This window comes from Hevea brasiliensis, chromosome 3 (assembly GCF_030052815.1).
Source record: "Hevea brasiliensis isolate MT/VB/25A 57/8 chromosome 3, ASM3005281v1, whole genome shotgun sequence".
Lineage (NCBI taxonomy): Eukaryota > Viridiplantae > Streptophyta > Magnoliopsida > Malpighiales > Euphorbiaceae > Hevea > Hevea brasiliensis.
This window is the reverse complement of record NC_079495.1, coordinates 99,789,372-99,861,460: the sequence shown is the minus strand read 5'-3', so window position 1 is coordinate 99,861,460 and position 72,089 is coordinate 99,789,372. Positions and strand designations below refer to the sequence as shown.

At 34.4% G+C, this 72,089-nt stretch overlaps 4 protein-coding genes across 4 annotated transcripts; 1 reads left to right on the top strand and 3 right to left on the bottom strand.

The window, feature by feature from the left end:
• Window positions 1-11,862: 11,862 nt before the first annotated feature.
• On the bottom strand, window positions 11,863-23,638 carry LOC110662750 (dnaJ protein ERDJ3A). Its single transcript, XM_058144161.1, is given in 10 exon segments — window positions 11,863-12,654; window positions 13,627-13,714; window positions 13,716-13,975; window positions 14,357-14,463; window positions 14,466-14,697; window positions 14,780-14,843; window positions 14,845-15,307; window positions 15,629-15,702; window positions 21,729-21,784; window positions 23,420-23,638. Coding segments are annotated over 10 exon segments (1,719 nt in total). The 5' UTR covers window positions 23,507-23,638; the 3' UTR covers window positions 11,863-12,366.
• A 2,649-nt stretch (window positions 23,639-26,287) lies between these two features.
• LOC110662749 (uncharacterized) lies at window positions 26,288-40,032 on the top strand. The gene is made up of 24 exons (XM_021821849.2): window positions 26,288-26,730; window positions 26,894-27,003; window positions 27,188-27,260; window positions 27,455-27,516; window positions 29,574-29,715; window positions 30,155-30,373; window positions 30,530-30,596; window positions 31,171-31,570; window positions 32,496-32,643; window positions 32,762-32,922; window positions 33,586-33,685; window positions 34,535-34,609; window positions 34,932-35,066; window positions 35,636-35,725; window positions 36,007-36,189; window positions 36,339-36,443; window positions 36,761-36,919; window positions 37,877-37,921; window positions 38,037-38,258; window positions 38,585-38,691; window positions 38,773-38,829; window positions 38,929-39,001; window positions 39,114-39,375; window positions 39,581-40,032. The coding sequence occupies exons 1-23, from the start codon at window positions 26,590-26,592 to the stop codon at window positions 39,273-39,275; spliced, it is 3,036 nt and encodes a 1,011-aa protein (XP_021677541.1). The 5' UTR covers window positions 26,288-26,589; the 3' UTR covers window positions 39,276-39,375; window positions 39,581-40,032.
• Window positions 40,033-42,360: 2,328 nt separating this feature from the next.
• On the bottom strand, window positions 42,361-45,462 carry LOC110662747 (ran-binding protein 1 homolog b). Its single transcript, XM_021821848.2, has 4 exons — window positions 45,148-45,462; window positions 44,851-45,002; window positions 44,472-44,597; window positions 42,361-42,927 (listed from the first exon to the last, which is right to left on the bottom strand). The coding sequence occupies exons 1-4, from the start codon at window positions 45,321-45,323 to the stop codon at window positions 42,686-42,688; spliced, it is 696 nt and encodes a 231-aa protein (XP_021677540.2). The 5' UTR covers window positions 45,324-45,462; the 3' UTR covers window positions 42,361-42,685.
• Window positions 45,463-46,474: 1,012 nt separating this feature from the next.
• On the bottom strand, window positions 46,475-52,137 carry LOC110662746 (ERBB-3 BINDING PROTEIN 1). Its single transcript, XM_021821847.2, has 9 exons — window positions 51,731-52,137; window positions 51,397-51,481; window positions 51,145-51,294; window positions 50,894-51,047; window positions 47,538-47,753; window positions 47,305-47,441; window positions 47,122-47,213; window positions 46,837-47,016; window positions 46,475-46,701 (listed from the first exon to the last, which is right to left on the bottom strand). The coding sequence occupies exons 1-9, from the start codon at window positions 51,819-51,821 to the stop codon at window positions 46,619-46,621; spliced, it is 1,188 nt and encodes a 395-aa protein (XP_021677539.1). The 5' UTR covers window positions 51,822-52,137; the 3' UTR covers window positions 46,475-46,618.
• Window positions 52,138-72,089: the final 19,952 nt, after the last annotated feature.

Here is a 72,089-nt window from a genome sequence, read left to right as displayed (position 1 = left end):
TCCGTTCCTACTTTGGAAGTGTAGGATTCACCAAGTTAGTGGGAGGACCAATTTGATTAAAAGGCCATAATCATTTTGGTTAATTACTTGATACATTTACTAATTAATCTAGTTATTTTCTGCAGTTAATTTTCTGATAATAATGAGCACACAACAACCATCACCATCCAATATCCTTGCGAGCATACTTGATCATAATAGGTTGATGGGACCTAATCTTTCTGATTGGCTAAGATATTTAAAACTTTTCCTGAGCCTAGAACGTATTGGATATGTTCTAGAATTAAAGGTTCTGGTCCCTTACCTCCAGAGGCCACTCAAGAGGAACATGACACTTTGGACAAGTGGAAGGAGCATGATATGAGAGCCAAATGTTATATGCTTGCTTCTATGAGTAATGAGTTACAGAAGCAGCATGAGAACATGCAAAATGCAAGTGAGATCCTCCTTCACCTGCAAGAGTTGTATGGTGAGCATGGCAGGAATGCTAGGTATGAGATATCTAGGCAGCTATTTCAAATGAGTATGTCTGAGGGACAGAATATTGGGGATCATGTCCATAAGATGATTTGGCTTATAGAGCAGCTGGAACATCTTAACTTTAACATGGATTTCCAACTGCAGACGGATTTGATCCTTCAGTCCCTACCTGAGTCATTTGGGAATTTTGTGATAAATTTCCATATGACTAAGCAGGAATACACCTTGGATGGTTTACTTAACATGCTTGTTATTGCCCAAAAGAATATGCCGGACAATAAAAGAAGAGAGGTAACTTTGATTGCATCTTCTTCTGCTGGAAAGTCCAACAAGAAGAAGGACAATAAGAAAAAGAAACCTCAAGTTCCAGGACCTTCCAAGAAGATAGCCAAACAGAAGTGAAGACCAAAGCTGATGGAGGCAAAGGAAAGTGTTTCCACTGCCAGAAGGATGGGCACTGCAAAAGGAACTGCCCAGAGTATCTTACTTCTCTAAAGGACAAGAAGGATACACCTTCAGAAGGTATGTCTATATCTTATTATTTAGATGCTAATGATGCCCATAGTTCATCTACAGCTTGGGTTTTAGATACTGGTGCCAGTTCTCACATTTCTTATGATATGTAGGAACTAACAAACAGTAGCAGCTTGCATGCTCGAGATGTTAGACTCTGGATTGGCGATGGCTCAACTATTGAAGCTTTAGCCATAGGATCTAAATCTTTTTACATGTGTGGACATGTTTTGTGTTTAAATAATATTATGTATGTACCTGATGCTTTTAAGAACATCATTTCTATATCCAGTTTGATTAGAAACGGTTATGAATTCCAGTTCATAAATAATGTTTGCAATATTTATTTTGAAAATAAAGATGTTGGCTCGGGTTATATGCATGATGGTCTTTATTATTTGGATAATAATGATAAACACAAATTGAATGCAAGCAATTTAAATGAATGTAATGCCATTATGAAAATCAAATCTAGTTCAAAACATCTTTGGCACTAAAGATTAGGTCATGTTGCAGAAAATAAGATTGCAAAACTGGAGAAAATGGGGATTTTATCCTCATTGGGTTCTGAACCTACTCCAACTTGTGAATCCTACCTTCAAGGCAAAATGACTAACTCATCCTTTGTTGGACAAAGATTAAGAGCTGAAAATATTTTGGAGCTAATACATAGTGATGTATGTGGTCCATTTAAGAAAATGGCTAGAGGCAGTTTTCATTACTTTATTACCTTTACTGATGATAAATCAAGGTTTGGGTATTTGTATTTGATGAAATACAAATATGAATCCTTTGAAAAGTTCAAAGAATTTAAATCTGAAGTAGAAAATCAAATAGGAAAAAGTATTAAAACTCTTCGATCAGATCATGGAGGTGAATACTTAAGTACTGAATTTGATTAATACTTGAAAGAGCATGGCATTGTTTCCCAACTGACTCCTACAGGAACGCCACAGCTGAATGGTGTATCTGAAAGGAGAAATCGTACCCTATTAGATATGGTACGCGGTGTGATGAGCTATACTGATACGCCAATCTCCTTTTAGGGATTTGCATTAGAATCAGCTTTGCATATTCTGAATAAGATTCCATCAAAATCAGTTTCTTTGGCATGGAAGAAAATCGAGTCTTAAGCATGTTAAGATTTGGGATTGTCCAGCTTACATTAAAAAGATGAACACTGATAAATTGAAAACCAGATCAGAAAAAGGTCGATTTGTTGGATATCCAAAAGAAAGTTTTGGATATTATTTTTATTTGCCTACATCACAAAAGGTTGTGGTAAGCAAAGATGCCATATTTCTTGAACAACAGTTTATTCAAGAAGGGGGCAAAGGAAGGCAAATAGAGTTAGAATTGGAGAATTCTGACCAACTAACAGATCAAATGGATATAGATCCATCTAGTCAACCTACACTTATTGATGAAACATCTACAGTAATTCCTCGCAGATCAACCAGGATATCTCACCCACCAGTGAGATATGATTTTCTTCATGAAGATGAACAAGAGTTGTTTACTCATGAAGAAGTAGATCATGTAGATGATCCTCTTACCTATGAAGAAGCTATATCAGATATAGACTCTTCAAAATGGATTGAAGCTATGAAATTCGAAATTAATTCCATGCATAAGAATCAAGTTTGGGACCTTGTTGACCCACCTGAAGGTATTGTACCTATAGAGAATAAATGGGTTTTCAAGAAGAAAATTGATTTTGATGGAAAAGTAGAGACCTATAAAGCAAGGCTAGTTGCGAAAGAGTTTCGCCAAAGGCAAGGAATCGACTATGAGGAGACTTTCTTGCCTATTGCCATGCTTAAATCAATTAGGATTCTATTAGCAATAGCTGCATACTATGATTATGAGATTTAGCAGATGGATGTCAAAACAGCTTTTCTCAATGGATACATTGATGAAAACATTTTCATGGAACAACCTAGGGTTTTGAATCCCAAGATAGTTCCAAGGTGTGCAAGCTAAAGCGATTCATTTATGGGTTAAAATAAGCTTCGAGGAGTTGGAACATCCGTTTTGATGAAGCCATTAAGTCATTTGGTTTTATCAAAAATGTGGATGAACTATGTGTATATAAGAAGGTTAGTGATAATGCTATCACTTTCCTTGTCTTATATGTGGATGACATTCTGTTGATAGGTAATGACATAGTTATGTTGATAACTGTCAAGGTATGGTTATCAAATACATTCTCCATGAAAGACTTAAGGGAGGCAACCTATATTCTTGGAATTCGCATCTATAGAGATAGAGCAAAAAGAATAATTAGTTTATCCCAAAGTCTATACTTAGAAAAGGTGTTAAAGAGGTTTAACATGCTTGATTCCAAGAGAGGATTGTTATCAGTGAGACATGGTATCCACCTTTCTAAAGAAATGTCTCCAAAGACACCTGAAGAAAGAGATAAAATGGTCAGGATTCCATGTGCTTCGGCTATTGGAAGTTTGATGTATGTAATGATGTGTACTAGGCCAGATATAGCATATGCTGTTAGTTTGACTAGCAGGTTTCAATCCAATCTAGGTTTAAACACTGGATAGCTGTCAAGAATATCCTTAAGTACTTGAGAAGAACTAAGGATTTATTCTTGATTTATGGAGGTGGTAACTTGCAATTAGATGGTTATACTGATTCTAATTTCCAATCAGATATCGATGATAGAAAGTCTACCTCTGGGTTTGTGTTTATTTGTAATGGAGGTGCAGTCAGTTGGAAGAGTTCCAAACAGAGTACAACTGCTGATTCCACTACAGAGGCTGAGTATATTGCTGCATCAGATACTATAAAAGAGGCTGCTTGGATAAAGAAGTTCATGAAAGAACTTGCAGTAGTTCATTCCATTGAGTCAGTAGTTCTACTCTACTGTGATAACAATGGGGCGGTCATACAGGCTAAGGAACCCCAGTCTCACTAGAAATCTAAACACATAGAAAGGCGCTACCACATCATCAGATAGATAGTTGGGCGAGGTGATGTAGCCATATAGAAAATAGCATCAGATGAAAATCCAGCTTATCCATTTACGAAGCCTATGTCACAAGCTCAATTAGACCGACATCTTGAGAAGATGGGTATAAGATATTGTAATAAATGGTTCTAGTGCTAGTGGGAGATTGTTAGTAGCATGCCTTAGAGCATATCATTTTGTATATATCTTGTACATATTTTATTAATAAAAGGCAATTTCACTTTTTCGTTTACATAATATATTCATGTGTAATAGAAAAGGTCCATTGATATTTTGATAGAAATTCTATTATTAAGTTGTTAAGAATATGAGTGACAGTATTTCTAGCAAAAAGTATCATAAATTGGTTCACACTCGAGGATACTTCACACAGGACATGACTTATCTAGAAAGATTATAATCATGTTTGTTCCCAAGGTATTTATATGAGATATAAATAAGATAGAGTGGTGAGTCTCATGCCACATAACAAACATGATAAGCACTTACACATGATAAGTAGGCCGAACCAGTGACACATATGACAAGCACATGGAGTTTACTCTTGTCAATGCATTGTCATATATCATATCAGTGCATATAATCGTTAGACCTGAGATAACACAATTATCTTGTATATAGGTGGTTTGAGTTTGATACTGCTTTCATACTTGTACTGTGTATGGGTATATGAGCATGTGTTGGCTTCTACTAGTTATATATGGAGATAGGTGTTGATCAAGATGGAATCTGTTACTCTAAGCAAATAGGGATAAAATCCTATGTTCATTTAATTGTTCTTGATGTTTCAAGTTCCTTGCCAGGATAGACAGATTTAGTCAGCAAAGAGTTTCTGACAAGAAAATCTAATTAATCAAGAACTAGAATTAAAAGAGAACATAATGTTCATAGCAAATGGGATTTGACATTAACCATGACTCCAGCTCGAATTAGGATTTTATAACAAAGAGATTCTAGTGCATGGTAACATATGATTAAATGTTCATTTAAGGTATTTCTTATTACTGATTGGGTGGCCATGGTACGTTATGCTAGGTGTCAACCATGGTCTATGAGATGCCTAAAATGATTTAGAGAAATCATTCATGGTAAGAAAGAGTTCTGATGATATTAAGAGTTGATATCATATCTCATTATCAATTAGTGATGAGCCTAGTGAGTCACACACATACACAAGTTAATCACTAAGTAAAATGTGATTTAATTGATTAATTAAAGAGTTTAATTGACTAATTAAATAGGTTTGGTTTGCAATAAGATTGCAAAGTACCTAGCATAGCTTGAAATCAAATCTAGGTTATTGGATGTATAGTATAAGTTAAATTTATATTTAAAGTGTTTAAATATGAATTTAATTGTGAGAAATTAATTAATAGAGATTAATTAATTAATTTATATTTGATATAAATTGATTAGAAGAGGAGAAATAATGATTTTGGGTTGAGAACTCAAAATTACAACATAAGGGTAATTTGGTCATTTCACATGGTGACATGTGGCACCATGAGATGGTGACATGTGGCACCATGAGATGGTGACACATGGCATCATATAAGTTTTCCATTTGTCTTCCTATCATGCAAGGTAATCAAAGTCAAGATTAAGTCTAGCTTTGACACTTGGCTTAATGTGATTAAGTCAATTAAAAATAAAATGCAATGTGGTGCTGACATGTGTCAAAGGGTTTAGGTGATTTTTTGACCTAAGTATATAAAGAGAAGTTATAAGAAAAATCAGCCACCTCTCCTTTCTCTTATATATGGGATGGCACAAAGGTCTCTCCCTCTACTCTTCTTGCTTTCTCATCAATTCAAAGAGAATCACTCCATTCTCTTTGAATTAAAATTGCTAGAAATTGTTTCTAGTGTCCTATACACACATATAACCTCTCTAAAAGTAAAACCCCAAATTATAATTGGTTAGCAATGCTTGAGAAGCAAAATTGGGGGCTGCCCATTAGCGATCTTGGTGTGGACAAGCTAGAGGGATAACACTTGGGGTCCTAGGAGCTTCCCAAAGGTGTCAATTGCATCCATAGTGCATCAAAGAGGTTAGTGCTCTAATTTCTCTTTTAAACTAGGGTTTAATTGAATTAATTTGTTAATTCACAATTTTGAATGGTAAATGAAGGTTCTAATACATATTAAAAATGTTTTAATATGCTATTAAGCATTGAAATTAATTAGGCACATAAGAGATGTGGCATGATGCATGAAACCCTAGAAGAAAAATTTTGAAATTCAATGCTCCAATGAATTAATCAACATGCTTCCGCTCCTTCAATAAAACACACACTCTCTCTCCTTCCTTATCATTTACAAATCAACCTCTAAATGAGAAAGACCAAAGCAGTGACAATAACTATCGAAAAAAAAAGGTACAAAGAATGTAAAAGTCCTCTTATGATAATATGAACAATACAGCAGCACAAGCAAGATTATGGATGTAATTTGGTGAGAGATGAAAAATACAGGGTAGAACCTGGAGGAATAATTTGCATAGACTAACTATTAGAGGAAAACAACTCCATAAAAAAGGTTAATAGCACAAGATAAGTAGAACACGAAAAAAAATAAAAATCATTTGCAAAGCTAAAAAAAAAAAAAAAATCTACTAACAGATCTCTTAACAAATGTATAATATATATTAAGAAAATAGAAGAGAGATTTAGTACTTCTTTAATTTCTAAACGTACAAAACCACAGCAATGAAAATAAAAGGAAAACTATGCCATATGATTCAGGCACAGAAAGAAAGCATTAAACTATCAATCCAACAACAACATGATTGAATCAAGCATAAACGATAAGTAAATCTCAAAAAGAGTCACCAAACACTAAAACTTAGGCAACGTAGATCAAATGTTAAAACAATCAAAATCAAGTTACATAAAACATCAAACCCCAATATAGATCTAATAGACCACTAAAAACACCAAAACCAAGCAAAAAATGAGCACAGATCTAAGGAAATGATACCAGCATATTACATTTGACAAGGTCAAGAGGAGTGACGGCCATGTGCATAAGTCCATAGCTAAGAATACCTCTAGTGACGCAATAGTGTAGAAAGCAAGAGAGTACATCGCAATCTTCCCAGGCTCGTCGGAAGCAGGGATCGAGAAGCATTCGGTCTTCCTCATGAGTGATGATGACGGTGAAAGCAAAGGTTGGGTGGGATTAGAGTGGAGGAGTTTGGGAAGGGAGAGGGTTTTAGGAGAGGAAGAGGAGTAAAGGACGCTAGGGATTAGGGATTGGTGAGAAGAATTGGAAAGAGCCATTGAGGAATTTTCAAGGGAGCGAGAGAAATGAAGGAAGAGAAATTGGCATTCTTTGGCAGTCCTTTGCTGGCAATTAGGGAAAGAGTGTGTGTTTTATCTAGCTGAAAGAGAGAGAAAATTTGTTTTTTTGATAAAAATCCAGTTTGGCATATACATGTCAACATTTTGCCTGAGAGACTATCGAAAAACGGCGTGAAAGACTTTATGTAGAGCTAAATTAAAGTTGAAAGATTTTTGTGATACAAATTAAAGTTTAAGGACATTACTGAAACAATCATCAATGTTCAAGGACAGTGGGTGGAATTTAGTCCTTTTTTTAACAAACAATAATAAATTATGTTTTCTTTTCTAACACAAAAAGAAAAAAATAAAAAAAAAATTTTACACTTATTTTCTCTGTACACATTGAAGAAAACATATATATAGTTATTTGAATTTTAATAATATATACATAATATTCAAATGTTAATTTTGAAAAATTATTTTAATTTTACTTTATTAAAACTTTAAAGGTACAATCACGGATATTTTTCCCTTAGCCAATCATTCCCTTAGTCAATATTTGTCGTTTGGAGGTTTTTTTTACTCTTTTTTTTCTCAACTTTGTACCATTTGACGAAAATCATGCGTATTATATAACCGTGTAAGGTATAACATAATAAATTTTTCATCCTTTAATCAAGCTAATTTAGTTGAAAAAAAAATATATGGCAGTTAATGTTAGGAATAATTGTAATTAAATCAAAAGATTCATCTCACTTTTAATTTTAATTTCTAGCTTTAATTAAATTTAATTATGTGATTTTTTAAGCAAAAATGACTTTAAATTAAATTAAATTACTTATTTATTATTTAATTTAAAATTAATTTAAATTTAATTTATGAAACAAAATTGAATTAGACGGTGACAAGTGAATTTATATACTTATTTGGTTTGAGTGAATATGGTGAATCAATGCAAAATCAATTGAATATATATTTTAGTCAATTAAATCAATTGAGTATGTGACATATCACATTGATCGTAAATATTTGAGTCAATTAAAAAAATTATCATTTAATTAATTTAATTGAATATATATTCGAGTCAATTGAATCAATTTAAGTATTTAACATGTCATATTGATCATATATTTTAGTTAATTGAGCCTTTAATTAAGTCAATTAAATCAATTAATTATGTTTATAAATATTGGAATCAATTGTGAAAATTATAATTTAGTTGATTTAATTAAATGTATATATTTAAGTCAACTGAATCAATTTGAGTATGTAAAATATCACGTTGCTCATATATTTTAATCAATTGAGTTTTTAATTGAGTCAGTTGAATCAAATTGATTATATCAATATCACTCTAATCATATATATTTGAGTCAATTATGAAATTATAATTTAATTAAATATATATTTGAGTCAATTAAATCAATTTGAGTATATAACATGTCACATTGATCATATGTTTTGGTTAAGAGGGTCTTTAATTGAATCAATTGATTTTATGTAATGTCACAATGATTATATATATTTGAGTAAATTATGAAAATTATTATTTAATTGATTCAATTAAACATATATTTAAATCAAATGAATCAATTTGAGTATATCATGTGTCACATTAATTATATAGTTTAGTCAATTGAGCCTTTAATTGAATCAATTAATTATATGTAATGTCACGTTGATATGTGGCAAGTCATATTAATCATATATATTTTGGGTCAGCTATGATAATTATCATTTAAATAATTTAATTGAATACATATTTTAGTTAATTGAATAAATTAAGTATGTGAAATATTACATTGATCATATATTTTAATGAATTGAACATTCAATTGAATCAATTAAGTAAAAATATATAATTTAAAAATATGAGATGATTTTTTTTAATTGAGTCAATTGAATTTATTTAGAATTATAATATTAATTAATTATTTATTAATATATGTACATTAATTGAGTGAATTTAATCAATTTAAATTCATATTGATCATTTATTTAAATATAACAAAGTAATATATATTGTATTGTTTTTTAATATTAATTGACAAATTTAAATAGAAATATATTATTTATTTTTATTTATAAATCTTTTTTAATTTACATAAATATGTTTTTGTTTCTAAATGTATAAACTTACCTAAAAAAAATTATGGGTGCATCTAATTAAGCTCGAACTCATACAAGGATAAGTTTAACAACAATTATATTAAATATTTGTATCGAAATGTATGCAAAACTAATTAAAGTATTTATATATAGTACACGAATTTATATGCAAAAATTTAATATAATGATTTATAAACTCATCCTCATATGAGTTCGAGCTTTCTATAATAGTTTCCAAAAACTATTGTATGATCAAAGAAAAGAGCAGAGAAAGTAAATAAAACTTGTAATTTGTATTGAAACTTGTAGCTAAAAATAGATAGATACAGAAAACACAATTTGAAATTAGAATTTCAAACCTATACATTCTTTAATGAAAATAATCTAAAGGACATTATGATAAACTAAATTTTTATACATTAAATAACCTTATTATCTTATTGATCCATGTGAATCAAGTTTGATACCTCGACCATTTTAAGAAAATCAACCGCACAAAGAAACAAATCAATAGACCTTAAAAGTAAATATGATTTTTATATCTTTTTACGCAACTCGATTTTGTTTCAAACATCTGAAGAAATATATTGCTTTTAAAATTGATGTGATTAACTTTTCTTTTTGTGGGCAAGCAATAAGTAACAGATTATTTTGCAAAAGTATCGTATCACAAGTCTACAGTGAATAGTGTTTTTTTTTCCCCTTCAATTTCAGAGGGAAAGAAAACTCGTCCGCATGGATTAAATTCCCATAAATTATTGGATCAAATCATTAAACACAGCATAGTTGGTTTCCATAAAACTTGAATTATTCTTTGAATCTAAACTTCTTATTTCCATAAATTGACCGATCAATAACCTTAAGATGCATGTTTTTCGTTGCTGATAGCTCAAGATTTAGTAAGCACGTGTGGCATTGAAACATGATCGAAGGGTTTGGGGATAAAGAAGGTGGTTGGTAAACCGTGGCGTAGCTCACTAGCTTTATTCCTGATCTTCAGGTAATCTTCTCTAAGGGGAACTTGCATCGTGACAGAATATAGGCCAAGTTAAATCTGAAAAAATTTCTATTGGAAGATATCCCTTATTTATAGAGTTAGAGAGTTAATATAAGTCAGACACGTGTAAAGTTTTCTACAAGTGAGTTGTCTCACTTAAGAGCATTTGTCTTAAAGTCAAATCAAGTGTCTTTGTTGTACTGACAATCCTAATGCGTTTAGGTCGATGGGAATTAATTTGTCAACAGGTTGGAGTATCGGCTATCTGACCTATTTGCTTAAGGTAAGTATGTCTGATGACTTATTAATGTGGGCAACCTTACTTCTACTCCTAACTAAGCAGAATTCCAATAGGGTAGGAGTCTCTGATTCCTGGTGTATCTTTTATGTTTATATCAGCTTTTAAGATTTTGGTGAACAAGCACATTGGTATGACATAGATAATCCTGGAGATTAGTCATATTCGTAATTCAACCACTTCTATGATTTTCGACTTCAATGTACTCAGCGAATGAAGTGTTCAGGCTCTCCGGCCTCATTCGAATAAAGATCCGAATGCTTTTTAATGTTTGTCCTCAGGCTGAGTACTTTTAAACTTCTTGCATAAAGAGTACACATGTCATCCGATTAGACATTCGCTTATTATTATTTTAGGTATATCAATCAATAATCTCTTTGGTACGATTTTCAGAATTAAGATTTAGCTCAGCGCAAGTTAGTTATAACTTTAACTCGATATTCAGTTTGAGTAACAAGCCCAAGCCCTTTGTGACCTAAGATTAGGCGATGGGGTCGGGACTAGTAGTGCTCAATAGGGCTCTCTTTACATGCATACGGGTACTTTTGGGTATGATATTAACAGACATATGCGTTCTTTATTTCAGGTGTTTTATATGCGTCATTCATTCCAAGGCTCACTTTGATCATAATGTATCAGTTGCTCATTCCTTTGTAGATCTTTTTGGAAGATTTATTTTGTTGATTTTGTCTTTTTCAAAGGTTCTTTAGTAATATTCTTCCCTTTTTCCGAAGATTCTTCCATAAAGAGGGGTAGAGTTGCACTTGCATTTCCTGAACTCTGTTTCAAGGACCCATGCGCCTCAGAGGTGATTCAAACCTAGCCTTCTGGCCTGTTTTGCTAAAGAGCCCTGGTAAATAGATGTATATCCTAGAACCCAAATCCCCACTTGGACCTCGTACGGACTCCACTATTCCAAGCCCAACACTTCTCATCATATTCCCCAACCCACCAAAATAAAACAGTTTTGTTTCATTTGTGCAACCATTTTATGCACGATGATACACTGATTGTTAATTATAATAAGATATATATAAAATTCACTATAATCAAAATTATATAATAAATTTTTCAGCATAAAGATTGGGAAGATTTAAACATGACATCAATTAAGAAGGGATAGCATGTACTTCTCTAATCTATAGTTTGAATTGAAACTTAATAGATATTGCACTAAGAAATGGCGCACCGCAAAATACACATAATGAGAATTTCTTTTTTAAGATTAATTTTACATTTATGTGAACAAAGATACATCATGCATGTAAAATTTTGACAAGCAATTGGAAAGCTGCAAACCTTTTCTTCCCTACGCTCAACAATCAACCAGGATTCATGATCGAATTAGGCAAAGTTGAAACACCACTGGAGAGTAAGATAATAAAATTATATATTAACGAGTCCAAAAATTGAACGATTACCATCCATGTGAGGCTGAAGTCCTAACAAAAATACCAAATCCCCGAGAGGATTTTCCCAACCACCATCTTCCATGCAGCCTTACAATTATAAACTGCACTACTTTGCAGGATAACAGATTACAGTCATCATAATACCAGAGGATTATCAAATGGCATCTGGGGCTAAGGGCTGAATGTGTGTGTTTACCCTTAAAGGTGATCAAGTGATCATGATTTTCACTCCCTAAGCTATGTACCTCAGATCAGAATCCTGATTGTAATTTGTTACTTTTAACTATCTCATTTGATCATTGGCTTCTGTCTTGTCTTCTTAAATTGTACATCTCCATTAAGAATAGAGCTAACAAATCTCTCCACTTCTTCTGCAGTCATTTCACCAGCAAATGTTGCAAACTTTCCCTTCCGAGGTTTGTAGGCCAACAATACCTCATCTGATGACTTGAATCCAGATTTTTCAAATGCATTTAAGAATGCTAACTGCCATTTTGCATCTAAGAGACTATAGGAAATAGAATACCTAGAGCCAGATGCTGGATTCCGTTGCCTTGAAAATGATTTTTTTAAGACCTAAGAAAACAAATAATGCAGCAAACAAGAAAATCAGTCATAAACAAATTTCTTTTTTCATGTTCTTCTCAGAAAAAATTACATTAATTTCTACATTATGCCATCTCAAGTTTCCATGAAAAATAAATCAAAGCATAGTGAAATATTAACTACTATTCTTGCTGATATTCAATTATCATACCGTAATCTGAATTATTATCTTTAAGTTAGCTGGAGACAAAAAATTTCTTGATACAGTTTCTTATTTTTTGATCTTCTTGTAAACCCTCAGAGTAATTTTTTTGTTGTGCAAACCAAAGGGAATGATGACTCGAATCGCTAACATCCGCCACATGGTAAACCACCAGGCTGGGTCCCCCCCGACTCTTGATTACTCAATAATTTCCACAAGCTCAAATTCCATTTTTATAGGCCCAAAAATTCTTTCACAAAATAATCCCTCTTTTCCATAATGATGGTGTTTTTCCAAAATCAAATTTTGTTTGTTCAGCATTTTATACTAGCGATCCCTTAGAAGGTATTGTTAAAAGAAAAGATAATCATTGACTCCATTTTATATGAGCAAATGCATAGAGATTTGTTCATCATTCGAAGGACCTATTCGTAAAAATTTGACACTATTTGTTTTGTCTTCCTTTATTTTATTTTTATTTTTTATAAACTTATCCAATCTGCTGTCTAGAATTCAAAAGTTTAAGGATAGCAAAGATTTATTTTGATGAGAATTTGTCACATCAGGTTGGGTAAAGTAATTACTATTTCACTTTTATTAGTTTCAAAGTGCCTATCAGTCGATAAATATTTAAGTTTCTCACCATATTAACTCAAATATAAGGGTAACATGTTTATCATTATAAAATGGGGAAAAAGTGAGAATAAAATAAAAGAGAAACAAGCTATAAAACTTGTTTTTTTGTTCAATAAAAACAATGAATCATGTGTAAAGACTCAACAGTAGAAAGTTCTACTTACTGTAGATAAGATGGATTCTAGCTTGTCCCTTGCTTTTGAAGTTCTGAAAGCACCTATGATGCAAACAGGGTTCATTTCCCCACAGAGTATCAAAATTCAACCGTGTCAGCAATGGCACCTGTTTCTCCACCAGATCATCCTGCTTTCTGGCCTGACTTGATGCTGCCTTCTTATTCTTTTTATCAAACACATCAAGCAAGGCACTAAGATCTTGAATTGCAGATTGCAAATCTTTCACAGAGATCCCTGCTTTTAAGACATGCTTTTCCCCAGTTGATAACCAACCAACTACAGCTGGAAGTGCATCAACTCCCAACTTCTTTACCGTTGGATCACTCACACTATGAACCTATATCAACAATTGTCATAGTTATTCACTTATTCTCCGAAGATAAATAAATTATAATAAGCATCTTTTTCTCCCTTAAACAGAAAGCTGTCACTTACTTCTCCTAAAATACACCTGCAAATCAATCTATTAAGTTTCCAAGTAGAAATATTTGGTTTGATATCAGAATATATTTCAGCATACAAAATCAACATTTCTTTGCAACTGAGCTTGACAACGCAAGACTATCATGTTTAAGCTAAACATCTAGTATATGCATAAGTATACTATAGACTACCATAAAGCAGACTAAGTCATCTCCAGTCTTTGTAAACTGGAGAGGTCCAATTGCAAAAATTAAATTCATAAATAAATTAAGCTGGCTACCAGGCCATATCCTACCTCTGCATCATTGAAAATGAAGCGATTATGATATAAACCACTAAGGACACACCAGATCACAGGTGTATCTTTTTTGGTGGAGAGAAGCAAAACTCTGGGCAATTTTCCCTGCTACCAGAGGAACTCTCAAGGTGTTTCAGATCAATCCGCCTTGAAAACCTTGGCAAATGATCTTGGCAAAAAGTCTTCAAATTCCTAGCAACCAAATCACCGTTGTACTCCACTAAAGAACCCTTATCACTTGCTTTGTATGCGTAGACAAATACCCTTGGCACTTGGCGGGGATGTATGCCAAGCTCAGTGCAAAAGGACTTTTCACTTTCACAATTAATGCTTCCTACCTGTAAAAGCAAAGAAAGATAGTGAGCATGTCAATGAAGAATAAAAAGTTACATGATACAGAGCAATAAGGTACACAAATACCTTTAGAGCTCCTTGCAGTGAATCAGCAACCTCCTGTATGATTGATTCATAATAACTGCTCTCCTAAAGAGGGAGTATAGGATAACAAAAGCCAAGTCATGCCTTGGTCAGCAATTTCTTTCTTAAAAATTTTAGAATTTAAAGGCCTCAAGCTCTTAGGGGAGCTTCTAGAGCCAGAGTGAAAACTGGATTGAGACCTGGAAGAACCACTGAAACCACCAAACTGATTGCCACCAATATCACCCCCAAAAAGATTGGAGAAAATATCATTCAGGCCAAAACCAAATGAACTCCGAGTACTGGGACCACCAAAGGAAAATGAGAATGATTGGGAACCTCCCTGTCCCCCCATGTTTTGCCATTCGTCTGGTCTGAATGCAAACCCATTTTGCCCTTGGCCACGACCTTTAAAATAAGTATATCCAGCCTGGTCCCCAGGATGGCCAGCATCAAATCCAGGATTGCCCTTTTCATCTCCATATAGATCATAATTTTTCCTTTTCTCTTCATCTGATAGAATCTCATATGCTGATTTTTTTTTTTTTTTTTTAAAAAGAATTAGTCAAAATCAAACTGGAATAGGAAAATGATTAGTAGCCATGCTGAACAGGAAAAACTAAGAATCCAGTTGTTGATCTTCTTGATTTAAGAAATGACAATCTGATCTTCTTAAGCCCAGAAGACGTTCCTCAGATGGCATAGCATTTTAGTTCAGCAATGTAACTAATCAAGCAAACACTAAAAGCAACTAAAATTTTATTTAACCAAAAACCCAGCACACATATTTGCATATGGGTATTAGTAGTACTTCAGCAAGAAAATGTGTTTGGCAGATGACAGAGAACCTACCATTATTAATCTCAGCAAACTTCTCTTGAGCACCCTTATTTTTATTGTTGTCAGGATGGTATTGAAGAGAGAGCCTACAAAATGATAATTTGTCCCATAATGAGCAATTAGACTTGGCAACAAATATTGGTTGTACGAGACTCTTTTTGTGCAAAATCATGTATACAATGAACATAATGACATGCATGTTATTTATATTGGGATGACAAGAAACATTTTAAAAGGACCCATTGTAAACCTAAAACAGAAGTTAGTGTTATAAGACAGCCCATCCCAAGCTGTTCCATGCTGTACACCACACTGCCTGTGGTGGCTGCCAAAGTTATGAGTAAACTCGAAATAGTATGGAAAGTCAATCACTATATTATTTCTCTATATATTCACTATATTATTTCTCTGTATATTCTATATTCTGTATTCCTATTTAGGATTTCTTATTTAGGATTTCTTCCTAATTAGTAAAACAAAATTATAGGAATCAACTGTATATATATACCCATGTACAGATTAATTGAAATTAAGGAGAATCATCTCTTTCTACATGGTATCAAAGCAGGTTCATTAAGGAATCTAAATCTGGAATTTCTTTCCCGTCTGTTTCTGGACTGAAACCCACTGTTACCCTAGGTCATCTATCTAGGGTGACTATTTGTTCTCACCACCCAGCTCAGGAGAGACCTTGGCCGCCGACCGGCCGTCCCCTCTGATCCGATTGCCGGAATCCAAGCACGTGAGGCTCACGTGCCCAACTCAGGTTCTCGCCGTTTCTTCACTCGCCGGCACGTAGAGGCGCGTCCGCCGGCCGTTTCGACTCCGATCAGTATCGCCGGCGTTACCTCAACCCCCTCATTCCACCACTATGTGTTGTTGCCTGATCCAGTACACCATTAAAGGATTTCTAAGGTTTGGCTCTCATATCCTATTTCGGTATTTGCTTGATTTGTGATTTTGGGTTATTTTGCGGCTGTAAGCACTTTGGTTTAGCGTTTAGGTTAGTTTTATTTGTCTCAACAAATGGCAGACAATAAGAATGTTATTTCTGATGTGATTCCGATGATGACTAAGATCACGGAACACAAACTTAATGGTTCGAATTACCAGGAGTGGAGTAAGACTGTTAGGGTCTATTTGTGTAGCATTGATAAGAATGATCACCTTACTAAAGACCCACCTACTGATGATACATGACAAACTTGGCTAAGGGAGGATGCTCGATTGTTTTTACAGCTTCGGAACTCGATTCACAGTGAGGTAATTAATTTAATTAATCACTGTGAATTTGTTAATGAATTGATGAATTACTTAAATTTTCTGTATTCTAGTAAAGGGAATATCTCCCGTATTTATGATGTTTGTAAGGCACTCTACCGTAATGAGAAAGAGGATAAGTCTCTCACGGCTTTTAAACGGGTATATGAGGAACTTAATGTATTGTTGCCTTTTAGTCCTGATGTGAAAGTTCAGCAGGTCCAACGGGAGCAACTGGTTGTTATGAGTTTTCTTGCAAGCCTTCCTTCAGAGTATGAGACTACTAAATCTCAGATTCTCTCCAGTTCTGAGATTTCCTCTTTGCATAAAACGTTCACACGGGTCCTTCGTACATAGAGTACTCATTCTTCACAGCCTACCAGTAGTGCTCTTATTAGCCAAAATCTAAATGGACAACAAGACAATAGAAGAGGAAGTAGAGGAGGAATTACAGGCAACAGAGATAATCAGCGTAATGGGGAGGGTAGTTCTAATCAGGACTCAAAAGGAGTCATTTGTTATTATTGCCATAAGCCTGGCCATACAAAATATAATTGTCCGCAACTTCAGAGGAAAAATCAGCAATCACAGATGGCAAATATGACAGCAGAGGATTCTACAATATCTTCCTATGAGAAAATTGTTTTGGTAATCTGCAGAGGATTTTGCACAGTTTTCCTGTCACTGCAATCGCTGAGTCAGGTAAATCCACTACATGCCTTGTGTCTTCCTCATCCAAATGGGTTATTGATTCTGGTGCGACAGATCACATAACAGGTAATTCTAGTCTTCTATCTATTTTTTAGTGTAATCTCACTTCCTCTACTGTTACTTTAGCCGATGGTTCTACTTCTTGTGTCATGGGTTCTGGAACTGCGAACCCGACTTCATCAATTTCTTTGCCATCTGTTTTGTGTGTACCAAAATTCTCTTTTAATCTACTTCTGTTAGTAAACTTACTCGTACCTTAAATTGTTCTGTTTTCTTTTTTCTTGACCAGTATTTATTTCAGGATCTTACGACGAAGCAGATTATTGGTAGAGGATGTGAGTCAGGTGGTCTCTACATTCTGGAAAATCATGTACCGCGGTCACTTATTTGCTCTAGTACCTTAACACCTCTTGAAGCTCATTGTAAATTGGGCCATCATTCTTTGTCTACCATGAAAAAGCTGTGTTCTCAGTTTCAGTCTTTATCAGTACCAGAATGTGAGTCGTGTCAGTTTGCAAAACATCATCATTTGCCTTCTGTGTCTAGAGTCAATAAACGTACTTCATTCCCTTTTGAGTTAGTTCATTCTGATATTTGGGGTTCTCATTCTATTACTTCTAAAACTAGATTTCGTTATTTTGTTACTTTAGTTGATGATTACTCTCGTGTTACATAGTTATATTTAAGAAGAATCGTTCTGAGGTGTTTTTTATCTTTTGTGCCTTTTGTAATGAAATCAAAACTCAATTTAATATTTCTGTGCATATATTAAGAAGTGACAATGCCAAAGAATATTTTTCAGCACAATTTCAGTCTTATATGACACAAAATGGCATTCTTTATCAGTCTTCCTGTATTGATACCCCATCCCAAAATGGCATGGCCGAAAGAAAAAATCGGCATCTTTTTGAGGTAACTCGTGCTCTTCTTTTTCATATGAAAGTTCCTAAACACTTTTGGGCGGATGCAGTTTCTACGACATGTTTTTTGATCAATCGTATGCCGTCTTCTATCTTTAATGGGGATATTCCTTATATTACTTTGTTTCTTACAAAACCTTTATTCCCTGTTGAACCCCGTATTTTTTGTTGTACCTGTTTTGTGCGTAATGTTCGTCCACAGGTTACTAAATTGGATCCGAAGTCTCTCAAATGTGTCTTCCTTGGGTACTTCCGGCTCCAAAAAGGGTACCGCTATTTCTCTCCTACTCTTAATCGTTATCTTGTTTCTGCAGATGTCACATTTTTTGAATCCACTCCATTCTTCCCTCAATCATCTATGTATGAGAGTCATGGGGAGGAGGATTATCTCTTAATATCTACTGTCCAACCAATGTCTAGTCCTCTCCCACACCCTGTTCTTTCTGTCTCTAGACCTACTCGACCTCCCGTTGTTCATGTTTATTCCAGGATATTAGAGATTCCTGACTCAGATCCTCCACCAGCTATTTCGATGGGAGATCTTGTACCTCATACTGATCATGATTCTGATCTAGACTTACCCATTGCTCTTCGTAAAGATAAGCGTTCATGCACTTACCCTATCTCTTCTTTTGTTTCTTACAATCAATTGTCTTCTTGTTCTCGGTGTTTTGTTACTTCTTTAGACTCTATTCCTATCCCTAATACTGTTGGTGAGGCACTGTCTCATCCTGGCTGGTGTGCTGCTATGAAAGAGGAAATGGAAGCTTTAGATGTTAATGGTACATGGAAACTGTTGCCTTTGCCCACTGGTAAGAAAGCTATTGATTGCAAATGGGTATTTACAGTAAAGGTAAATTCTGATGGTTCTATAGCTAGGTTAAAAGCACGACTTGTGGCAAAAGGATATACTCAGACATATGGGGTTGATTACTCTGACACTTTTTCTCCTGTAGCTAAACTTATTTATGTTCGCTTGTTTATCTCTTTAGCAGATACATATGATTGGCCCCTGCACCAATATCAAGAATGCTTTCCTTCATGGTGATCTTCATGAAGAGGTGTATATAGAGCAACCACCTGAATTTATTGTTCAGGGGGAGTTGGGTAAAGTTTGTAGGCTTCGAAAGTCTCTTTATGGCTTGAAACAAAGTCCTAAGGCCTGGTTTGGGAGATTCAGTTAAGCAATACAGAAATTTGGTATGCAAAAGAGCAAAAGTGTAAGTGTGATCACTTAATATTTTATAGGCAATCTGAGACTGGTGTAATTCTCCTAGTAGTCTATGTAGATGACATTGTCATCACTGGGAGTGACTCTGCAGGTATTTCATCTCTTAAAACCTTCCTCCAAACCCAATTTCAGACCAAAGACTTGGGATTGTTAAAATATTTCTTGGACATTGAAGTTATGAGAAGTAAGAAAGGTATTTTCTTGTCTTAAAGAAAATATGTCCTCGATCTATTGACAAAGACAGGAAAATTAAGCACTAAGCCTTGCAGTGCACCAATGACTCCAAATTTACAACTGTTAGCAGGGGATAGTGAGTTGTTTGAAGATCCAGAGAGATACAGTAGATTGGTAAGAAAATTGAACTACCTTACAGTCACTCGTCCTGACATTGCTTATGCCGTTAGTGTGGTAAGTCAGTTTATGTCTTCCCCAACAGTTGCTCATTAAGAAGCCTTGGGACAAATCTTGTGTTATCTGAAGGGCGCTTCAGGAAGAGGTTTGTTATATGGTAATCATAGGCATTTGAATGTTGAATATTTTTCAGATGCCGACTGGGCTAGCTCTAAGGTTGACAGAAGGTCAACTACTGGATATTGCGTTTTTATTGAAGGAAATTTGGTGTCTTGGAGAAGCAAGAAACAGAGTGTAGTTTCTCGATCTAGTGCTGAATCGAAATACAGAGCCATTGCACAATCAGTATGTGAGGTAATGTGGATACTTCAATTACTAGATGAGACAGATTTTAAGACCTCCCTGCTTGCAAAATTGTGGTGTGATAATCAAGCTGCTCTCTATATTGCTTCTAATCCGGTGTTTCATGAGCGGACCAAATATATTGAGATTGATTGTCACTTTGTTCGTGAAAAGATTCAACAATAGATCATCTCAACAGGACACATCAAAACTAGAGAGCAGTTAGGAGATATTTTCACAAAAACTCTGAATGGAACTAGGATTGACTACATTTGTAACAAGTTGAACATGATTAACATCTATGCTCCAACTTGAGGGGGAGTGTTATGGAAAGTCAATCACTATATTATTTCTCTGTATATTCACTATATTATTTCTCTGTATGTTCTGTATTCTGTATTCCTATTTAGGATTTCTTATTTAGGATTTCTTCCTAATTAGTAGAACACAATTATAAGAATTAATTGTGTATATATACACCAATGTACAGATTAATTGAAATTAAGGAGAATCATCTCTTTCTACATAGGCCATGTACTTGGATCTACCAAATGATAAGAAATTCTGACATTCAATCATAAACCAATTAGCCCGCCTTCTCTCTCTCTCCTTTCCCTCTCTCTTTTACCCCCCAGCCCCTAAAGCGATTAAACCGTTAAGACAGGCTCTTTGGAGTCTAAAGTCTAAACCTTTTAACTTTTCATACCAACATTTTATGAAATTCTAATTTTTTGTTTGTCTAATATCTCGAACAAATGTGCTTGTAAAGTGGACATACTGCACATCAGGTACACATTGATAAACAAGAAAAGCAAGATACAAAAAAAAAAAAAAAAAAAATTCAAACATGTTACATATAAAACCACATTATCAAGATCTTCGGCATATCTTCTTTATAACTACTCAGTGAAAGAAAAATGTCTATTTCTCTGTATCATTGACACAAACACCAGTTCCTTCTTCAGCACTCATCAGTACTACATTGTATTGCGCCATCATATCCACCACGGAACCTCATAAATCACTAACAATGCTTAATACACCGAAAGAAAGGCACATGCCTGAAGTTTGCCTTCCAAACACGTGTCAAGACCCCCCAAAATTTAGAGTCAAAAGCAATATCAATATTCTCCAAGCTACACACAGAAAGTAAACAATCAAATATAATTGCTCCGACTTCTAATGCATTCTTAATAGTCAATAAATGCATCAAGAGTACAAACAAACTAAATCTAGAGTTCAATAGAACAATGTCAAAGTTTTTGAAATAAGAACAGAAAGTGAAGAAAGAATGTACTTGTGGAAAGCTTTCAGTATTTCATGTTGACTTGCATTCCGCTCAACCCCAAGAACCTGGCATGAACAAATAATCCATAAAAATTTGAACAAAATTCAAAATCACAGGCATAAAAATAATGTTTGAAATGGACTATAATTTTGTAATAACAAGCTACATTGGATTGTTGGAATAATTTAAAAGAAAAAAAAAGTATCATTTCAGAATTTGGTTGTTCTTTTTATTTTTATTGTTATTATATTATTTAATATTTAAGTTAAGTAAAACGAAGACAGAATACATGCATTGCAAGTTCAGTGAAGGCTGAACTGGTGATAGATAGGAAAGGAGTTAGTTTGGATGGAGTGGTACTGTCTCAAAGTAATCACTTTAAATATCCTGGTTCGGTACTTCAAGTAGATGGGGGATGTGAAGAGGATGTTAGTCATAGGATTAAAGCCGGATGATTGAAGTGGAGACGTACCACGGAAGTTTTATGTGATCACAAGATTCTCAATAAGTTAAAAGAAAAATTTTACCGTACAACCATGCGACCGGCCATGGTATATGGCAATGAGTGTTGGGCACTAAAGGAGTCGTATGCGTCTCAGATAAAAGTTGCGAAGATAAGAATGTTAAGGTGAATGAATGGCCATACTAAACTAGATAAAGCCCGCAATGAGAGTGTTAGAGAAAATATAGGAGTGGTGCCAATTAAGGATAAGTTGAGAGAAGAGAGATTGAGGTAGTTTGGTCATATGAAGCATAGACATACGGAGGCTCCAGTTAGAAAGAAAAGAAGAGGCAGACCCAATCTGACCTGGAAGAGAGTAGTACAACATGACCCCATAAGTATTAAACATTTTCGAGGATTTAAAATTTAGAGTTAAAAAAGAGAATACATAAACTCCAAATTTTTTGGACAAAGAATTAGCTGAGTTGAGTATATTATTTAATATTTCCATAGAAGGATCAATGCTTGGCGCAGTCTGAAACGGTAAATCCTTGAAATCTCGTGGAAGCAACCACTACACGCAATTTATTCAATCTCCAGGGCAATAGCTATTTTATTTAAAAGGTTAGTAGGATTCTTATCACGAAGTCTCAATTACGTTCTGCTGCATCTAGATAGGGAATTTTACTTTCTCCCTAAATAACTAAAAGCCATAACTTTTACATATTCATATCAATAGTTACAATTTATGCAACAAGATTAATTAAATGTATAATAACAATTACCTAGTTTACTTAATTCGAAATTTGTCCAATAAAAAGAACTAGACCAACTTAGTTATCGCAAATTCTTTTGCAAGATTTTTCTTTTTCACAAAATTAAATCTAACAGAACCCCTCTCTCTCTCTCTCTCTCTCTCTCTCTCTCTCTCTCTCTCTTTCTGCTCCAATAACGACTAAAAATTAAATTAAATAAAAAGAGCCGCTGAGGTAAGATTCAGTCAGTTTCAATGGTGCTCCCAAAACCAAGAATTCTACTCAGAAAACATAAATTTCAAAATTTCCTTCACGCGTCCTTTTATCGTATTAGAGCAAATTGTTAATTGAAGGCGCAGGAAAAAAAAAAATTGGGCGGAAATTGAACCAAAAACACATCAAAAGGATAATGGTAAAACAATGAGAAAGCAGAATCCAGTTCAATTCGAAGCAAATTTGTTTCAACATCATCAAGCCGTAAGAATATGATCAATTGAACTCACCTTGTAAGGATCAATAGTTTTCGCCTCTCCCACTAACAGAACCAAAGATAAAACGACAGCTAATGACAATGTGAAGCGCATATTCATCTTCGAGATCTGAAAGGCGAAAGTGAAAGTATCTTGTATCCCACTAAGCGAGCTTGTGTTGAACAGCCAACGTAAGATTTGCTAAAATCGAGTGTTTTTTTTTTCAATGGGCATGCAGAAGCAAGACAAGCGAAGGAAGAAGACTTACTTGAAGGGCGCGCATTAATTATTTCGCGGAGGAGGGGAAATTCCAGATGCTTCGGGTCTAAGGCGGTCAGGTACACGTGGCGGTTTGTTTTAGTTCCATAGGTTTTGACCAATAGGATTGTTTATAAATATTCCATGCACCGTGTTTTCCGCTAATGACCATGGTGGCCCAAGGACTTCACCACAACGCTCTCTGGGGCGTCCATTACACTTCGCCAGATCTTGAACGAGCCCAATAGTTGACCGATTAGGAAATAGTGGGCTTCCAAAGCCCAAATTATTGGCGAAGCTCGGCATTCTTTTTTTTTTTCAGAAGCTCGGCATTAACCCTCCGAGAACTGGGAAGTAGCCTGACCACGGGCTATTTCCGGCTCGAATCGGACCGTGGCCTCCTAGGCCTTGAATTAAACCACATGAAATCGGTTCAAGAAGGTTTTGATTTTGATCATTTTGATTTGGTTTCAGTTTCAGTTTTGAGGATGATTTTGATTAGTCAATTTTGATTTTGACAATTCAATGATTAAAAATTTTTTTTTTAACTTTCTCCTTTTTTTAATAAAAAAGTGAGCCAAACTAAATCAGACTGCTAGTTCTGAACCAATCCTATTCAAGAGTTGGAAAAGGAGGAATCGCGCCCAATTCTTAGTGTTCCAATTTTAAACCAACTTAAAACCGTGAACCGATCAATGATTTTGGACTTGAATTTAACCGTTAATTGTACACTTAGTTCTAAACCAACATATAGTCAGATCTACTAAGAAAAATATGGGCAATGCTGAGAAAAAAAATCAAAAAATGAAAAATAGAAACAAATTGATACCAACATAAAATAAATGAATGTTGAACACATCAATATTTATGTTATCTTTAAAATTTTCAATTGTCTTTTGATGATGGTATTGTGCACTAACTCTTTTGATATTTGTTATGTGTGCAAATGTGGATCACTTGGATGCTAACTTAATTAGCTCATACCTTGAAGGCATCGAGAGAGATATTGGAGGAAAGGCAAAGATGGCGGGGCCAACGGGATTATTGAGCTTGAATCTAAATCCTTCTTCTGAGCAGGTGGGGGACGATGTATCCATCCCAAGGTATGACTCAGAAGAGATAATGGAGGATGTCGGTTTGGTCCTGAAACCCCAAGAACCTGTGTTTGAGTCTTTGAGATGCATTCAGAAAATAAAAAGAAAAGAAAATTAGTGAAAGCTTCTTTGGCTGTAGAAACAAGGTTTTCATCTCATATGGATAAGATGGAAGAGTGCACATCTGCAGTCCATAACTATATGGTGAAAGCGTATGGAGAAAAGGCTTTTGTAAATGAGTCGATGATTGCCCATCCTTTTGCTTGGTGGGTAGGTTTAGTGATTGAGCCTTGGTCCAAGATATGCATGGTCAGGAGTTGACCGAAACATGCACATACGATGATGCTTCAAGTAAAAAAATTATTATACACATTATTTTTCTTTTTTTAAAAAAGTTTGCTGTTTGTTCGTAAGTACTCAACTTGCAATCATTTTCTTTCTAGTCAAATGAATTTCTATATGAATGAGTTGCAACTAGAGCATCAAGTGAAGCTTATAGGTCTAGCAAAGCCAGAGAAGGATGAAAGCAATCATGTAAATGTTAAAAAATGCACAAGGAGTTGATGTCTTCTTACGAGGCACTGAAAGAAGAGTTCAACCAATTTGCAATTGACTTTGCCATTGTGAAACAGAAGGATGGAGAACGCAAAGCTAGAATAAGAGGTGCAGGCAAGCCAAGTTTGGTTAGTGGAATTAGACACTTTGGTCGCAACCTTAGTACAACAAAAGGAAGTTTATGTCTCAGGAGAAGACAGTTGCAACGAAGAACAAAAAAGCACCAAAAGATACAGCGGTCACTTTAAAAAGCTATCAAAAGAATATCATTGCAACTCTTTCATATAATCACAAAAATGGTTAATTCAAAACTAAAACCGAAGGAGTCATTGTCTATTTAACATTACTGTTTAAATTGTTATTGAAATTGTTATTGAAAAAAATATATTTTTTTAAATATATTAAATAAAAAATATTAAAAATAATTTAAAATTAAATTTAATATATTTTAATTAATAAAATACTAAAATAATAACATAATTTTTATCAAATAATATTTTTTAACGGTGCCTAAACTGATTTTTTTAAAAAACTTTTTACCTTAAAAGCACAAAATGCCAAACAAACAATTTTGTAATATTACATAAGGACTATCCCTTAAGAGATTTGTGAAGACTATCCCTTAATACTAATCTCTTGAATGAAGGGAAATTTTCATGTTATCACATACGTTGTAAACTTTTATTAAAAATGATAATTCTTGAGAGTTGAAATTGTAATTCCTGACATTAACAATTAAAAACACACATGCCATGTTTGTCATTTCACAATAGAAAATACAGAGGGTATCACGTTCAGAATATCAGGTGGATAGCTATTTAAACATGGTGTCCTAATATCGTTGCCCTGAGGATTGATTTGGACATTGCCGTAGTGCCATGCACCCCACGGTGGGCCCATTTCCACACGATAGCCGTCCTACTTTTAAAAGATAGACTCGTCCGCATATTACCATAATTCCCAAAGTAACTTAGCGCAATATAATTTGCGGCCAAACAAAACAGCGCCCAGCCCCCTCTTGCTTCCATTTCCTCCTGCTGTCTTGTGCTTTAGAGCAACACCGGAGAAGAAGAAGAAGAAGAAGAAGCAAATCTGCAAAAGTCGATTTTTAAAAGCTGAGCACTAAATTTCAGTCTCTCCAAAACACAATCATCATTATAATAAGCAAAAATTAATTTAAAAACCTCTCTCACTGTTGGCTTAACCATTTTCATTAGGCGAGAGATTCTTCGATCCGATTCTTTGATTGGTATCTCATAGTTAGAGTTACAGTGCGAGGAACTTTTAAGCTCAGCGATGGCTCTCTCAGCTTCTGATTTGCAAGCAGTATACTCGTTGCTGGCTAATTCAATGAGCGGCGACGAAAGCGTTCGCAAACCGGCCGAGGCTGCGCTCTCTCAGTCGGAGAGTAGACCTGGTTTCTGCTCTTGCCTAATGGTACTCTCTTTGATTCTTTCATTTCTAGGGTTTTAGTTTGGTTTTCGTGTAATGCTTGTGAATTTGTGTGTGTGTGTGTGTGTGTGTGTGTGTGTGTGTGTGTGTGTGACGTGTGGATGCGTCCAGAATTTGTGCATTCAAGTTTAATTTGATGTTAATGCAGGAAGTGATAACTGCAAAGGATTTAGCATCTCAGGTGGACGTTCGCTTGTTGGCTTCGGTGTATTTCAAAAATAGTATCAATCGGTATTGGAGGAACAGGCGCGATTCCTCGTAAGAGAGTGTTACTATTCTTATACTTTCTTTCGTTATTGGTCAAGTTATTTGCAAGCTCGTATCCATGTTATTGTTCGTTTTTCGTTGGAAATCTTTGGATTATTTTATAATAGTGCACGGCATCCACAGGAGTTGGTGATAGTTGTTAATGCATATACTATGTTATGTGCTCTGTGTGCAGGGGAATAAGCAGTGAGGAAAAAAACCACTTGAGGCAAAAACTATTGTCACACTTGAGAGAAGAGAATGAGAAGGTGTTGTAGAACTTCTTAATTCTTCCTTCTATTCGCATTGAGGCAAAAAGTTTTCTTTCTAACTTTTGTTTCTGGTGTAGGATGGAGTGTATAAAAGCTGCATTCTTTTGTCACTATATGTGCTGGTGATTTATTAATTTCTAGGAGTTAGAATTGGCTAATTAAATGTGCTTTCTGTTTCTGTATAATTACAGATAGCTGTAATGTTGGCTGTGCTCATTTCAAAAATCGCTCGCTTCGATTATCCCAAAGAATGGTACACTTTTATTATTTCTTCTTGGGGCTATGCTTACGTGTTTAAGGACTTTAAAGTGTAAATTGCTGCAATTACAACTGAGCATGCTTACTAGAATTTCAAAGTACAAGGAGCCAAAAGCTTTTGTGATGTTTGATTTAGGAAGATTCACTTTGATGCCTAGTGAAGAACCTAGGGTTGGAATGTTCAGTTTCTTCATACTTCTGCGGTGTAGTTTTATTGCAAAATATGGGAAATCCATTGGCCTACTCTAATTTTGTGCATAGTTATTAAAGGCGAGTCTCAGGCATGCCTCAGGTTCAAGGCTCACCATGCTCGAACCCTTGCGCCTTATGCGCCTAGGTGTGTGCCTTTGTTCTAGGCACAAGGTTTTAGAAAGACATGCCTTCTTTATTTTCATCTTTAGCAAACACTTTCATTGACAAAAAAGACTACCATTTAAACTCAAACCAACAAGGCCAATTCAAGATATATACCAAAGAAAAAAAAAGCATTACATTTATTTGACTTTTATGGATTTTTAAATTTTTTACTTTGCGCCTCACCTCGCTCAGGCACACGCTTGGGCTTTGCGCCTTATGCCTAGACTCCAGGACTCTTTAGCACCTTAGTACGCCTTGAGCCTTTAATAACTATGTTTTTGTGTATGTTCTAGGTTGTGCAACCCTATCATTGGTTTTCTGTCCTAGGCTTGCCCCAATTCATTGTCCCCCTAATAAATCGCACTTTGGATTTTTTTAATTCAGCAATATGAATCATGAGTATTTTGCAATGCAATATTCAACATTCCAAATGATATGCCGAGAAGATGTAATGATATCACTACCATTTATTGAAATGCGCGATGTGTAATGTCGAATTGTACATTAATAGGCCAATCGAATAAAGCGGTGGAAATAGCAATGTTCTTTATTTTGAAGATTATATATGACATTGTGAAAGTGGCATATGTTGTTTTACAAGTTTTTAGTGCATACTCTAAAATAAGTCAACCATCTCATCACAGCATTCCATACTATCCCGTGTTTTGTTTTCCTAGTTTTGTTCCATGTATCATTGTGATCCAAATTCCAATTACCATCAATCCATACATTTTTAAACTCCATGATTATTAGGCTTTACTGCTTTCACGTAGGTTTGAATTTTTGTTTGAGAATCAATCAACCAAGTAGAAAAAGAAAATGACACAATAGTGACCACAATAAATTTTTTAAAGTATTGTAAGGGCATTTATGAGCCCAGTTTTGGTGCCCTTACTGTTTTGTTGAAATTTGCTGCAACAAGCCAAATTAGGAATGATAATATTGTTAAGAGAAATTGCATGTTTGCCAACAATAAGTTCTGTCAGAAACACTCTGGTGTGGTTGCCAGCAGTTATAATATTTGATTGTTGTGCAGACAAGATTGATTTCCACAAACAATTTAAATATGATGTTCCATAGTATCTTGAATCAGCTTCATCTTTCAAACATGGCCTCTGATAGAGGTGGAAAATAAATATACTAATATCACAGATTGCTCCATTTATCAGTGCATCCTTCACATTTTCAAGGGGTCCGTATGATTTGAAATGTCAGAATCTTAGCTGAATGTTAAAATATTGCACATTGGCTTCATGTTTTAAAAGTGGCCTCTAATAGATGTGGAACAATAACTGTACTATTATCCCCATTTGCACCATTTGTCAGTGAGTTGTTAAAATTCTCAATAGGCTAATAAAGTTGGAAATGTCAGAATCTCAGCTGCATGAGCTTGAAGGTAATAAGAACAATCTCATAGACCAAGCTGTGAAAAGAAGTATGGTTGGTCATAACTCATAACTGATTGACAATCTGATCCCTACTAGGTTGGATAAGCATTATTGAGTGCTTCACTCCCCTTCCTCATCTTTTCCTTTTTGATAGGAAGTTAAATATTTTATTAGTGTTCTTGATGGGTTATGAGATTCCCTAGTGACACGTATTTATTTACTCCCCTGTTTCAAGCTAAATTATCATTTGTTGAATGCGTTCATTAGGCTAACTATACACATTTATCGTATGACTTGACTTATTTAGGCCAGAGCTCTTTTCGGTCTTAGCACACCAGCTTCAGTCAGCAGATGTTCTTTCTTCTCACAGGATTTTCATGATTCTCTTCCGGACCTTGAAGGAATTGTCCACTAAACGTCTGACTGCTGACCAAAGGAACTTTGCAGAGGTAAAACTACTGAACATTTTTTTTTTTTTTAATTCTTTATGGTTTGTACTTTTCATCCCATCTGCTCAATAGTCTATGACTCTGCTTTGGGAATGAAGATTTTCACCTAGCCAAGCAGCCAACTTCTTTTAAAATTTGCTGATGAGTTCATGTGGTTTTATGCTGGTTTCTGTTTGAATAAATAGCCAGTTATAATCATAATGAGATTATACAAGTGTGATAGAAGGACCATTCATGCCTTATAATGATTTCCCTTGTAATGATGTCAGTTGTTGTTAGGTCTTTCTTTATCAGTGCACATGTTTTTTCGTTGATCTTCAGTTGAACATGTTGCACATGTTTTTTCCTCTTTTGTGCTCTCTTATTCAATCGGCAGCAGATAGAAACAGTTCTCTTTCGTATAAAAGAATGATATATTCACAAACTTTTTCCATGGCAGATATCATCGCACTTCTTTGATTACTGCTGGCGCCTTTGGCAGAGTGATGTGCAGACCATATTACATGGTTTCTCAGCACTTGTTCAAAGCTTTAATCCAAATGCTTTGAAGCAGCATCATGATGAACTTTATCTAACAAGTGAGAGATGGTTGTTGTGTTTGAAGATAACACGCCAGTTGATAGTTTCAGGGTTTCAAAGTGATGCCAAATGCATACAGGTAAATTATTAGCATTCTCTCTCTTTCTCTCTCTCTCTCTCTCCCCCCCCCTGAGAGAATTTAAGATTTTGGTGCTCCTTTTATTGTCATAACCTGGCAGGCTACAATTCAATTGACTTTTTTTTTTTTCTATTTTAAACTTTCTATACCTTTCAGGAGGTCCAACCAGTGAAGGAGGTCTCTCCTGCGCTCTTGAATGCCATTCAGTCTTTGCTTCCATACTGTGAGTTGATACTCTTGTTCTTAGCCTGTTACTATTTTTTTTTTTTTCACATGTAGAATTAGTCAGCAGTCGGCAGTCCTGCAGTTCAATGTTTTTGCATGTGGAGTGGTTGCCAGAACTGAATCTAATGTTAATAAATGCTATTATTAAATATAACTGGTAGTCTCAAGATTTAGCAACTAACTAGTCAATTATGCAAATAAGAACTTGAAAAACTATGAATTAGATTTTACTTTCTTGCATTCTATAAATTACAATTATTTCATGAACATAATCTCTCTTTCTTCTGTTTATGCTCCTTGTGTACATGGGTGACACAAAAATAGTCTTCCTGCCTTCACTTTAATTTCAAAGAGAATATGTCATTTTACCTCTTATTTCTAACCATCTGATCTTCATATACTTAATCTAGGGAGAGCTGGGTGAAAAGCTTGCATTTTGTGCGCTGCACCCGCGACCCACCCCCCCCCCCAAAAAAAAAAAAAAAAAAAAAAACACTCCTCACCCCTCATTTTTTTTTTTGGCACATTTAGTGTTAAAACTAGTTTCTTGGATATGTTGTCTTGTTTTGCAGATTCATCTTTTCAGAAGGGATATCCTCAATTTTGGGACTTCATAAAGAGGGCATGTACAAAATTGATGAAGGTTTTGGTCACAATTCAGGGCAGACATCCTTATTCATTTGGTGATAAGTCTGTCCTTCCACCTGTCATGGATTTCTGTTTAAACAAGATAGTGGATCCTGAGCCTGATTTATTATCATTTGAGCAGTTCCTGATTCAGTGTATGGTAATGGTAAAGTGTGTACTTGAATGTAAGGAATATAAGCCAATTCTTAGTGGTCGGGTGATGGATGAAAATGCAATTACCCTAGAGCAGATGAAAAAAAATATTTCAAGTGCTGTTCGTGGTGTTCTGACTTCCCTTCTTCCTAGTGAACGCTTAATACTCTTATGCAATGTATTAATAAGAAGGTAATGGTACTCTGATCTATGCTCCAGTAGTTTCCTTAGAACCTACTCTTTGTATATATTTCTCAAAGTTTGAGGTACATGAGGTGAATGTATCCTAGTTTGATTGAGTGAATGGTCACATTTGTTTGTTCGGGTGAGAATATCCAATTTGTTTGTGAATTCCCTCCTACCATCGGAAGAATTATTGATAATACTGCAAACAGTTCTCAATAGCTGTTCAATTATTGATTGCTAGTTTCTCCACTTTGACGCAAAGTCTTTGCTTCAACTATCACAATAACAAATCAGCAATTTAGCTTTTTTTAATATACTTTATTCTTTTTCTTATACAAGTTTGGAGAAAATATTTGAGATCACTACTAAGGATGTGGGATGCATATTACGTGTTCCACTAGATGCCATGTGCTTCATTTCATATTATCCTAAAGGAATAACTTGAAAGACATCATTCATGTTATTGGATTATGCAAACTTAATTTGATTAAATATGAATATGCAACTAATTGTGTTTGCTTGCATATGTGTATTTTGATTGTTAGCCATCCTTGCATCCTTCTCCTAGTAATGAACAGATGTTCATTGGTATGGCAGTGATCATCTGCCCAACCATATTGTAACTCTGGGGTGCAAGTTATGGTGGAACCAAAATGGATGGTTATAATGACTGTGATAAGGCTTTGGTCTTTTAACTACTGCAAGGGGAAAAATCTGTGACTTCATCATTGAATACTGGTTGACTGGAGCCAGAGCACTTGTTTGACATTTCTCATTTCTGATCATTTACGAACGCTGGTGGATAATTTGTCATATACTTATGTGTTGTGGTCTTAAATTTCCCATGTTGTTGTGCTACTTTGATCTTACTAAATATCTTTAAGAATTTTAAACTTTTTTGAGTAAAAGTGCAGTTTTGGTATTTTGACAGGTATTTTGTTCTAACAGCAAGTGATTTGGAAGAGTGGTACCAGTACCCTGAATCTTTCCATCATGAGCAAGATGTGATTCAGTGGACTGAAAAACTGAGGCCTTGTGCTGAAGCTTTGTACATTGTATTGTTTGAAAACTATAGCCAAGTAGGTGAAATTCAACTTTTTATGGATCTTTAACAATTTTGCAGACATCATTAATCCTTAAAATCTTCTTTGAATGCTAGTAAGAGTTGGCTTATTTGTTATTGATTATTGCTTTTAGTTGTTGGGCCCTGTTGTGGTGTCCATCCTTCAAGAAGCAATGAATGGTTGCCCATCATCAGTTACTGAGATCACTCCTGGATTGCTTCTTAAAGATGCTGCTTATGGTGCTGCTGCATATGTTTACTATGAACTTTCAAACTATCTAAGCTTCAAAGATTGGTATATCCATTCTCTGTTTTGCAAGCTCTATTTTTTCACCAATCCATATAACTTTTATGAATTAGTTTAGTTGTAATTGATTGTTTTCACATTAAAGATGGTGATTGGCAATAGTCATTTGTCACTAGGAGTAAGCATCCTGTGTCCCATGCCAGAAAATTAAATTTATATATTATATTTGTGCTCTTCTATTAAAAAATAATTTTTCTACTGGCTGCTAAACATGTTTAACCCAATTACAGATTCATAAATTTATGATTGCAAAAGGCCATCATTAAGGATGACTAATTTGTCCAACATGCTTTTAGTATCTGCTTCATCTTCAATGAAGCATAAAAAGAAGCTTGATGCATGGGAAGGGAAGTATTTTGAGAACATGGCTGCATAGTTGGAAAAACTGCAGTCACAGATCTCAACACATTTGTTTCTTCATCACCATTGTTTGGGAATTTTTTCTGCTTTAACAAAGTTACAAGATAGAATATCATAGTTAGGTCACTATTTTTGTATCATCACTAAGGGTTTGAATTTTTCTGAGATAAAAATGCTACAATTGCATTAGTTGATTTGTTAGCAGTTGTGCATTTAAACTTAGCCTTCCTGATGTTATATTTTGTAGGTTACAAAATGACCTATTCTTCTCCCTGAAACAATTAATGGCAGGTTTAATGGTGCTTTATCCCTTGAACTTTCAAATGATCATCCAAATATGCGTATCATCCATCGGAAGGTTGCATTAATCCTGGGACAATGGGTTTCTGAGGTACCAGTATTTGTTGCATGATACAAACCTTGAACTATTTACAAATTTCCCTATTTCTAAAGACAGCATGTGTCATTTTTGCCAGAAAAGTGTGATTGCATCTGTCTTTTTTTTTTCTTTTGTGGATTTATATTCTCATTATGATGATTAATGTAATGGTAGTCAATAGAATTTGTATTAATATGGCCCTTCTCCTAATGAATGACTGATGTAAAATTATTTCACATATGCTTGTGTGCCACTGAAAATAACATGTTCTCAATACCTATATGAACACTCAATTGATTTGATGTTATTCTCCTCTTTTGCGGGTATGGTCGACGGATCTTGGATTTGCAAGGTAACAACAAGAGATGCCGAGTGGGTTACTTGACCGCCACTCCCATGCTTAAGTCAGCATAGAGAATTGGACTTGAATAAGAATGAGAATGGGATTAAGAGGTTGACGTTCATACCTGGTGGCCTTTATATAGGTTTTAATATTGGGTGTTAATATTAGGATAGGACTAGGAGTCCAACATGATTGGGAGTCCTACGAGTACTAGGACTGTAAACTTAGTGAGGATCGTGGGATCCTTATCTCCTAGTGGGCGAGTATCTGGGTATATGGTGGGCGAGTATTGTTACTTGGTCTGCTAGGGCAAATGTCCGAGCTACATTTGGCAGCCCAGGCTTTACCCAGGTATTCATACCTGTTAGTCGGTACTTGTCCATGAGTATCGTTTTGGTGGTTGTAGTATCATAATTGTTCATTCTGTCTTAAAAAGTTATGTTAATAATGTCCCTGTTAAATAACCTGATTTGGAAGGTATTTGATATAAATGATTTATTATCTTTGTTTCTTTGCAGATTAAAGATGACATAAAGAGGCCAGTATACTGTGGATTGATCAGACTGCTACAAGATAGAGACCTGTCTGTGAGGGTATGGTGTATAAATTCACCTCTTTTAATGAGATTGTCATGTATTCCTGGAGCAGTGCTCTGTCAGACACAAAGCGACTGGTTCCCACGAGTCCACCTCCATGTGTCTAACTGGAGCAGTACCTTAAAATTTTTACAACACACCCCACCCCCACCCCCCCCCCCCCCCCCCCCCCCCCACCCCACCAATCACATGATATCTCCTACTGCTTTCTTTATTTATTCCCAATTTTAAATAAATTTATGAAATTTCTGATAGTTCTCTCCTTTATTTCCATTTTTTAGTGCTGTTCAACTACTAATGTTGTGCATTAACTGTTTAGCTGGCAGCTTGTCGATCTTTGTGTTCACATATTGAAGATGCAAACTTCTCAGAGAAAGATTTTGGGGATCTTCTTCCTGTTTGCTGGGATTCATGTTTTAAGTTGATTGAGGAGGTTCAGGAGTTTGATTCTAAGGTAATATGGTCTGGTTGATGATGGTGCATGCTTGGACACTTTTTCCATCATGATTAATAGTCATTGGTTCTTTGCTTTTCTAATTATAATAGTTTACGTGTGATATTGCACTGTGAGACTGAGCGATATTATCCAGAATTTACATAATATGATTTTAGATCATTTATGAGGATGTGATGCTCACGTCAACAAAAATTTAAAATTGGCTGTGGATAATAAGTTCTTGACATTTATCTCCAGTCTTTCAAATTTGCCGATTTGTATATGAGAATTTTGCAAAGAACTTGAGAAAATACTAGATCCTGTTGGAGCATTCTTGGGAATTTGTCATACAGAAGATATGCATCCCTCCTGCATCTGCTCCTCTCTGGTGCTTTTGATCTTACTAAATGTCTAAAAATTATTTAGTTTGACGTCAAAATCAGCTAAATGTCTAAATGCATCAGCTATCAAAATCAAAATATACTTTGGATTATTTTTTACTTCAATTAAGATCCTGCTATTCTCCCTGTTAGACGTACTCTTGGTGAAGTAACTAAAGTTCCTTTTATTCTTTGATTGAATTTCAGGTTCAGGTTTTGAATTTGATCTCTGTTCTTATTGGACATGTCAGTAAAGTCATTCCATTTGCAAACAAATTGGTGGAATTTTTTCAGAAGGTATTGAAATTATAATAGTTATAACATCCTGGTTTTAATGCTAAAATGGCTTGGTGTTATACATATGCCTGTTTATGTTGACAAGGACATCTTCATCAAAAAATTGTTTTCTGCTTAAGTGAGCCAATTGTTTCTGGCTTACTGAGCAGATATGTCAGGAAAAACACTGTTTTTGTATGAAATTAAGCAGATGACTAGTTGTCCAGCAATTCTTCGGAATAGTCTTATTATGCATTACTGTAGTTTGGCCTTTCAATGACATTTATTTTGTTGTTTGAAAGGTTTGGGAGGAATCTTCTGGTGAGAGTCTTCTACAGATTCAGCTTCTCATTGCTCTGAGGAACTTTGTGGTTGCACTTGGTTATCAGTCACCCAGTTGCTACAATGTGCTATTGCCTATTCTGCAAAAGGGAATTGATATAAATAGCCCAGATGAACTCAATCTTCTAGAAGACAGCATGCTGGTTAGCTTACTATTACTTTTTTGATATCTTGTTTTGGGGGGGGGGGGGGGATAGAGAGAGAGAGAGAGAGAGAGAGAGAGAGAGAATATTCAATGACCACCTTCAATTCTAGTGATTTCATAACAATTGCAATTTGCTTACTTGTGTAGTTGTGGGAAGCCATACTGTCACATGCTCCTACAATGGTGCCTCAACTATTAACATACTTCCCATGTCTGGTGGAAATCATGGAAAGAAGTTTTGATCACTTGCAGGTTTGCCACATTGGATCATACACTCTACATGTGCATTATATTGTTCTTTTGTTTGTGGGTCAATATTTTTTGCTATCTGATCCTGCTCTATTGACTTAGATTCACTGGATTAGTGACCAGAGAATATTGTTCACTCATTTGCATCTATATGCAATGCTGCTAGTTTCATCTGTTAATTGGATGTGGAAACAATAATAATGAATCCATATATGGATTCTCATAGGTTTCTGTTTTGTAATTTGCATCCTTCTGAACCATGCTGCTTTTTCCTTTTCAGCCATCATTTTCTGAATTTTGTTTTGCATTGAAAATTGCAGGTTGCTGTCAGTATTATTGAGAGTTACATAATTCTGGGTGGAACTGAGTTTCTAAGTATGCATGCTTCCAGTGTAGCTAAACTTCTTGATTTGATTGTTGGAAATGTAAATGATAAAGGCCTGCTTTCAACCCTTCCTGTCATTGATATATTAATACAGGTACTTACAATTAGAACTTCTCAATGCGGATTTTCTAAGTGGAAGTTTGTTTATCCAAAAAGTACACTATCTAATACATAGCTATTAATTTTCATCCATGGTCACTGAATTTATCACTTAATGTGGTTATTAAATTTTAATTTATTAAGCTAAATCATTAAAGCTCACATGTTATGATGAGGGTAGGATGTCATCTATTTGGGCCAATCGGAAAGACACATTATATCTTTCCCCACTCTGCTTTTCCCTCTATAAAGGTGACAGTAACATTTGAGAACAAGCAGGATAGAGCCAAATGGCCTACATATGTGTCCATCCATATCAATTATCAAAATATAGTTATATTTAAATCTCAAAAAAGAGCATTACTTTGCGTGTGTGTGTGTGTGAGTGCATTGGGGGAGAGGTAGAGAATGAGAAAAGAATGAATATTGGAAAATGCACACAGTGGGAAAAAGAATAATAATTAATATAGCTTATAGTGCCAATTTTTCCTTTTTTACCATTTATTTTTCTGTTACTAAGAAAATTATTCATTCTCCTGTTGCTTCACTTCATGGATGAAATTTAATTGAAAAATACTATGGAGAAGCAGTGGTTTCCTTACTTGTGCTTTAAGTGTTACTGATACTTCATCAAAGTGAATGAATTGATGCTTTCAATTGCTATGGAAAACATGGAGAAATCAGGTTCTTTGTGTCTAAAATTGTTCGTGATAATGGTTAAATGTTTCTGGCACAGCCCTGGCCTCCTCCCACAGTTAAGAGTGTGTCCTTGAATGCTAAAACTGTACATAAATATAATGTGGTTTTATTTCTTGTTCCATACATAACCAGAAAATGGAAAAGAGTCTTCAAGAGTAATACCACCAAAGTCCAGTACTGCAAATCAAAAGTGGTTTCTTGTGTTTTCTGCACAAAATGTTGCTTTATCCATGTTAACTTTGCTGATTTGCAGTGTTTTCCAATAGAAGTGCCCCCATTGATCAGCAGCACATTACAAGTAAGTGCAGTTCCTTGTATGCTTAGATTCATAAGGAATTAAATACATAAATAATGTCTCATGATGCTCTTCAGATGTATTTTAATTTTAATTGCACTTTATGTCTTGTTGCTAGAAACTTATTGTAATATGTTTGAGTGGAGGAGATGATCTTGATCCTTCCAAGACAGCAGTTAAAGCTTCTTCTGCTGCAATCCTAGCTAGGATTTTGGTAATGAATACCAATTTCCTGGGCCAATTGGTAGTGGAACCATCACTTCAATTGCTCCTCCAGCAAGCAGGTGCTGCAGTTGAAGAAAATATACTTCTTTGTTTGGTTGACATATGGCTTGACAAGGTCAGTGCATCGTGAATTTCTTATGGGATACCTCCTAATGATTGTTGGAGTTTTTGCTTTTCTAATTTTGTTTTATCATTCTAAAGTGTATACATTATTTTATTTTGGACAATTGACACCCAAATTTATGGCCCATTCCAAAAACTAATGATAGTTTCATATAATTGAGGAGACTTCACTAAGTTGTAATAAATTTATCCATGTTATCTCTGGTATCAAGGAAATGTGTGCTTATGATATACCATTGATATTAGTTTCCCAAGGTATATGTTCTTGTAATGATGATGTTGCTGAGTGTCATTGCTTTGTTTTACTATTTTGTACAGGTAGATAATGCGTCTTCCAACCAAAGAAAGATATTTGGTTTTGCCCTTTCAATAATTTTGACTCTAAGACTGCCTCAAGTGCTTGATAAACTGGATCAGATCCTCAGGTGTGAGATCAATGTTGAAATTTGAAATTTTTTGAATGAGTTTCCTTTACCTATGTTCATGACTTAATTTAATTCATGCAGTGTATGTACAAGTGTAATTTTGGGTGGAAATGATGATTTAACTGAGGAGGAGTCCAGGTTACATCTTCTATGAATCTAGCTTGATTTGTTTGTTGTGATCAGTTAGTTTAGACTTCAGAGTTGACAATTCCTTCTGTCTTTTACATTGGATGGCAGTGGTGATAACATGGGCTCCAGCATGTCTCACGGTGAGGGCATTGTTCCTAGCAAAGAGTTCCGAAAAAGACAGGTGAACGTTCTGGGAATATACCTACGTTCTGAATTCTGATGAAGGAATCAGTTGTGATGCATGGCAGTTGTGATGCATGGTTATCCCCTAATGAGTTTTTTCTTCTTCTCAGATCAAAATTTTGGACCCTATCAATCAGTTATCATTAGAGAACTCTGTGAGAGACAACCTTCAGACATGTGCTGCCTTTCATGGTGAATCTTTTAATTCAGTCATTGGTAGAATGCATCCTTCAGCATTTGCACAACTGAAACAGGCATTGAAGATGCCATAGCTGGGCACAACACTGATTTTTCTTCTGTTTGAGTGGTGATGTCAAGCTCAGGGCCTGTACAATTTTTTTTTTGTTTATTCCAGGCATTGAGAAGTTAAAGGTAAGTTTTGACTCGATTGACCAGAAAACATATCTCTCATTCCCTCTCCTTCTAGAACCCCCTACCGAGTCATCTAACAAGTTCTGAATTATTTAAATTAAATTCCATTAGGCATATATATAATTGTCAACGTCAACCCCATTCCATTGAATGATTAGATTCTCTTAGTTTGCCTCTGACATCACATTCTTTTTTCCAACTCCAGGTACAATGATACTTTATTGACTTGGCTGGTGGTTTTCACATCTTTGGTTTCAGGTTTTTTAATTTTTTTTTATTATTATTTTATAGTTGTTAAAAGGGTAAGATTGGAAAAGAGCAAGCTGAGAGTTCTCGCATTATTTGCATTCTGAATTTCATTTGCATATGCCTCTTTTGGCAAAGGAAATTTCTGTAAATAGTTTTGCTGGTCCTTCTCTTGCCTAGATATTCAGGCACAAGGGTCGGAGCGTTGAGTTCATAGGTTTTGTCTTTACTCACAAATGAAATTAAAATATTATTGGAAGAGGGGTGGGCAAAACGATGTATAATGTATTTTCATTACTACTGTTGGTAACTGACTTCTCCATTTCTGCTTTCCTTTTTTTCATGTAATGTTTGGGTTTGGAATTTTAATTGTTTTGCAAGTCAATTTTACTTCTTGAATGAGTATGTCAAGTAGCTGCGTGCAATTTACATTGAGCTTTTTTTCTTTTTTTCCTTTTTAATGAATATCTAACTCATTTTTCTCCGCATTTCGTAGGAGTGTAAATGTATTGAGCTGAGTCGAGTTTTAAAGAGTTCATGCTTGACTCATTTAGAAAATAAGCTCCAAAAATCAAGCAGAGCTAAGGTTTTGTCGAGTTGCTTATAATAGCTCAACTCTTTTATAGTCTTAGTGAGTTTTAAGTTTACAACTATGAAACTCAAATTACAATTTTGATCAAATCTCGTGTAAAAAATTAAAGGCTAATTGAAAAAAAAAAAAAACTTAAATTTATATTTATATTCATAACTTTTAATTTTTGTATAAAATAATTATACCTTTAAGATTTATTAGTAAAATTGAATCTGAAAAGTTAATTGCAAATTATAATATAAGTATTTGAAATTTTATTTGATTAATAAATAAAAGTATTATATATAATTATGATTTAACACAAATATTTGGTAGTTTTGAGTTTATTAATTAAATTTTATATTTAAAAATAAATTTTATTTTATATATTTTTTAATTGAAACTTTATAATAAAAATATTTTTATTTATTTTAATTAATATAATTATTTTTTAAATAAGTCAGATAAATCTATCAATGCATGTGAATGTAAAATGTAAAAATAAATTCTTACACTTTTACAAAACTTTGAAATGAATATATAATTGAAAAAATATATATATTTCCCACATAAATTGTAATAATCATTAAATAAAATATGTATTTTACATAGGGTTTTATTTTTAATTTGTATGTATATTTTATATAATGGATATTATATTTCATAATAAATTAGTTTTAAACATAATTTTTTTGTACTTATTTTTTTTTCTTTTCTTTATTTTTACTCTCGAAGGGAAACATAGAACTGTGAATATTATTACATTGAGTTTTTTTTCCCTTAAATTATAATTCAAACTTATCGGTGAGTTTTTAAAAAAATTAATGAATAATAATTGAAAAAAAAATTATATGCAGGCTCAATTTATCAAAATATGTGGTATATAATATTAAGATATTAATTTCATATAATTTATATAAGTTTTTCATATTACAAAAGTAAAATATGTCAGCTCTTCGCAAATTTTAAATCTGATTTATCATATATTATAACATTAATTATATAAAATATATATGCTAATTAAAAGTGTAAAATACATATTTTATTTAATAAATGCTATAATTCACCTATATATATATATATATATATATATATATATATATATATATATATATATATATATATTTTTTTTTTTTTTTTTTCAAAATTACTTCGTAAAACTATATGAATTTATTTTTAGATAAAATTTATTTTTAAATATAAAGTTTAATCGATTGAATAGAAATATTAAACGTTTGTATTAAATTATGATTATATTTAAAATTTTATTTGTTAATTAAATAAAATTTTAAGTATTATATTGTAATTTACCGTTAATGTTTTAAATTCAACTTCACTTTATTGAATGCAATCGTATGAAATTTTAAAAGTGTGACTATTTCACACAAAATTATAAGTTATTAATATAAATGTTTGATTTTTTTTATCCAATTATCTAAAATTAAATTTAAATTATAAATAACGGTAAATATTTATACCATAGTGTTAAATAATATATCATTTTTACAATATTTATAAATAAATTAATATATGTTTATTATTTATAATATAATCAAATATAATTATTAATATAATTTTTTCTTAATAAATTTATTTAACGAGCCTTGTTAATAAGTTAAATTTGAATTGAAATAAATTTAAAAATTAAGTTCGATTATTTTAAAAAATAACAAAAATCAAATTAAATTAAGTACAAACATTATTTGATCAAAACTAATTATTTAATTCTATTTTCTTAATTGTGTATACTAATATTTTATCAAAATTATCAATAGAATGTAAATAAATTACAAGATTATAAACTAATTATTTTATGTAAAAATTCATTTATATATGAAATTTTTTTTTTATGACAATGAGTTAGTTTAAAGGAAAGGTAATCGTTGATTTATGTCTCAGTTTTTTTTTATATATAATTTAAATACGAACATTTACAAATGAACTATTTTTTCTTTAAAAGAAAATGTGAACTCGTTTTATTTTTAAAAGTTAAATATACTTACTATTTAATTTTGATGCCTATAAAATCTTTTCATTTAAAAAATTATCAACTTCAATAATTTTAATAAAAAAAAGAAAAAGCAGCCATTGATTGTGAAATTTTAAAAAATTCTAAATTAAAATAAACTACACTTCACCCCCTACTCCCTTCCCACGCATCAACCCAATTTCTTGCTTCACAAACCACCCAAAATCTAATTCAAAGGGGAAAGAAACATGTAAGTTTGAACTGGCAACCTCGCAAACACTCTGCCATACAATATTCTCCCGGATTTTTACCAAAGAACTAGGATTTAAGACTGATACTCTATAAATTACAATCCCAAACTGACCAAAATAGAAACCAAAGCCATCCACCGTTTCCAAAATAATTGATACCGTTAACATATACCAACAAATCCCCGAAACCTGTGGGAAAAATAACATCCACTAAGCACTCAAAATAACATATCCCCAAAAGCTGCATCAAGAAGGACTAAAATCCTTTCATGTCTACGCTGATAATGCAATTTCATCTTCCTTTTTGGCATCTGCTTTTGCTTTCTCACCTTCAGCCTCATTGTGCTGCTCCTTTGCCTCAACAGGCCCCTCCTCCTTTTCTTTCTCATCTGTTTTACCATCCACGACACTCAACTTCTCAAGTAGTCCAGCAGCATCTGCAGCCTCTTTACTTTCTTCTTTTTTTCCCTGAGTTTCAGCCACCTCTTGCACCGTCTCCATGAAGGTTTTGCAATCTAATAGGATGTGAAATCAGTCTTGAGAGATATTACAAACAGATATAAAATCCAATTGCATTATATGAGAGAGAGAGAGAGAGAGAGAGATTATGCAACTGAATATCTCAACAAGAACATGAAAGAGGAGTCATCTGAGCTACCGTTCATAGTTTCACAAACAAAAAAAAAGAATAATCTTCTCATCTAAATACACATACAGCATTGCTCATGAAAAAATGAACAGTCATTACAAGTATCCTTTTATACTAGAAATTACCAAAAACAAATAAAATACAATAGGAAAAACTATTCACACAATCGAAATGGCTAGCATAAAACAAGCTATCACAGTTCTATCATTTGGAATTTAATCGACAAACAAACCAGCAATCAATGATTTTCCAACTATACTGTTATTGTTAGCGGATTCACAAGAAATAAATCTTTCCACAACTCTGTCATATTTAATTCCACATCACAATAGACAGACATACAATAGCCAACAGATTAAACTAGAAGACAGGCAAAATGGAGACTAGATATAGTCTGTCAAATGCAATATCATGTTCAAAACCCTAAAGCCAAAGTGAGAAAAATTACTTGACTCATGACTCTTGACTCTTGAGCTTCATTCTCTCCAACAAAAAAAAAGAGCCGGAACAAATTGGATTATTATTTAGATAGAAAATACAGGTGTAAATTATATTATGTATGTTTATAGTGCCAAAATAGTAATAATACTGAAGCCAATTGCCAATATTTTATCCAACACACAAGTAAACTTGACAAAAAACAACAAACTTAAAGCAGCAGATTTCCTTCTTTATTCATCGAAAACTTTTTTCAAACAGCTAAAGCACATACACATGCATGCATAGGATGGGACCAACACAGATGACACAATCACTTTAAATCAACTCAACTCAACTGAACTAAGCCTTTATCCAAAAAAATTTAAGGTCGGCTATATGGATTCGCTTTCTACGATTTTGAGTTAAATCCTCAGAAATGTGTAATGTTCTAGGTCATGTAATGTTCTAGGTCATGTTGTACTACTCTCCTTCCTTCAAGTCAATTTAGGTGAATTCGCTTTTTACGATTTTGGGTTAAATCCTCAGAAATGTGTAATGTTCTAGGTCATGTTGTACTACTCTCCTTCCTTCAAGTCAATTTAGGTCTACCCATTTTTTTCTTTCTACTTTACATGACCAAAATCACCTCAAGGAAAACATGCATGCTAATTGATCCATTGTAATAGATCCAAATTTTATTATGATATTTTCATTACAGTCTCTCTCTCTCTCTCTCTCTCTCTCTCTCTCCAAATCAATAGACACTCATCAGTTTCCAACAATCTAGGCAATGCAAGGTGCATAAGAAGTTTCCTGCACATCAGTAACACAAAATCCAAGAATTCTCTTGGCGAACATCATATCTGAAGCATAAGGAGAAAAAAAAGGAAGATTGAATAGATTCAAAAGCAAAATGAAAACAGATATTGAAGCCAACATTTAGAAATTAGAAGCAGTGGCAGATAAAGAACTGATCTGAGAAATACATACTCTCAACAGAAGGAAATCTGATACAGAAGAGCTCGTCCTTCAATTCTCCATCAGCAAAATCAGCGGCATGCCAGACGCATGATTTATCATTCCCGTGATGCTCTTGGACATTGATTGATGGCACAACTGAAAAAAAAAAATAATAAAATCAGAGAAGGAAAGAGTGAACACTTTCACTGAGCTTCATTCCAGCAACAAAAGTTATATCATGATAGCAAAACAGCTGATCGCTGTAATATAAGAATCAGCCAAATAGTATTATCTTCAATTTAAGAAACAAATAATTCCAAGGACACTTGAGATTTAGCTGCATGTCATTTCTTTCCCAGAAATCAACAAATGAGCAATTAAGATTAAAGAGAGGGAAAGAGAGTCTAACCTAGATGATTGGCGCAGATCTTGAGAGTCTTAGATTGGCGCATGACAAGGCGAACCTTGCCAGATTCCTTATGCTTCAAAAGCTTCACATTACCAACTCCTCTCTCCTTCCACTGGTTCCCTTCCTTATCAAATCTATACAGCTTCGCTTTCCTTTTAACCCAAACAGTTAAAAAAAAGCATTTAGATTTAATACAATTTCAAAAAAAAAAAAAGCATGAAACTGAAAAAAAAATTCCCCAAAGAAAAGAAAGAAAAAAAAACCCTAGAAAAATAGTAGGCAAAGGGGAGTTCATACAGATCGAGGATAGGATCCTCATCTTCCTCGCCAGTAGTGAGGGCCACCTCTTCGAGCTTGACGATGGGGGCAACCTGAGCTCCGGTGTCCTCATCATCGGCGGCAGGTGCGTTCTCGTCCTCTTCTCTATCTTTAGTGTTGTGCTCTGGATCGGCAGCAGAAGCAGTACTTGCCATTCCTCGCCTTTTTTTTTTTATAACTTTGAAGAAAATACTAATTTGAAGAGAGATATCGAGGGAGAGAGAGTTGGGAGTGGTAGAGTAGAAACACCAAGAGAGAGCAGAGAAGAGCTCCTAAGCTAGGGATTTTGGCAATTCCTATGATATATATATAGAGAGAGAGAGAGATAGGGAGGCATTCATTGTGGGCCCAAAATGCAATGCGCGTGACAGGTGTAAAGATAATCCCCTGTGTGAGGTGTCTCTTTCTCTAGCCTACCCTGTTTGGCTCCTGCGAAAGCGGAAGAAAATGGGATGACAAATTTTTCCATTTGTATCTGTTGATTTTTTTACTAGCTGTTTTATCCGCTATTTATCTGTAATTTGCTTTTATTTTATTTCCTACTTCATTTCTTTTTTCTTATTTATAGATTTTCCTGCTCCATTTGTGAACTTTTTCAAGTCCATTTATTTTTTAGGCAATTTTCAAAATTAAATAATGAATTTAGTAAACAAATTTAAAACAAAAATAATCATTCATAATACGTTTTTGTCAGATACCAGGGAAGTAAATTTTAGCTAGCTTTGCGTCTTCCACGTTTTAGGGAGTGCATATTTTTGAGGCATGCATTAATTTTCCAAATGAAGTTTTACCGTAGCTCTTATGGTATACATTAATTAATTAATATTATTAAGAAAAGATTTGGGTCGCTGACTTCGTGCGTGCGTGCGTGTATTAATTATCTTGCTTAAGGGGTGGTCTATTAGGTCGTTGTCATCACAGATGAAGAAGCCAATTGCCGCTGGCTCCAGTGGTGGCATGGACATAATGAACCTAGACCACCCCAGTTCGATCCCCCTCCCCCCACCCCCAAAAGAGGAGAAAAAAAAAAAAAAAACATAAGCAATTGACCTTCATAGCCTAAACGAACGAACATGGCTTAATTTTGAAGCTACACTGCCACGAAAATTCTCCAGGCAGGCCTTCAATTCAGGTACAAGCGAGTTAATCCAAAATTGGCCACGTTAGATGAACACTAATCAAGCCCAAGCACTATCTGGTGCGAAATACATGGATGAGGTCTAATACGACTTGCTGAGATGTTTATTGGAGCCTAAGTTTGTCTCTCCACTGTCATTCAACGTTTAACATGCACAAATAGAGAGGGTTTTATGAGATCGAATATGCAGGGAACTTCAATTGGGATCAATGTCCAAGACACCATTAAAAATCATTTCGTAACTAACCAGATACAATGAACAGACTGCCAAAACTGAAATATATATATATATAGGGCAGAAAATATTAATCCTCATTCTTGGGCTCCATCCCCATTTGTTGTTGCATCCATAGGCTCAGCTTCTGTCGACTCCTCCGCTTTGTCACCCTTCTTAGCTGCAACATACAACAAAATTAGCACTCAGATGATTGGATTAGATTCCGTAAACAAATATGCAAACTGATTGAGAGAAAATTTAAGCATATTTTTAGACCAACTGTAGACGGTTTTGCTCATTTATCTACAATTACCTTTCTTCTTCTTTCCACCACCTTTCTTCTTTGTTTTTGTACCCAAAGCTAACCAGGCCTTGATTTCAGGATCGTCTATGGTCTTGGTGGGCTGCAACTCCTGAAGAGGATGAGATGTGATCCTGTCCGACCCATTTGGCATTAGCAAAACTGTAAATTTTATATGAGCAACTAGATCACCTGCAAAAACAATGCTCAAGCATAAATATTCTTGCAATTTCCCCTTGTCATTCAACCAAAACAATTAATTCCAACAAAATTTCTTGACAGGGAAGAAGTTCTTACCAGACTTCTCATGAAGAACAGGGTATGGCTGTAGAAGATCATGATTCACACATTCCACTAATCCCAGTCTAGCTCTTTTCTCTTCTAAAGCTCTATTCATATAGAAAACTCACATGAATGCAGGGACAAAGAAGGAAAAAGAGAAAATAACAGAGTTAAATAAAAATGTAAAAAAATAAAAACCTGGCAGTGAATGGCAGGATAGGAAATTTTTGATTAATTTCACTGAAAATAAATCTGGAAGCTTTCATCTTCAGGTGATAATTTTTATCCACAGCTCTCTTGTAAATGGTAGTGTGCTTCTCATCCAGCAGCTTAGGCTGCAAAAACAATGCAACAGAAATTTTAAGGATCTAAATGGTAATGTGATAATAGAATGAGTTGAATTGACACTGACACCACAATTAGTCAATTACCTTGCCTTCACCTGTGCTTGTAACAATATCTATTGCATACACTTCATTCTCATCAAATTCAGCATCATCAACCCGTGTATCTGAATTGGAGACGCTCAATATAACTTTGTTCCCATCTATCACAAACTGCTTCAGTTGGTGGCTAAGAACACCTTCAACAATTTTACAGTCATAAGCAGCAGCAACCTTCTGAATTGCTTCTGTCACATCTTTGTTCTGCCACAAAAGAAGATTTAATGAACAAACTTGTTACATAACAGAATAAACTTAATTCACGATAAGTGAACAATTATAAGGATAGTTAAAATGACAAAGAAAAAACAAATTAGTCCCCTTTCTGTGATTTTGTGCACACATGTGCTGGTATAGTCCCCTCCCTATGTTACAAAGAAGCACCATGCATTAGCACAACCATGAAATGGCTGTTTGGGGTAATCCCCAAAAATATAAGGAAACCACAATGACACATTTAAGAATGTTTAAGATTGGATGTAGATTTGCGTATGACACTTCTACTCACTCCCAAAATGATGTTGATTGGGTCCAAGCGGAAAAAACAGTATAAAGAACCCAGTTCTATAGTTTTAAAGCAACTATAGCAAAAATTCAACTAAAAATGCAGTATTTAAAATACAGACTTACTATGTAATTGAGTAGCAATCTATATCATTATGATTATAAATAGACAGATTGCTACTTAATTGCATGATAATTGTAAACAACTTAGTCGAAAATGTATTTAGGCCATAGTTGATTTAACACACCAATGGTAGATAGATTAGTCTCAAGCAATCAACCACAGACATTTATGATATAGGCAACAGGGAAAGGAGGAAATCAACATTGCACTGATCACCTCGGCAAAGTTGCCTTTCTATTATTACACAAGCCTCTTACTGATTTCTCTCAACATAGGCCCTATGGAGGCATTTTCTACCCAATCATAAATTAGTTGATAGTGAAATTACTTCTTCACTTCTCTTAACTAAAACCTAAGACTAATCCAACCATATCCTTTACAGATTGAACTAAAGCCTCCCAAGAGACAACCAAATAGAAAAAACATATAAGAAACAATGAAACGAAATGTTTCCCTATCAAATTAACTATGACAAAAAGCCTCATATGGACTTTCGCCCATGGCTTCAAAAAGTAATCATCATTTAGGGAAACTATAACATAACTTGTCAAGAATCTTTATTAATTCTAAAATATGCAGCAATTACTCAAAAGAGAGAAATTATGATTTTGGTTGGTGGAGGAAGGGGGCAAGAACAAAATATTTGGAAAAAAAAAAAGGAAAAAAAAAAAAAGGTTCCTTGCCAATCTATTGATATGGTATCACCATGGTGCACAAGAATCCTCTGATAACAAGAAGAGAAAAATAGACAAAGATGCTGAAATGGACAGACACAAGAAAAACATGAAAGCAAACGTGTGTGTGTGTGTGTGTGTGTGTGTGTGTGTGTGTGTGTGCCTCTGATAACAAGAAGAGAAAAATAGACAAAGATGCTGAAATGGACAGACACAAGAAAAACATGAAAGCAAACGTGTGTGTGTGTGTGTAAAACGTGTGTGTGTGTGTGTGTGTGTGTCAAACGTGTGCGTGTGTGTGTGTGTCAAACGTGTGCGTGTGTCAAACGTGTGTCAAACGTGTGTGTGTATGTCAAACGTGTGTGTGTGTGTGTGTGTCAAACGTGTGTCAAACGTGTGTGTGTGTGTGTGTGTGTGTGTCAAACGTGTGTGTGTGTCAAACGTGTGTGTGTGTGTGTGTCAAACGTACGTGTGTGTGTGTGTGTGTGTGTGTGTGTGTGTGAAACGTACGTGTGTGTGCGTGTGTGTGTGTGTCAAACGTACGTGTGTGTGTGTGTGTGTGTGTGTGTGTGTGTGTGTGTGTGTCAAACTTACGTGTGTGTGTGTGTGTGTGTGTGTGTGTGTGTGTGTGTGTGTGTGTGTGTGTGTGTGTGTGTGTGTGTGTCAAACGTGTGTGTGTGTGTCAAACGTGTGCGTGTGTGTGTGTGTGTGTGATGCTCTATCAGTGTAACTATGACTAAACAAGCTTCACTGGAGCTTAATCCTTAGCCCATCATAGTTTTCATCATGTAGAGATAAAAGGATAACATACACTATCTACCCAAATGAAGCTTCTAAAAAGAGATTCTATCAATCATTCAAGCTTATAAATAAATACATTTAAAAAGTACTAATAATTAGCACTTACAATATGCATCACAAACTAAAAGAAAAAAAAAACTACCAAAACTACCAAAATATGTATCACATCACTAAAGGATACTAATCGGTTATTGTTTGATGATTGTACAGATGTCAGCATATATAGGCAAAAGGTAATCCAATAAAAGATGTATCAACCTAAAACAGCCATATATGGTAGAAATGATTTTGGCAACAGGGAAAAGAGGAAATCAACAAATGATTGATCACCTCGGCAAAGCTGCCCATATTCAAATTCTCAAATCGTTTTAACTAGTAAATTCTAATTTGAATGTCTCGAGTTCAAGGCCTACTAGAAGAAGGGTAATGATTTTTAGTGTTGACTGCCTTTATTCTGTAGCCTAATAAGACTCACAGAGTACCAACAAAGAAAGGAGTGAAAAAAGTTTTAGTAACCATTTAATATTGTATTTTAATATACAGAAAAAGGAATAAGACTCATTTCAATTCCACCATGAACACATTAAAATTCCTAGCGTATTGCCCTGGAATTAACAGCAGCCCAACCTAAAAACAAAACTATTTGGCCCATTAAAACGGTTGAGGGATGTTCATACAATTCTAGATTTTGAGTACATTGAAAAACTGGAATGAGTGCAGGAGACAGTTCTTGATTTTAAATGCAATGAAAAACTCCCCTATCAGAGTAACTATGACAAATGCTTCATTTGGATGTTAATCCATAGCTCATCAAGAAAAAAAAAATCATCATTTAGGGGACAAGATCTCACAGAGAGAGGAAGATAGAACGATTATCCATTAGTACGATAAGAAAAATATGTGAGACAATATAAACCATACAAACACTCATTCCAGAGTTACTGCTCTAGCAGAACCATAGACATTGACAACGAACGCAACTTCCACAAACAATTAAACTTTTTCCAAAATACCAAAAACAGATTTGGATGTGAGGGAAAGAAAACAATGCTTAGCGAAATGAAAGCACGACATTTGAAAGGAAATTAGAATAAACAAGATATCTTTAAAAAAATACAACAAGATATCTTTAAAAAAATACAACAAGATGCCACAATCAGCACCCACATGGATTAAAGAACAAGAAGCAGAAGAAGAAGTTGAGAAACAGGGAGCTATTTCCATATATAAAAGTAAGTTACCTTCTTTCCGGGCCTTACAAGCCTTAAGGCAACTTCAGCAGCAGTATTTGCTGCTGCAATAACATCAGCTGCCCTGCCAGTCACTGGTCCTGCTTGAATAACATGGGTGTGCGCCACTACAGCAATGAACCCATCTATATGGCATCCCATATCACTGCAACCCAATAAGAACCCATAATGAAGTAGCTGACCGAGAATGTTAATAAAATAAATAAACATAATTGCATTAAAATATCTTCGAATACGCTTACATCTTCACCATGTCCCCTTCTTCCAGCACTGTCTCGTCACTAGCAAGTGGAGAAAAATGGCAAACAGTGTTGTTTACAGATACACAAGTAGGAAAGGCAACTCCTCTTTCAATTTTCTTCTTCACATTCTTGTACATGTTACCTGTTTGCCTTTGTACACAAAGGGACCCATAAATATTTTGCTTGCAATCATATTAAACAGATATATTTATGTGAAATATATAAGTCCCATTAGCAGAGATGGTGACTTACTCTCTGATATATGTATCTCCCTTCTCACAAATGTCAACAATCTTAGCCTTTGGTTTGCATTCTGATACGACCAACTGCAACGACTCTGCAAAAAGTTTACACCTTCAAATCCGAACTCAACTATCAAATAAAACCCAATTCAATTGAACACAGAAACATCCAGTGAAACCAACTCTTACAATATTAACAAAAGCTGAAAATAAAAAAAAGATTAACATTCGTACAACATGAAACGACAAAACCAGTGCATAATTGTATATACACTTTAGCTACACGCGTATATGCATAAAGGGTAATCTATAAACATATGTACTGTGAGACAGAGAAATATTACTATTGACGATCTCAGCGGCACTCTTGTATTTGGTGACTACTTCAGGAGAAGTGAGATCCAACTCTTTCTCCTCTCTTTCATCGTCCGACATCGTTTCGCAGCTTCGATAACTTTCAAGACACTTAATCACCAGCGATACGACTTCGAGTCAATTAAAGAACAACAGCAGAGCAATTCGATCAGAGAAGGAAGCAGAACCCACTGAAAACCTGACGGCGAGGAAAAGGTAAGAGATAGGGTTTGTCAAAGATAAGAGAGTGTGAAGCAGACTATAAAAGAGGATGACGGAGCTCAATGGAGAGCTAGGGTTGTAGTCCTTCTGTACGGCGGCAGAGTCTGCTTATATAGGAACCATTTTTTCTCCAATATCAGGCTCGGTAGGGTTTCTATGGGTAATATTAGTGGACAAAAGTCAAGTTTTGGGCTTGAACAAGGCCTGTTTGGTGTCTTTATTTCGCATGCAGTGATGCATTTTGTCAAGGGGAAAGCTTTGGTTATTTTGGCGCACGTGCCAAAACACATACGGAGTGTTTATTTGATTACTCACTTTTAATGTTTAATTTAAAATATATTTTTTAATTTATAAATTAATTTTAAAATAAATAATTAATTATTTAATAAATAATTTAAATACTTAATTAAAAAGTATTTAATAATAATTTAATTTATTAAAATTACTAAAAAATATGTAATTATTAAAATAGAATAATAATTTTAATACTCAACTCAACTCAACTAAGCTTTTATTTAAAAAATTTGGGGTCGACTATATGGATTCTCTTTCTCCACTCTAAATGATTTTGGGTTAAATCCTCGAAAATATGTAGTACTTCTAGGTCATGTTATACTACTCTCATTCAAATCAGTTTAGGCCCTTCTTTTCTTTCTATCCTTTAACCTAATGTGTTCTACTTGTCTAATTGGAGCCTCCGTATGTCTACGCTTCACATGACCAAACCATCTCAATTTCCCTTCTCTCAACTTATTCTCAATTGGTACCACTCCAACCTTTTCTCTAATATTCTCATTACGGACTTTATCTAGTCTAGTATGGCCACTCATTCACCTTAACATTCTCATCTCCACAACTCTTAGCTTAGACACATACGACTCCTTCAATGCCCAACACTAACTACCATATAACATGGGAGGTTGTTGTTAGTAGTATGCCTTAGAGCATATCATTTAGTATGTATCTTGTACATATTTTTATTAATAAAAGGCATTTTCACTTTTCCGTTTACATAATATATTTATGTGTAATAGAAAATGTCCATTGATATTTTATTAGAAATATTATTCTTAAGTTGTTAAGAATATGAGTGACAATATTTCTAGCACGAAGTATCATAAATAGGTTCACAATCGAGGATACTTCATAATAAGGACATGACTTATCCAGAAAGATTGTATTCATGTTTGTTCCCAAGTTATTTATATGAGATATAAATAAGATGGAATGGTGAGTCTCATGCCATATAACAAACATGATAGGCACTTATAAATGATAAGTAGGCCGAACCAGTGACACTTATGACAAGCACATGGAGTTTACTCTTGTCAATGTTTTGTCATAAATCATATCAGTGCATATAATCTTTAGACCTGAGATAGCACAGTTATCTTGTATATAGGTAGTTTGAGTTTGATACTGTTTCATACTTGTACTATGTATGGGTATATGGGCATGTGTTGGCTCCTACTAGTTATATATGGAGGTAGGTGTTGATCAAGATAGAATCTGTTCCTCTAAGTAAATAGAGATAAAATCCTATGTTCATTTAATTGTTCTTGATGTTTCAAGTTCCTGGCAGACAGATAGATTTATTAGAAAAGAGTTTACGATGAGAAAATCTTTTAATCAAGAACTGGAATTAAAAGAGAACATAATATTCATAGCAAATGGAGTTTGACATAAACCATGACTCGGCTTGAGTTGGGATTTTGTAATGCAGAGATTCTAGTGCATGGTAACATATGATTATAGGTTCATTTAAGGTAAACCTTATTACTAATTGGGTGGCCATGGCATGCTATGCTAGGTGTTAACCATGGTCTATGAGGTTCATGAAATGATTTAGAGAAATCATTGATGTTAAGAAAGAGTTCTGATGATATTAAGAGTTGATATCATGTCTCATTGCCAATTAGTGATGAGTCTAGTAAGTCACACATATACACAAGTTATCATCTAATTAAATATGATTTAATTAATTAATTAAAAGTTTAATTGATTAATTAAATAGGTTTGGTTTGCAATTAGTTTGCAAAGTCCCTAACATGACTTGAAACCAAATCTAGATTATTGGATGTATAATATAAGTTAAATTTATATTTAAAGTGTTTAAATATGAATTTAATTAATGAGAAATTAATTAATAGAGATTAATTAATTAATTTATATTTGATATAAATTAATTAGAAGAAGAAAAATAATTATTTTGGGTTGAGAACTCAAAATTAAGACATAGGGGCATTTTGGTCATTTTGCAGTGTGACACGTGGCACCATGAGATGGTGACACATGGCATAACACATAAACTTGCCAAATGTTTTTTAATCATGTAAGATGATTAAAATCAAGATTACATATAGGTTTGACACTTGGCACAATGTGATTGGTTCACATATGTGGCAAGGGTTTAATGTGTTAACCTAGCTATTTAAGTGTTGTTATGAGAAATAAAATACAACCAGCAGCCACACTCCTTGGTCACGCCATTTTGCAGCCCTCCCTCTATTCTTCTTCATCTCTCATCAATTCAAAGAGATTAGCCATCAATCTCTTGAATTAAGAACACTAGAAATTGTTTCTAGTGTCCTGTTTACATCTCTAATCTCTTAAAAGCGAACTTGAATTTCTAATTAATAGAAAAGGCTTTAGAAGTTGTTCAAGGGCTGCCATAGGTGTTCTTGGTGTGGACAAGCTAGAGAGACAACATCCGTGTCCTCAAGACGAATCTCAAAGCGCGAGACATTGCGATTGCATCAAGAGGTTAGTGTAATCGTTCTTGATTTAATCTAGGGTTCTAAAATTAATCTGATTAATCTTAAAATCTTAAATGGCAAATACAGATCCAAAAACATATTAAAAGAGTTTTAATATGTTGTTTATCATTGAAATTAAATAGATAAAAATAAATCTTGCATGATGCATGTGACCCTAGGTGAAAATTTTTGAATTCAATGGTATAAACTTGTGTTTTTCACGCTTCCATTCCTTCAATTGGTATCAGAGCCACTATATTTGCCATTTAGATGTTTATTATATGATTTAATTGTGTGATTTGATCATGAGATGATTGATCCATTGCTAGTTGGATCAAGAGGTGTGGCGGCATGCTTGATGAACTCCAACATGGTGCGCATGGCTTTGGAAGATCATGGTGCGCATGGTTGTTATTAAATTCTGCAATTGTTGCATGATGAAAGGTTCATCATATGACTAATTAAAATGTTTAATTAGGATTTTTAATCACACAATTAAATTATGATTCAAATCTGAATTTTAAAAGTTATTTGAATGTGATTCAAATCTGAATTTTTAAAGTTGTTTGAATCATATTTAAATCTGATTTTTTAAAATTGATTGAATAAAATTCAGATCTGATTTTTTAAAAAATGTTTGAATGTGATTCAAATCTGATTTTTTTAAAAAATGTTTGAATGTGATTCAAATCTGAATTTTTGAAGTTGTTTGAATGTGATTCAAATCTGAATTTTCAAATTTGTTTGAATGAGATTCAAATCTGAATTTTTAAATTTATTTGAATCATATTCAAATCTGGATTTTTAAGTTGAATATGAGATATTCAATTTAATTTAAGTATGTATGTTTTATTTAATTGTTAAATAGTTATATGCATGATGGATGATCATGGACTATAAAAAACCAATGTGATTGGATTTATTTCTTTTATGTTTCTTTAGGATTGTAAATTAATTAATTAATTTTAATTTATTTTGGGTATGTATTATTAAGTTTGTAATAATTTTTGGGTTGTAATTTCATTTATTTAAGTTCTTGTAAATTCGTCTTGGTATGCCAAGGATTACTATGTAATATTGGATTGCAAGAAGTTCAAGGAGGTCAAGAGCATTGGTGGGACCAGTGGGAGGAATTCAAGATCAAGTGTTGATTATGTACTCCTTCAGCAACTCTTGTAAAATGAATGAATGAAATGCACCTAGGAATGCCCTGATTCAATTCTTGGTGGCTCAGAATTGAATCCCTTAGAAAGTCCATGATCATACCATATTTACTGCTTATCCATGAATGCATGAGATGTATGGAAATGTATGCAATTATATGATATATGCATGCTAAATGGATAATGTGCAAAGTGAGACCTTAATAGTAATTAGAATGACCATAAAATCTTCCAAACAAATGATTAAGTTGGATATGCTATAATTAAAGTAATTATAACATAGGCCCTCCATTGGGACAATTATTTTAAGAAATTTTAAATAGTTGCATGAGATGCAATTAATTTAAGAGATTTTCTTAAGAATAATTGTTAAGCATGAGATGTTGTAAATATGTAAATGGTTTGGTGGCCAATATTGAATGTACCTGAGGACATTAAAATTATTTACATAATTACTGGCTCAATGGGATCAACTTAACTAATGCAAGATAAGTCAATAATGGATGTACCTGAGATTTTGAGCATTAGGGGCTAGGTAAAGGATTGAACCTCACATGAGATGTGATGGGCAAGGAGTTGCTCACTTATAGTTTATTGTAATTCCAATAATGGATGTACCTGAGGATGATCAATAGAATTATAAGAATTCAATCACCCACTAGAAATCCATCCAACTAGGATTTCCGTTTTCTACTTTGGAAGTGTAGGATTCGCTAAGTTAGTGGGAGGACCAATTTGATTAAAAGACCATAATCATTTTGGTTAATTACATGATACATTTACTAATTAATCTGGTTATTTTCTGCAGTTAATTTTCTGATAAAAATGAGCACAAAACAACCACCACCATCCAATATCCTTGAGAGCATACTTGATCACAATAGGTTGACAGGACCAAATATGTCTGATTGGCTAAGAAATTTGAAGCTTGTCCTGAACCTTGAACATATAGGATATGTTCTAGATTCAAATGTTCCTGGTCCCTTACCTCCAGAGGCCACACAAGAGGAACATGATACTTTGGACAAGTGGAAGGAGCATGATATGAGAGCTAAGTGTTACATGCTTACTTCCATGAGTAATGAGTTACAGAAGCAACATGAGAACATGCAGAGTGCGAGTGAGATCCTCCTTCACCTACAAAAGTTGTATGGTGAGCACAAGAGAATGCTAGGTATGAGATATCTAGACACTATTAGGTATGAGGATGTCGAGGGACAGAATGTTGGGGATCATATCCACAAGATGATTCAACTAATTGAGCGGTTGGAACATCTTGACTTCAACATGGATTTCCAATTCTGAGATTTGATCCTTGATCCTTCCCGAGTCTTTTGGGAATTTTGTGACAAATTTCCATATGACTAAACAGAATGCACCTTAGTGGTTTACTCAACATGCTGGTTATTGCCCAAAAGAATATGCCAGGCAATAAAGGGAAAGAGGTAGCTTTGGTTGCATCTTCTTCTGCTGGAAAGTCCAACAAGAAGAAGGGCAATAAGAAAAAGAAACCTTAGATTCCTAGTCCTTCCAAGAAAATAGCTAAACAGAAAAGGAAGACTAAAGCTGATGGAGGCAAAGGAAAGTGTTTCCACTGCCAAAAGGATGGGCACTGGAAAAGGAACTGCACAGAGTATCTTGCTTCTCGTAAGGAAAAGAAGTATACACCATAGGAAGGTATGTAAATATCTAATTAGTTAGATTCTGATGATACTCATAGTTCATCTACGGACTTGGGTTTTAGATCACGGTGCGGTTCTTACATTTCTAATGATATGCGGAACTAGTAAGCGATGGCGACTTGCGTTCTCAAGATATTAGAGTCCGGATTGGCAATGGCTCAACTGTTGAAGCTTTAGCCATAGGATCTAAATCTTTTTACATGTTTGGACATGTTTTGTGTTTGGATAATATTTTATATGTACCTGATGCTTTTAAAAACATCATTTCTATATCTAGTTTGACTAGAAATGGCTATGAATTTCAGTTCACTAATGATGTTTGTAATATTTATTTTGGAAATAAATATGCTGGTTCGGGTTATATGAATGATGGTCTTTATTATTTGGATAATAATGACAAACACAAATTGAATGCAAGTGATCTAAAAGAATGCAATGCCATGGTGAAAACCAACTCAAGTTCAAAATATATTTGGCACTTAAGATTATGTCATATTGCAGAAGATAGGATTGCAAAATTGGAGAAAATGGGGATTCTATCCTCATTGGGCTCTAAGCCTACTCCAACTCGTGAATCTTGCATTCAGGGTAAAATGACTAGATCACCCTTTGTTGGACAAGGGCTAAGAGCTGAAAATATTTTGGAGCTAATACATAGTGATGTATGTGGTCCATTTAAAGAAATGGCTAGAGGGGGTTTTCATTATTTTATTACCTTTACTGATGATAAATCAAGGTTTGGGTATTTGTATTTGATGAAATACAAACTTGAATCTTTTGAAAAGTTCAAAGAATTTAAATTTGAAGTAGAAAATCAAACAGGAAAGAATATTAAAGCTCTTCGATCAGATCGTGGAGGTGAATATTTGAGTACTGAATTTGATGAATACTTGAGAGAGCATGGCATTGTTTCTCAGCTGACTCCTCCAGGAATGCCACGGTGAATGGTGTATCTGAAGGAGAAATCGTACCCTATTGGATATGGTACGCAGTATGATGAGCTATCTTGATATGCCAATCTTCTTTTGGGGATTTGCATTAGAATCACTTTGTATATTCGAATAGGATTCCATCAAAATCGTTTCTTCCACACCTTATGAGATATGGCATGGAAGAAAACCAAGTCTTAAGCATGTTAAGATTTGGGGTTGTCCACTTATATCAAAAGTGAACAACGATAAATTGGAGACGGATCGAGAAAAGGTCGATTTGTTGGATATCCAAAAGAAAGTTTTGGATATTATTTTTATTTGCCTACTTCACAAAAGGTTGTGATAAGTAGAGATGCCACATTCTTGAACAACAGTTTATTCAAGAAGGAGGCAGAGGAAGGCAAATAGAGTTAGAATTGGAGAATTCTGACCAACCAACAGATCAGATGGATATATATCCATCTAGTCAACCAATACCCGTTGATGAAACATCTACAGCTGTTCCTCGTAGAACAACCAGGGTATCTCACCCACCAGTGAGATATGGTTTTCTTCATGAAGAAGAACAAGAGTTGTCTACTCATGAAGAAGTAGATCATGGAGATGATCCACTTACCTATGAAGAAGCTATATCAGATATAGACTCTTCAAAATGGATTGATACTATGAAATCCGAGATTGATTCCATGTATAAGAATCAAGTTTGGGATCTTGTTGACCCACCTGAAGGTATTATACCTATAGGGAACAAATGGGTTTTCAAGAAGAAAATTGGTTCTGATGGAAAGGTAGAGACCTATAAGGCAAGGCTAGTAGCGAAAGGGTTTCGCCAAAGGCAAGGAATCGACTATGAGGAGACTTTCTGCTTTGTTGCCATGCTTAAATCAATTTGGATTTTATTAGCAATAGTGCATACTATGATTATGAGATTTGGCGGATGGATGTCAAAATGTCTTTACTCAATGGATACATTGAAGAAAACATTTTCATAGAACAACCTAGGGGATTTGAATCCCAAGATGGTTCCAAGGTATGCAAGCTAAAGCGATCCATTTATGGGTTGAAACAAGCTTCGAGGAGTTGGAACATCCGTTTTGATGAAGCCATTAAATCCTTTGGTTTTATAAAAAATGAGGATGAGCCATGTGTATATAAGAAGGTTAGTGACAGTGCTATCACTTTCCTTGTCTTATATGTGGATGACATACTGTTGATGGGTAATGGCACAGGTATGTTAACGACTATAAAGGTATGGTTGTCAAATACATTCTCCATGAAAGACTTAGGAGAGGCAACCTATATTCTTGGAATTCGCATCTATAGAGATAGAGCGAAAAAAATAATCGGTTTATCCCAAAGTCTATACTTGGAAAAAGGTGTTAAAGAGGTTTAACATGCTTGATTCCAAGAGATGATTGTTACCAGTGAGACATGGTATCCATCTTTCTAAAGAGATGTCTCCAAAGACACCTGAAGAAAGAGATAAGATGGCCAGGATTCCATATGCTTCGGCTATTGGAAGTTTAATGTATGTAATGTTGCGTACTAGGCCAGATATCGCATATGCTGTTAGTTTGACTAGTAGGTATCAATCCAATCTAGGTTTGGAACACTGGATAGCTGTCAAGAATATTCTTAAGTACTTGAGAAGAACTAAGGATTTATTCTTGATTTATGGAGGTGGAGACTTGCAATTGGATGGTTATACTGATTCTGATTTCCAATCAGATATCGATGATAGAAAGTCTACCTCTGGATATGTGTTCATTTGTAATAGAGTGCGATCGGTTGGAAGAGTTCCAAGCGAGCACGATTGCAGATTCCACTACGAGGTGAGTATATTGCGCATCGAGATCTTGCAAAGGAAGCTATTTTGATAATAAAGTTCGTGAAAAAACTTACAGTACTTCATTCCATTGAGTCAGCAGTTCAACTACATCGTGACAATAATGGAGCGATCATCTGAGCTAAGGAACCAAGGTCTCACCGAAATCCAAACACATAGAAAGGCGCTACCACATTATCGGAGAAATAGTTGGGCGGCGATGTAGCCATGCGAGAAAATAGCATCGGTGAAAATCCGGTGATCCATTCACTAAGCCTATGTCACAGACTCAGTTAGACCGACATCTTGAGAAGATAGGTCTAAGATATTGTAATGAATGGCTCTAGTGCTAGTGGGAGATTGTTAGTAGTATGCCCTAGAGCATATCATTTAGTATGTATCTTGTACATATTTTTATTAATAAAAGGCATTTCCACTTTTTCGTTTATATAATATATTTATGTATAATAGAAAAGGTCCATTGATATTTTATTAGAAATATTATTCTTAAGTTGTTAAGAATATGAGTGACAATATTTCTAGCACGAAGTATCATAAATAGGTTCACAATTGAGGATACTTCATAATAAGGATATGACTTATCCAGAAAGATTGTATTCATGTTTGTTCCCAAGTTATTTATATGAGATATAAATAAGATGGAATGGTGAGTCTCATGCCATATAACAAACATGATAGGCACTTATAAATGATAAGTAGACCGAACCAGTGACACTTATGACAAGCACATGGAGTTTACTCTTGTCAATGTTTTGTCATAAATCATATCAGTGCATATAATCTTTAGACCTGAGATAGCACAGTTATCTTGTATATAGGTAGTTTGAGTTTGATACTGCTTTCATACTTGTACTATGTATGGGTATATGGGCATGTGTTGGCTCCTACTAGTTATATATGGAGGTAGGTGTTGATCAAGATGGAATCTGTTCCTCCAAGTAAATAGAGATAAAATCCTATGTTCATTTAATTGTTCTTGATGTTTCAAGTTCCTGGCCAGGACAGATAGATTTATTTAGAAAAGAGTTTATGATGAGAAAATCTTTTTAATCAAGAACTGGAATTAAAAGAGAACATAATATTCATAGCAAATGGAGTTTGACATAAACCATGACTCCAGCTTGAGTTGGAATTTTGTAACAGAGAGATTCTAGTGCATGGTAACATATGATTATAGGTTCATTTAAGGTAAACCTTATTACTAATTGGGTGGCCATGGCATGCTATGCTAGGTGTTAACCATGGTCTATGAGGTTCATAAAATGATTTAGAGAAATCATTGATGGTAAGAAAGAGTTCTGATGATATTAAGAGTTGATATCATGTCTCATTGCCAATTAGTGATGAGCCTAGTAAGTCACACATATATACAAGTTATCACCTAATTAAATATAATTTAATTAATTAATTAAAGAGTTTAATTGATTAATTAAATAGGTTTGGTTTGCAATTAGTTTGCAAAGTCCCTAGCATGACTTGAAACCAAATATAGATTATTAGATGTATAATATAAGTTAAATTTATATTTAAAGTGTTTAAATATGAATTTAATTAATGAGAAATTAATTAATAGAGATTAATTAATTAATTTATATTTGATATAAATTAATTAGAAGAAGAAAAATAATTATTTTGGGTTGAGAACTCAAAATTAAGACACAGAGGCATTTTGGTCATTTTGCAGTGTGACACGTGGCACCATGAGATGGTGACACATGGCATAACACATAAGCTTGCCAAATGTTTTTTAATCATGTAAGATGATTAAAATCAAGATTACATATAGGTTTGACACTTGACACAATGTGATTGGGTCACTTAAACCTAGAGCTAATCAAAGGGTGACATGTGGCAAGGGTTTAATGTGTTAACCTAGCTATTTAAGTGTTGTTATGAGAAAATAAAATACAACCAGCAGCCACACTCCTTGGTCATGCCATTTTGCAGCCCTCCCTCTATTCTTCTTCATCTCTCATCAATTCAAAGAGATTAGCAATCAATCTCTTGAATTAAGAACACTATAAATTGTTTCTAGTGTTCTGTTTACATCTCTAATCTCTTAAAAGGTAGAACTTGAATTTCTAATTAATAGAAAAGGCTTTAGAAGCTGTTCAAGGGCTGCCATAGGTGTTCTTGGTGTGGACAAGCTAGAGGGACAACATCTGGTGTCTTGAAGAAGAATCTCAAAGGCGCAGACACGCTGCAGTGCATCAAGAGGTTAGTGTAATCGTTCTTGATTTAATCTAGGGTTCTAAAATTAATCTGATTAATTTTAAAATCTTAAATGGCAAATACAGATCCAAAAACATATTAAAAGAGTTTTAATATGTTGTTTATCATTGAAATCAAATAGATAAAAATAAATCTTGCATGATGCATGTGACCCTAAGTGAAAATTTTTGAATTCAATGGTATAAACTTGTGTTTTTCACGCTTCCGTTCCTTCAGTCGTATGGCTGTACGGTAAAATTTTCCTTTCAACTTATTGAGAATCTTGCGATCACATAAAACTCTCGTGGCACGTCTTCACTTTAACCATCTGGCTTTAATCTTATAACTAACATCCTCCTCACATCTTCCATCTACTTGAAGGACTAAGCCAGGATATTTAAAGTGATTACTTTGAAACAGTACCACTCCATCCAAACTAACTTCTTTCCTATCACCAGTTTGGCCTTCACTGAACTTGTAATACATATATTCTGTATTCGTTCTACTTAACTTAAATCTCTTTGACTCTAGAGTACTTCTCCAAAGCTTTAGCTTTCTATTTACTTCTTCTCGCGTCTCATCTAGCAGAACTATATCATCCACAAACATCATGCACCAAGGGATACTCTCTTGTATATATTTCATCAATTTATCTAAAACTAATGTAAAAATGTAAGGGCTTAGAGCTAAACTTTAGTGTAATCCAACTGAGATAGGAAAATCTCTTATGTCCCCTCCCACTGGGCGTACAATAATAGTTGCTCATTCATACATATCTTTCAACACTTGTATGTACTTAATAGATACCATCTTTTGTTCCAATACTATCCATAAGACATATCTTGGAACACTATCATAAGCCTTTTCCAAATCGATAAAAACCATATGTAAATCTTTATTCTCATCTCTATATTTCTCCATCAAGCTTCTAATGAGAAAGATCGCTTCCATAGTTGAACGACCAGGTATGAAGCCAAGTTGATTGGGAGAGATATAAGTATCATAACGAAGCCGATATTCCACAACTCTCTCCCACAACTTCATAGTATGGCTCATGAGTTTAATTTCCCTATAATTTAAGTAACTCAGTATGTCTCTTTTATTTTTAAAAATAGGTACTAAAATATTTTTCCTCCATTCATCAGGCATTTTCTTTGAGTTTAGAATTTTATTAAATAATTTAGTTAACCATACTACTCCTAGATCTCCCAAATACTTCCACACTTCTATTGGTATTCCATTGGGTCCATAGGCTTTACCCACTTTTATTCTCTTAAGTGCTTCATTTACTTCTAAAAATCTAATCCTTCTAGTATAATTCACATTCTTTTCTATTGCTCTGTAATCTATATTCAAGTTATTACCATTTTGACTATTATTAAAGAGATCATCAAAATAATTTCTCTAACTTTCACTAACACTTTTCCTTATTTATCCTTAATGCACCTAACTAAATTGAGATCTTGATATTTTTTTTCTCTCCTCCTTGCTAATCTATAAATATATTTCTCCCCTTCTTTAGTTCTAAATTTCTAATATAACTTTTCAAAGCCTTGCGCTCTTGCTTGACTAACAGCCTTTTTTGTCACTTTCTTTGTTATCTTGTACTGTTCATATACCTCATTATTATCATACTTAGGTAATTTCTCATACCATTCTCTCTTTCACTTCACTTCCTTTTGTACTTTCTCATTCCATCACCATCTCTCTTTTGAGGGTGGTCCATGTCCTCTAGACTCTCTAAGTGCTTTTCTAGCTATTTCTCTAATCTTTGATGCAATCTGTATCCACATACCATTGGCCTCCATATCTAGCTTCCATGCTTTGGACTCGAGAAGTTCATTTTTGAACTTCACTTGCTTTACTCCTTTAAACTCCCACCACTTTGTTCAAGCTACACTATTTCTTCTAACCTTACTTGAATTGTTTCTAAACTTGACATCCATGACCACTAACCGATATTGACTTGTTAATGCCTCTCCCGGAATGACCTTGCAATTCTTGCATAAAACTCTATTTGTCTTCCTGGTTAAGAGGAAGTCAATTTGACTTATATGTTGTCCACTTTTGAAAGCCACTAAATGTGACTCTCTTTTTATAAAGTAGGTATTTGCTAATATTAAGTTGTATGCCATAGTAAAATCCAGGAAGCTTTTTCCCTCCTCATTTTGGCTGCCAAAACCAAAACCTCTATGAACATTCTTATAACCTTACCTATCACTTCCTACATGTCCATTCAAATCTCCACCGATGAAAACATTCTCTTCATTCGGTATGCTTTGCATTAGATCATCCATATCTTCCCAAAATCTTTGTTTACTCTTACTATCTAGTCCTATTTGTGGAGCATAAGTACTAACTATATTTATTGTTTCTCCTTCTAATACTAGTTTTACCAGTATAATTTTATCTCCTACTCTTTTCACAACTATTACAGCATCTTTCAATGTACTGTCTATGATTATGCCCACTCCATTTTGGTTTCTCTCCTTTCCGGTAAACCACAGTTTGTACCCTGAATTACCCACTTTTTTGCTTTTCTCTCCTACCCATTTAGTCTCCTGAATGCAAGCAATATTCACTCTTTTCCTTTCCAAGGTATCCATAAGGTCCATTAATTTTTCTGTAAGTGATCTGATATTTCAAGTATCAACCCTGATTCTCCTCCTATCCTGTTCTTTCCTAATTGATTTCCTTCTATGATATCTTCTATTGTTCTCTATGCCTATCTTGTATTCTATTACACTATCTATTCTACTATCTGTGCTATGGACTAACTTCTTTACCCACACCCATCCATGATGTGGGAACCCTTGCTCATTTAACATCACATCCGGGTGCAGGCATGGCACATTGCTTTCAGTGAACGCCCTACACCCTTGCATATTTTTTACTACACTCGAGCTCCGATGTAGCGCGTCATAAGTAGAGGACGCCCCAACGTTTATATCATTTAAATCCATATCATAAAATGTAATGAAATTTTTACGCTAGTTGTCACCTACCACAATCCTCATCCTTTATTCAGGTTTGGGACCGACAAAGTACAAACTACTTAGGCGGAATTAGAATAATAATTTTGATATTTTTATAAAATAATTAAGATAATATAGTCTTTTACTTGTTTAAATAATATATACTATATATAAATGTGGAAAGGGAGAAACACTAACTTACCAAAAATGCCTTCTATTTTTTAAAATAATTATAACTATATTTTTATTATTTAAATTAATTTTAATATTTGAATAAATTTAAAATTTTTAATTCTACTTATACTATAATTTTAGTTAAATATAGAATTTTATAAAAAGTGATTAACTAAAATAAAAAATTAATAAGTGAATAATAAAACATGCAATTAATCTATAATCTATCTATAATAATATATCAATATGTATCTATATAATAAAAAAATGTGTAAAGGGAGGGATGAACATTGACTTTATCTAAATTGCTTTCGTTATTTATAGTATTTATAATTATATTTTTTATTATTTAAATTAATTTTAAAGTTTATATAAATTTAAAATTCTTATAATTTTAATTTTAATTATAATTATTTATATAATTTTAGAGTTTATATAAATCTAAAATTCTTAATCCTACTTGTGTATAAATTCTACTTAATTAAATTTTCATTATAATATAATTTACAATAAAATTTTATAAAAAACTTTCATGGTTTATATTATTTATAAAAATAAAAATTATTTTTTATATAAATAAGTTTTTAATGAATTTTTATCTCTATGTTAATTATAATTATTTATGAAAAAATATTTAAATTTATGTAAAAGAATAAGAATTAATTTGTTAGTCAAACATATAAATTTTTTTATTAATTTATATATATATATATATATATATATATATATATATATATATATATATATATAAATTTATGTTTTTTTTTAAAATATATAAATTTTATGTTTTCAAAAAATAAATATCCAATTTGGATTGAGATTGAAAGTGTAAGGCTGATTTTTAATTACAAATTTTAATGTACCTAGTTAAATATAGTCATGGCATCCATTAGTTAGATGATATATTTATCCACATTAATTTTAAATTTTAATGAAATTTTATAAAAGTATAGTTATATTATTCAACAACTTTATGGTGACTCTGCTTGCCTTATTGAAGTGGATAACATAGCCTCTTCTCACAATGCTTTGGGAGGAATGGAGGCTGACGATGTTGGCTTTTCTAACGATGACTTCTACTCTTCTGCTGATGATTCTGATGTTGAAGCCAGAATTTTGTATCAAGAAAGCGTGCTAGACCTTTTTACATGCAAGTTAATGTTCTCGGTTTGTTGCCTTGTCATATGATGAATCCAATTCTAGTATGGAACTACCAAGGGGCAGTGAATTCTAACTTTATTAAGGAGTTGGATATGCCCATAAACCTCGTATTTGTGTTATTGTCGAGTTGAGGGTTAGTGGTTCCTTTGCGAATAGCACCATAACTAAGCTAGGGTTCATACGATCTCATAGGATTGAAAGTGTTGGTTTTGCAGGAGGGATTTGGGTGTTATGGAATCTCGTTCATGGTAATGTTTCTATTCTTTGGCAACACTTTCAGTTTGTGCATCTTAAAGTGGAGATGGTTAATGGTTCCAGTTTTGTCTTTACGGCAGTTTATGCTAGCTTGAATTTATGCCAACTTCATCAAAGATCCGTGGTTACTGATGGGCAATTTCAAACTCTATTGCTTACAACTTTGAGAAACAGGGAGGTTTTGTCGCCAATAATGCTCAGTGTTCTAAATTTAGAGATTCGATAGAGAGTTTAGTCTCCTGGATCTTGAGTTTACTAGTCCACAATTCACCTGGAAAAGAGGAGCTGTGCAGGAAAGTTTAGACAGGGCTCTATGCAGCTTAGAGTGGCGTCATAAGTTTGTTGATGCTACAGTCCATCATCTTCCTCGATTAAACTCAAATCATCGTCCCATTCTAATTAATTTCAGACCAAAGACCTCTAATAGACCTGCTAGAAGTCAATTTCATTTCTTATTTGCATGGCTCTTGGATGAAAGTTTTGGCTCTATGGTGAATAGTTATTGATCCCCCACTGGTACTGTTAAGGATAATATTAATAATTCTACTCCGATTGCTTCCAATTGGCACACTAATACCTTTAGGAGCATTAAAAAAAAAAAGAAAAGAAAATCCAGGCTCCTTAAGTGGGTTGTAGGTGCTGAAAGAGCCCTGGAGTGCCATCCCTCTTCCCAATATCTGTTAGATGTTGAAGCTATGCTTAAAAAGGAGCTTGATAACACTTTGAAACAAGATGAACTCTTCTAGTTCCAGATGTTAAGGGCAGATTGGATAAAGAACGAAGATAGAAATACAAGGTACTTTCACGCTGTTATAGTAAGTAGGCAGAAAAATAGCAGAATTGACTCCCTTCTTGATAACTCAAGTAATTGGTTCTCTTCTACTGTATCTCTTCATCTCTTAGCTGTCTCCTTTTTTGAAGAGTTGTATAGGGAACCAAGAGTTGCTAGAAGTCACTACTCTATTAGGGGTATGTTTCCTATTTTATCTAATTTTTAGCTTAAGCGCATGAGCAGGCTGCTAGACTTAGCTGAGATCAGGCAAGCTATTTTTAGTGTGGGCCCTCATAAGGCACCAGGGCTGGACGGAATTCCACCAATATTCTATCAAAAGTTTTGGCACAAGTGTTCGAAATCAATCCTAGACTGGGTGCAGCAATCTTGGAGGGAAGTTTCTTTTGTTCCATCTCTAAATAATACTAATTTGGTTTTGATCCCCAAAGTAGGCAAGCCTTAGGTTATAAGTAGTTTCTATCCCATTAGTCTCTGCAACGTGATATACAAGGTCCTTTTGAAGGTGATTACTAATAAGATTAAACCTTGTATGGCAGACTTAATTGGTAAGGAAAAATGCAGCTTTGTCCTTGGTAAGCACATTTCTTACATCATTCTGTTGGTGCAAGAAGCTGTTCATTTCATGGAAAAGGTTAAGGCAAGGAAGGGCTACATGGCAATAAAATTGAATTTAGCTAAAGCAAGACAAACTCAATTGGGGTTTCATTTAGAACACTCTTGTTGATGCTAGATTCCCTTCTCAATTGATTAATCTTGTAATGTGTTGCATCTCTTCGGCTAGCTTCCGTGTGTTGTGGAACAGTGAGCCTTCCCTTTCATTCTCCATCTCGGAGCCTTAGACAATGTTGCCCCCTCTCTCCTTACATTATTGTTCTCTGAATGGAGCGTTTGGCTCAGGGCATTAGAATGGCAGTTTCTTCAGGTAGCTGGAAGGGTGTCAAAATGAATGGAGGAGGACCCATGCTTAGCCACTTATTTTTTTGCAAATGACTTAATCCTCTTCTTAGAGGCCTCAACAGTTCAGGTTGCTGTTGTGAAGTCTATTTTGGATGAATTTTGTGCTTCCTCAAGTGAGACTATTAATAATGATAAGAGTACAGTGCTCGTCTCTTAAAATATGTCTACTGAAACCTGTGAGTATATTTCACAAAGTCTTAACTTCACAGAAGTTGGAACCTTAGGCACTTATTTTGGGGTGCAATCACAGGGAAATGTTTCAGCACCATGAAGATTTTGTAGCACATTAGGATTTGGTTAACTTGTGCAATTTTGTGTGAAAGAATTAAGTATGGATTTTGCGTGACAAATTGTGTCCTTTAGGTATAATATTAGGTTGAGCATGTTAGATTTTGGACAAGTGCTGTCTTTTTGGTTATTTAGGTTGGATTATATATTGTGGTAGGGGTGAAAGTGTAAGTGCCTTTTGGATAGTGTAAACACCATATTTTGGCTGGTCAATTTTTGGTAGAAATGACAATTCTAGTTTAATTAATTTTTCATCAGTTAGTTCATTGAATTCATTTAGTTCTGAATTGGGATACAATCCCAACATTATCCGATATCGATAAAGGTTGCAGTTTCGTCGTAATCGGATCTTGGGATTGCCCAAACTCAATAATACTGGTTTTAAGTTTCATCAATAATATTGGTTTAATTAATTTTCATCTGTTAGTTTCAATATTCATCAATTTCATCAATTCAATTTCTGAATCGGGATCTGATCCCAACATTGTCCGATCTCGATAAAGGTTGCAATTCCGTTGTAGTCCGATCTTCAGATTGCTCGAACTCAACGATACTCGTTAAGCTCAATCCTATATGCTTGTTCGAGTTTCAGTTCATCAGAAGTTTAAATGCTGGTTATCCAATCTCCGACCTCATTCTTGTTTTAGTTGAAGTTTGATTTCCCAATTTAGATCCAATTTCCGTCTACAAATAACCCGTTCTCGATAATTGATTTATTTTGTTCTAGTTTGTTCCTCACCATCAGATCTCAATAAAGTTCAATTTCATTTACTTGCCTAAATTTCAATTTTGTTCTCGATTGAAGTTCGGTATTATGTTTTATTTCCTATTTCTATGCTATTGTCCGATCTCTAAAGGTCATCGCATAAAATTGAACTTGTAATTTAATGCTGATCATATGATTATCCGATCTCAATAAGAAAATGAGAAAGACCGATCTTAAAGAAATCTTTTATTTCATTGAACATTTGAATACATCATTCCGCGGGTGGATCCTCCCCAGCCCGCTCATCAGTTACATTATCATCACCCTCTCCCTCTAAGCCCAACTCAAAGAACACAGGTGAAATTCATTCCAAACCCAACTCAAGAGATAAAAAGAATAAACAGAAGGCCGAACAGAAGAATAGGCCGAAATTAGTGAAAAATAACTTTCATAGAGCAATCTATGTGGAAGTCAGGAGAATGCACTTTGAGGGCCACTTTAAATTCATCAATGAGCCTCATATTTTGCTGGTTGAGATTGCTAAGAAGACGATGAAGAGCCCACAGTTCGGCTTTGTATTCTTGATTGATCTGTGCCAGCTCAGAGCGGTTAAGAACTGACGCCACCTCGTCCATAAGGAGAGCTTCTTTCCTTGGGATCGGAGCTTGCTCTCGGCTCGAACTGGCAGGCAGGTTAGAGATCGGATGGATCGCTACTCCAATCTCAAGTCGCTTACATGGTCCGACTTCTTTATCCTTATCGGAGGACCACGAAACGTGTACTGATAGCGAGCTCCCCGTTCTCTGACTATCGGTGCCACTCATTTTCAGTTAAAGGAGGAGAATGTGTGACGAAAAAAAATCAAACACCGTACCTTCGATGAAAATGTTACCAGAGATCAAGAACTAGGAAAAGAACCCACCGGAGATTGGAGAGAATAGAGAGAATGCAAAAATGCGAAAAAAGAAAATGACGCCCTTCCCCCCTTATATATAGAGCCCTGAGCATTTAACGCTCGCGAGACCCAAAGCAATACCTCGGCTAATAAAATATTTAATGTTTTTCTAATATTCAATACACACTGAAGAGATTGGGTAAGGATAGATCAGGTAAGAGAGATTGGATGAAGGGCTTTTGAGCGACCATAGAGATCGGATTGAAAGAATTCGAATAAAGGGTGATATGGAGAGACCGCAGATCGAAGAAAGTGAAGGGACAGAGGACAGACCAAGATAGATCGGATGGGGATGTTTCAGATAACCAAAGATCAGTTGAAATAGAGGGACCAGATAAAGAGATCGAAAAACACAAGATCGAAAGAATGTCAAACTAAGATCGAGGTAGAAGGGTGTTATAGGTGTTGTGAGGATTTCAAAAACATCACTTTGAACTCTAGCCCTTAGTTTGCAAGATCGAATTTTCACCATCAGATTTGAGTTAAAGTGATTGGGGTACGATTCAAGTTTCACCATTAATCCTATTTGTAAGGATGAATCCGAGCCATTGATTCAAGACAGTTAAAGAATTTTAGCACGCTCAAGCCTCTACCCTTGATTTTATATGTAAAGACAAATCTCTAGCTCTCGGATTAAAGTGAAAAATACAAATTTGGTACCTTCCAATCCCAACCATTAAATCTAATTTGTAAGGCATAACTCTCAACCATTGGATCAAAGAAGAAAAGGACAGAGGAATTCGGGATTGATCGCTGCCCTTAAATCCTTGGTCACTTTAATTCCTGGCCATCGGATGTCGTCCTGTAAATCCAGACCCTTCCTCTTTTTCATCTTGAATCCTAGCCCTCCATTTTTAGGCCTCATTCCTTATAAATACCTAAAATTTTCACTGTTGAAAGGATTCTTTTCCCGAAAAGAGCTAAAAGAATATAAAGAGGAGGCTTTAGAAACAACAGTTTTCTAAAGAATCTTCATTATAGCATTAGCATCAGACAGCTTACTTCCACCAAGGTACCTAAACTCGTCACTTCAAAAAAGCCAATTTGATCGTGCTTTGGCCTCGTTTCTAAGCTTCATACGCTAAAACTCATTTGCTCCATCATTGCTAGAGCTCCTTGCAGGTAAAACTCTTGACGTCTACCTGTTTCTTTTAAGAGGAAAAAGTCACATCCACAATATTACATAAGCTAGAATCTGCGCTCTATAAATATCTAGTTATGCCAAATTCTTAGGGGAATGAGGTCAACATTAATTTATGCTAGTTTTGTAAAT

What these genes read in the sequence shown, in the direction of transcription:
- LOC110662747 (XM_021821848.2), bottom strand. Translation starts at nt 45,323, where the DNA reads ATGGCAAGTACTGCTTCTGCTGCCGATCCAGAGCACAACACTAAAGAT. An exon ending in GAGGATCCTATCCTCGATCT is followed by an intron (nt 45,003 to 45,147) that starts GTATGAACTCCC and finishes TTGGGTTAAAAG; the next exon opens with GAAAGCGAAGCTGTATAGAT. An exon ending in GATCTGCGCCAATCATCTAG is followed by an intron (nt 44,598 to 44,850) that starts GTTAGACTCTCT and finishes TTTTTTTTTCAG; the next exon opens with TTGTGCCATCAATCAATGTC.
- LOC110662746 (XM_021821847.2), bottom strand. Translation starts at nt 51,821, where the DNA reads ATGTCGGACGATGAAAGAGAGGAGAAAGAGTTGGATCTCACTTCTCCT. An exon ending in TTGTAAGGCCCGGAAAGAAG is followed by an intron (nt 47,754 to 50,893) that starts GTAACTTACTTT and finishes CTTTTGTGGCAG; the next exon opens with AACAAAGATGTGACAGAAGC. An exon ending in TGTTCTTCATGAGAAGTCTG is followed by an intron (nt 47,017 to 47,121) that starts GTAAGAACTTCT and finishes TTGTTTTTGCAG; the next exon opens with GTGATCTAGTTGCTCATATA.
- LOC110662749 (XM_021821849.2), top strand. Translation starts at nt 26,590, where the DNA reads ATGGCTCTCTCAGCTTCTGATTTGCAAGCAGTATACTCGTTGCTGGCT. An exon ending in TGGTGGAATTTTTTCAGAAG is followed by an intron (nt 35,726 to 36,006) that starts GTATTGAAATTA and finishes GTTGTTTGAAAG; the next exon opens with GTTTGGGAGGAATCTTCTGG. An exon ending in TTGACATATGGCTTGACAAG is followed by an intron (nt 38,259 to 38,584) that starts GTCAGTGCATCG and finishes TATTTTGTACAG; the next exon opens with GTAGATAATGCGTCTTCCAA.